The sequence below is a fragment of the Pediculus humanus genome, genomic scaffold, assembly GCF_000006295.1.
Source record: "Pediculus humanus corporis 1103172108296 genomic scaffold, whole genome shotgun sequence".
In the NCBI taxonomy this organism is placed as follows: Eukaryota; Metazoa; Arthropoda; class Insecta; order Psocodea; family Pediculidae; genus Pediculus; species Pediculus humanus.
Window position 1 is genome coordinate 384,664 of NW_002987865.1, and position 72,089 is coordinate 456,752.

Consider the following 72,089-nt stretch of genomic DNA (forward strand, 5'->3'; position numbering starts at 1 on the left):
TCATTCGGTCAACGTTAATGACAAAAAATATTTTATTTAATTTTTTTTAAAAAAAAAAACATCTTCATAAAATAAAGCAATTAACGTTCTAACGTTTTTTTTTCTTTTCCTTCAAAGGTATCAATCATTTTCTCCGCCATTTAAATTATTATTATTATTTTTCGGTAAATTAATGTAACGAGTATCTCATCTTTCATTTTGCAAACAATGTCGAACGATTATGTGGTTATGGTAATAATAATAACGATGATGATGATGATGATGATACACCCACAATAACGACAATTATATTCTCATTTTAACGAAAAAATTCAAAAATTCAAAAATGAATGTTTCATTCTTTTTGAAGGAGAAAAAGAGATAGAAAGACAGACAGATAGAGAGAGAGAGAGAGAGAGAGACAAAGAGAAAGAGAGAGAAAATAGAAAAAAAAAAACCGTTAAATTTCTCAAACCGCACGAAAACACATATCCGGATAACATACCCGTTAAGCATAGTTTTTAATTAGAGCGGAAAGTGGCACGAAATAATTACTTTCTAGCAATTTCTATTGTTTCGTAGACAAAAAGAAAACATACGCACGCGGGCGCACGCACGCACGCACACACGCAAGTGCGTATGCATATTTCCATTCGAGAAAAAAAAAATATATGCTCAAACATTAATTTCTATTACAAAAACAAAAAAGCAAAAAAGAAAAAAGAAAAAAATTCTAAAAACGGGAAACGGGAAAAACGGGAAATGGAAAATCGGGTTAAGATGTTTCGAAATTATAAATTTTACTCTCCAGCTCGATAACAAATTTTTCTTTTTTTTTTTTTAAACCAATATCTGGAGAGAACACTTAAAAAACAAAAGCCGCACCAAAAAAAAATAGGAGTGTCATCGGTAAATATATTTCCGAGAAAAATATGTTTTTGGTTTAGCAGTGACGACAACTTAAAAAAATTAAACTCCCTAAAAAAAAAAAAATTTTTTTAACACGAAAAACCAATAACGACAAATCATGTAAAAACAAAAAGAGAGAGAGAGAGAGAAAGAGTAAAAACCAATTAAACACGTATTTAAATAAAAAAAAAGTTATTATTATTTATTTATTTATTTATTTTTTTAAAGCAGACGAAAATTTTATTTAAAAAATAATAATAATAATAAATAAATAAAAAAATAAATAAATTTTTTTTCACGCACGTTTACACGAAATTTGTAATGCCGATTCATGATAAGAAGAAAAAAATGACGACTTTTTTTTTTTTTTTTTATTAATTATTAAATATTTACTTACTCGTCAAATTTCTTTTTCTCACATTCGTTTAAAACAAATAAAAATAATAATAATAATAATAATAAAAATTACTGATTCGTGCAAATGTGAAAAAGTGAAATAATAATAATAATAATAATAAATAAATAAATAAAATATAAACAATAACACGCAAAGTGAAATTTTCATCAAACAATAGAACAGAATGCAAAAAAAAAAAAAAAAAAAAAAAAATTCATCCATCATCAAGTTTTCTTCTTAACTACGCTGCTTTAAATAAATAAATAAATAAATTAGTAATCAAAACGAAAAAAAATCGAATTATTATTATTATTATTATTATTATTATTATTATTATTATTATTATTATTATTATTATTATTATCATTATTATTGTTAATTCCCTTTAAAATGCGTGACACCAACAATACAATACGTCACATCCGTTTTTGGATGATTTTTTTTTTAAAAAAAAAATTCATTTCCTGAATGAAATTTAAAATAATCATCAATGGAAAAAATAAAAAAAAAATAAAATGACGTCACACAGAAAGAGAAAGAGAGAGAGAGAGAGTGAGAGAGAGAATAATTCCGATTAAAATCCTTATTCAAATCCTTTCGAAGCAAATCAAACGAGGAGAAAAAAAAACTGAAAGAAATCGGATACGAGTGAGAAAGAAAATTTTCTCGCGAATCCTTCTAATACAAAAAAAATCTTTTGACGGTTTCTCTCTCTCTCTTTCTTTTTGCTAATGGATGAGCAAATAAAAAATTAATTAAAAAATAAAAAAAAAACGTAAAACAAGAACGGAAGAGAAAAACAACACCTGAAATTAAAAATTCGATTTCGAAACAACAACAACAAAAATTTTTTTTCTCTTCTTCATCTTTCGTTCGATATTAATTTACTCATCATCGAATAATACTAACTCTAACCTTTTGCGTGCTAAAACATTACGACGTAATAATAATAATAATAATAATAATAATAATAATAATAATAATAATAACGATTATTTTATCAAGAAAAAAAAATGGTAGAAAAATCGAATATTAATATTCAAAACTTAACACCACGATGATTACGATGATGATGATGATGATATTTTCTCCAACGTTGTCGTTTTTCCTGAGCTTTAATTTCGAATAAATTCGTGTTTAATGGAGAAGAACAAAAAAAAAAAAAAATCAAACGATTACAATAAGACTGACAAATAATTTTTAAAAACACACGTGTCGTCAATTAAAAAACACGTGAATTTCGCAATTTTTTAAACAACAACAAAACGAAACAAATCAGACGCTCATCAGAGTGGGAAAGAGAGAGAGAGAGAGAGAGAGAGAGAGAGAAACAATCAAATCATTTAAATTTTTTCATTAAATGCAAAACCCGATTTCGTATTGGAAAAAAAAATTGATTTCCGGTGATAATCGCTTCGTATTTGATTAAAAAAAAATTTTCTCTGATCGAATCACAAACCTCCCCTCCTCTCCACGTTCCGACAGACAACTGGTGCTTTCGATTTTTCCAACAGCAAAGCACCACCGCATCATCTCGACCGAAAACAACAACATTATAGCCGTAACAATTTTTAAATTAAAAAAAAAAAAAAACAAACAAAATCATTTTGAAACAAGATGTTACACGCGCCCGCGTCACGATCGAAACAACACCGAAAAAGTGGAAACCTTTTAAACAACCGGGGAGAGAGAAAGAGGGGGAAAGGGGGAAAGGGGGGCAAAACCGAAAAGAAAAAAAAAAACGGGAACCGACAGTCGAATAAAAGCAAAAAAAATTTCAAATCGATCGAAATCGAAAATTTCCACGATTGCACAAAAAAAAAAGGGGGAGGCTTAATAAGTTCATTTTTAAATGATAATAATAATAATGATGATGATGATGATGATGATGATGATGATGAAACGACACTCATCGCGAGAGTAACAACAAAACTAATTAAATAAAAAAAAAATTTTTTTCTTTTTCTTTTTAATCCTCTTTTATTATTACGGTAATAAAAAAAAATTATAACTTGCATTAATATTTAACACCGTCGTCGTCGTCGTGATGTAACAACAACAAACACGTCGGTCGGTCGTCGGTCGGTTTATCATTTTTTTTTTTTTTTGTAAATTGTTTAAACAGCCGCCATTGTTTTAAACAAAACAAACGTACAACCACGCACGTCAAAACAAAAACAAACAAACAAACAGACAAATAAATAAAAAAATTACGCTTCGTCAAATCGTTTTGTACGACCGAATAAGGTAAAAGCAGAAAAAAATTAATTTAATTTCAACGCGTTGTTGTACTCTCCACTTTTCATCGGCGAACGTTTTAATAATTACATTCGCGAAACGAATCGAACGTTTCACGTTCGTACATAATTTTTCTGCTTTTATTTTTGCTCGCGAAAAGAAACAAACAAACAAACAAAAAACAAATTTCCTTGCCCGTTTTTTAAACCTCATTAAATAAGAAAAATTTTACGTGATAACAACCGTTAACTTTTTCGGAGAAGCAGGAAGGTCGTTTTCTTTTTTCCCTCCTCCGCGCCCCCTTCCCCACGTGCCCCCAATGAAACAAAGTAGGGGAAAATAAAAAGCACAACCTAATAAAAAATTATTTTAATTACTACGCGTTCCACGACGAATAAAAAAAAAAAAAAAAGGAAAATTGTAAACATTTAAATTTTTTAATTAATTAATCGTTTTATTATTATTATTATTTTTTTTTTAATTTGAAAACTTGTCGCGATGATAATGATAATAATAATAATTGAAAATTTCCTTTTACAATAACTGTAGCATTTGTTGTCGTTTTTTTTTTTTTTAATTTTAAACGGATAAATTTTAGAAACGACAATATATATAAACACATTCCATTTCGATTTATCCCTGTCACTTTCATTTCATTGTGTTTTTTCCTTTCTATTTATTAGCCTCTTTTTTTTTTCTTTTTAATGCTTTATTGCTTTTTTAAAAAAAAGTTTTTTTTTTTGTTGCGTGTTGGCACACATGAGAGAATCAGCAAAATAGAATTGGAAAAAAAAAAAAGTTTCCCAAAACGAATCATAAATTTTTTAAAAAATTTTCCGAGGGAAATCAAAAACGTCTACGATGCAGAAATTTAATAATAAAAAAAACAAAACAAAACACGATATTAATTATCATTATCATTAATTACAATTATTATTAATCATCAAAAAAATTGATGGATGTAAGTAATAATAATAATAATAATATTAATAATACACGTAAATGCGACGAAATCGTGGGACGTTTGCAAGGACGACAAAAATCACGGGCAAGAAAATGCAAAAAAAAAAAAAGAGAGAGAGAGAGAGAGAAAGAGAGAAATATAAACATTGACTTACGATTTCCTTCTTTATCAATTTTCTTTTTTTTTTAAACTGATAACGATTATGATAAAATGAAACGTACCTGAAATCAAATAAAAAATAAAAAAAAATTATTTTAATTAATCGAAAAATAATCGAAATTATTAAACACGTCGGATTTCTTATTTAGCAAAGGAGTACACATTAAACGAAAGTAAAAAGAGAGAGAGAGAGAGAGAGAGAGAAAGAGAGAGAGAGAGAGAGAGAGAGGAAACAAGTAAATAATAATAAATAATATTCCCTATGAATAAATAAAAAATCTGTCAGTTTCTTCTTTTGCAAATGCGATAAACCTTCCTTTTAAACTACAGCAAACAGACGACGTTTAATAAATAAATTTCCTCCCCCCCATTCCCACCCCCTCCCTATTCGAAAATAATTAATTAAAAAACCTGAGTAATTAACGTCACTACTGATTTTCGAAACGACGACGACGACGATAGTATTATTATCATTCTTACGCATTTAAAACGATTCACATACAATTATATTACAAAACTATATAACTCTGATTTTTTCATCGCACGCACGCACTCACGCACACGCACAAACTCCTCATCATTTAAAAAAAAAAAAAAAAAAAAATTTCTTGCAAAATACGTACGTCGATCAAAATCACAAATCATTTTCACAATGGAAAATAAAATTATTTTATTGTTTTTCTCTCTCTCTCTCTCTCTTTCTTCCTTCTCCACCTCCACCACCTCCTCCTCCTCCTCTCGTTCGTCATTATTATTGCGGCAATAAGTCATCATTAATTTTAGTCACGCGATATCACTCCGTAGGCACAACTCGTCGATCGTATGTTCACGGACGATTTCATTAATAAATTTTAATTTTTTCTTCTTTTTCAATGACGAGAAATTTTCCATTTTCGAAAAAAAGTAGCCATGGGGAAGCAGGGGTCGGGAGAAAAGGGGAGGGGAGGAAGGGAAAAACAATATAATTACCCGTGATTTGCGAAAAGAGTCAAAAAGATTTAACATCAAAATTCTTGAAAGAAAAGTATCGCATTCATTTCATCGCAACTAAATCATACAATAATAATAATTGCAACGCAAACAAAATTTGTGCCAAATCGGATGTGCGCTTCACGTTCAGCGTTTTAAATAATAATAATAATAAATAAATAATTCAAATAATGAAAATTTTGCATGAATACTACCGAGATTCTAAAAAAAAAATTGTTAAATTAAAATCGAATTTGAAAAATTTAACGAATCGGCAAAGTTAATTTACTCTCTCTCTCTCTCTCTCTATCTCTTTTTCTCTCACCTAATTTTTTTTCTTTTCTCCTCTCGTTCTAAAATTCGTTTCGAAAGAGAGAAGAGAGAAGAGAGAGAGAGACAGAAAAAAAAAACCACATCAATTTCACACACATATAATCAATCGAAATAGTTCGACGGTACGAAAGAAACAATTTCCACTTCCGTTAGAGCAAAAACCTTAAAGAATTTAAATACGTAACAAATTAAAATAAAAAATTAAATAAAAACCTTGACTCGTAACAATTATGACGTTTTCACGGTAAATTATACGATTTGACCGCAAAATCAATTTTTTTTTCTTTTTCTATTTTTCCCCATTCCAATCAATAAAAAGACAATTTTAACACGCTATAATTTTAATTTTTCAAGTTACGACTTTTCTTTTTTTTTTTTTGCAAAAATAAAATTTTCCGGGAAAATTCTATGTACGAATAGAAAATATGCAAAAAATAAATAAAAAAAATTTTCGCGACTGAAATTTATTTGTCTTTATCATCAGCGACCAATTAATTATAATTTATTTCGCGTGTTAATCTCTTTAATTTTTTTTTTATTGCTTTTCACCAAGCATTAATTATAACAAATAATAAAAAAATTATTATTATTATTACTATGTATTAAATATAAATTTTCAATTATCGATTTTATTTTTTTATTGGTCCGCAGAGAGGGGGGGGGGAAACAAAAAAAAAAATAAAACTACTACGTGAGATGGAAAATCTCTTCCCCCCTTTTTTTATTCTTCCCAGAAACATCTGCATGAGATTCGAACCGAACGAAACAAATGCGACAGAAGAATTTCGTAGGAAAAGGAAAACTCGTAGCTCGAATCTTTAAATCCGATGGAAAAAAAAATTTTAAGAAAAATCGTTTGGAAAACAACCCGGGAAAAACCAAAGAAAATTCTAAAAAATTTATTTTCGTAGAAATCAAATTAAAATTAAAATTGAAAAAAAAAATAAAATAAAAGGAAAATATTAATAATAATAATAATAATAATAATAATAATAATAATAATTACTCTCAAAAATTTGGTTCAGGATCGGAAAGTGACACCTTTAAAATCTGAAGACAAATAGAAGCGGCACACCAGAATGCCATTATTGGAATGGGAAAATACATAGAATCCCATCAAGAGGACCCTATTTTAGCCCAAGTTATACATGCAGAAGAAAAAACTACAAAAAAAGGAGTTCTGAAAAGGGCAAAACAAATCGTCCAAGAAAATAAAGAAAATGAGATAATGGAAGAAGGGCAACTTGCAACTTATAATAGCAAAGCCCAATCTCAGAAGAAATTAAAAGGCAAATGGGAACAGAAAAAATTACATGGGCAATACCTAAAAAGAATAAATGCCGAAGATATTAATAAGAAGAGCACGCACAATTGGCTACGGCGTGGAAAACTTAAAATTGAAACAGAAGCGTTTATTACAGCGGCTCAAGATCAGGCATTGCGGACCCATAACTATGAGAAAGTAATTCTCAAAGTCCGCCAAGATGACAAGTGCCGAATTTACCAATCTCAATCGGAAACCATCGATCATTTAATTTCCGGTTGTCCGATACTGGCAAAACATGAATATTTAGAAAGGCACAATAAAATATGTCAATATCTCCATTGGAGTATATGCCGAGAATATGGAATGGATGGATTACCCAAGGAGTGGTACAACCACATTCCAAGCCCGGTTACGACAGTAGGTCCATGCACAGTTCTGTATGATCAACAAATCCACACTGATAGAACTGTGCCAGCTAACAAACCGGATATCATACTCAGGCATAATGGGGAAAAATGGTGTAAGTTAATTGAGGTATCCGTGCCGGCAGAAAAAAACACCACAGCCAAAGAAGCAGACAAAAGGCTGAAATATAGAAATTTGGAAATTGAAATAACCAGGATGTGGGGAACAAAAACTGAAACGATTCCGGTCATCGTGGGAGCATTGGGAGCCATGCCACATTCAATGAAAGGAAACTTAAAGAAGATTATGAAGAACCTAAAAGAAGAAACCATCCAGGAAATCGCACTATGTGGGACGGCCCACATTCTTCGGAAAATATTATAAGTAGCACCACCGAAATTCGAGTATTTGTCCCTAAGGAATCGGGTAGAAACCTGGGATAAATATTTAAAAACCCCGACAAATAAGAGCCTTGTCGTGTTTAATAGTGGACATAATAATAATAATTACAACAACAAAAACAATAATAATAATAATAATAATTACAACAAAAACAATAATGATAATAATAATAATAATAATAATATTTTGATTTCGTTCCATTGTTCAATTATCGTTTCGAAACGAACGAAAAATTATTAATTACTGGATTTCGATACAAAACCCCTTCATGGAATTAAATTTAAACACAAAAAAAAATAAAAAAAATAAGCGAAATAAAGAAAGAAAGAAAGAGAGAGAGAAAGAAAAAGAGAAAGAGAAAGACAGAGGGAGAGAGAGAGAAAAGAGAGAAGGCCCGAGAGAGATAGAGAAACAAAAAATATTATTAATAATTTTATTAAATCAAATTTTTTTTCTCTTTTTTTTTATTTATCATCATGTTAATAATTACGACTGCAAACAACAACGACAAACAACGACGACGACGACGACGAAATAATAATGATAATAATACATAAACAATTTTATTCGTTTTCTTTTTCTTTTTTTTTTTTTGCAAATTTTAAATTTAATTACAAGACAAACAAACAAACGAAACAAAATAATAATATTAACAATAAACCAAAATTCTGCTGTTTGAATTTTCTAACGGTTTGCAGAATATAAAAAAAAATTATTATTATTATTATTATTATTATTATTATCATCATCATCATCATCATCATAGTTCCGTACACGGCCACGTAGACAAATAATAATAATATTTTAATCAAATCCCATTCACTACGTTTTCAAATTCGACAAAACAAAAAAAAAAAAAATCATTAGCGACTTAAAAATATTTTAAAATTAAACCTTCTCCTTCTAAACATTAAAACGATAAAGATACATAGATACATAAATACATAAATACATAGATACATACATAAATTTACAAAAAAAAAAAAAAAATGGCGCGAGTTTTCATTATCCGTAAAACTGCCCTTTTTTTCCCAAAAAAAAAAAATTAATGTTTCCGTTGATAATTTTTTTTTTAAACAACCACGTGACGTTTCAACACATACGGAGGTATAAAGAGAGAGAGTGAGAGAGAGAGAGATGAAAACGCCAAAAAAAAAAAAAAATTGTGGTCCGTTTTTCGTGCCTCCCCGAGCATAAAAAAACATTTTCATTTATTATTATTATTATTATTATTATTATTATTATTATTATTATTATTATTATTATTTTTGGCTACAAACATATGCTTTCAATTTATTTCGCGGCGTAATTTTTTTATTTTTCGCGTTTTAATAATTGAACAACAACAACAACGACAACATTTAACAAACGCGACAAACGCTATCAACCACGCCTTTTCCCGTGTATGAATTAATTCGTTAACAACCATTTAAAAAAAAAATTGATCTTATTGTTATCATTATCATTATTATTATCATCATCATCATTACATTCATTAATAGAAAATTTCCTTTCGTTCTAAAAAAAAAAAAAAAAAAAAAAAAACCATTAGCAACATTAGACCTCCGTAATAATAATTAATTTACACGGAATGAATCAAAATAATGATTTTTATTAAAAAATAAAATTGTAAATCAATTAATAATAATAATAATAATAATAATAATAATAATAATAATAATAATAATAATAATAATAATAATAAAAAAGCCAACGGCCATAGCGTGCTGGTCACACCGGTTCCCGTACGATCACCGAAGTTAAGCAGCATCGGGCGTGGTGCAAACTTGGATGGGTGACCGTTTGAGAACGCCACGTGCTGTTGGCTTAAAAAGAGTAAAAAAATGAGAACAAGACAAAGTAAGAACCAAAAAACAAAATCTTGTTCTACTGTCGACCTGAGGCAGCTCGACGAGAATGTGAATTTCACTGCTTCTGACCCTGGCCACTCCAAAGATGTTAGTCACCGGAGCCCAGTTCAGGAGACAAATCGTTCCCATCGAAAAAGACGGACTCAGGAAGACCTTCAAGAATTGATGTGGTGCTATCTTATAATAAGTGGCACCACCGAAATTCGAGTATTTGTCCCTAAGGAATCGGGTAGAAACCTCGGATAAATACTTAAAAACTCCGACAAGTAGCCTTGTCGTGTTTAATGGTGGATAATAATAATAATAAACACTAAACAATAAGTGTTACGTATAAAATTTTTACCCCAAAAAAAAAACCATATATACATTATAGAAAGAAAGAACAAACGAACAAACTAACAAACAAACAAACAAATAAACGACCGCCATTTGTTTTCCTTCAACCCTCCTTTCCTCCCGTAGTAGTAGTAAAAACCCTTTCATTCAATTAAAATATCAAAACAGGAAAACAACGATTGAAAAAAATTACCGAAACAAATTTAGAGATCACTTTTTGAAATGAACATCATGATTATTTATTAACGTTAGACAATTTTTTAAAATGTCTCCCCTTCCCCCCCCCTCCACGATAAAGACAACTAAGATATCTCTTCCATTTTCTTTTTCTTATCCTTCGAAACTAAACAAAAAATTACTTTACGACACCATCTTTCCAACCGTTTCGAATACACATACTCGCCTTTTTAAAGCGTAAAAATTTAAACGTCGCAGAACCGGAAACACTTCAATTACGTCACTTCTTTTTAAAAGATGATCATTTTTGATTGATAATTTCCCTTAATTCTAATTCGGAATCGCGTACGGCTCGAGAGTATAATATATGGTTCCAAACGAAAACATTTTTTAACTGTAAACAAACGTCCCACTTTTTTCTTTTTTTTTTTTTTTTTAAATGCAAAAATAACATCGACACTCTAATGAATAAAAAAAAAAAAAAAAAACCACACGTTGGAATGAACGAAAAAAAAAAAAAAAAAAAATTAACCGTAACAACACAACTCTATTAAATCGTAGCCATTTTCCTTCTATCATTCAAACCTTTTGTGTCAAGGTTCTCATCATCCATCGTCTTCATTTAAAAATCATCTTTTTTTTGTCTGACTAAATATTTTCCCCATCGTTTATAATCATTTCGAATGCGCTAAAACGATTCCAACCTCAGATTGTAAAAATTTGTGACGAAAAAGAGAGAGACAGAGACACAAGTCAGGTTGACTGGGTCACGATGACAAAAAACGGTTAATGACGGTTAATTGTAATAATAATAATAATAATAATGAGAGTTATGATAACGATAAAGAACTCAAACATAAATTATTTAAAAAAGAAAATTTTTTTCCGACTTAATTTAGTAAGAAGCGAAAAAAAAAATCATTTTCGTCTTGTTTTCATCGACGCCATTTTTCTTTTTTTTCTCAATGCAAAAATTATTAAAATAGCAGACGAAAATAAACAAAAAAAATTTTTTTTTTTTTTCTTCTAGACAAAAATAAATAAAATTATTGCAAAAGAAATAATTTTTTATGCATTAAAAATAAAATGCAACCGTGAAAATAAAGAAAGACAGAAAGAAAATAATAAAAAAAAAAAAAAAAAAGAATCGTTACGAAGTAATTTTCACGCTCCGAGAAATTAAAATAATAATAATAATAATAATAATTTTTTTTATCCGTGGTAATAAAATAACCCTTTTCCGATGATACATTCCATCATTCAAAATTTAAAAATTTTCTATTTACACGTACAATCGCGCGTACAAAAAAAAAAACAAAAAAAAAAAAAACAAAAAATTAAATATTTCAAAACAGTTTAAGTTATTCAATCGGTTCGCCATTTTTTTTTCTTCTTCCTCCGAACGGAAAATAAAAATTTTTTTTTTAAATCCTACGATAAAGAAATAATAATAATAATAATAATAATAATAATAATAAAAAGAAGAAGAAGAAAAACTGTAAAAGTGCTTGAAACTCATAAAAAGAAAAAAAAATCACTCGAATAATAAATTAATTTATTTCGATGGCGTATCGAAATGACAATCGTTATTTAAAAAAAAAAAAACAATTTCTCGCAACAGCAACAACAACAACAACAACAACAACAAAAACAATAACAACAACAACAACCGTAGCGAAAAAAAGGAAAATAATAATAAATAAAAAAAAATAAAATTTTTTTTTCTCATCCAAAAGAGACAACAAATTTTTTTCGCGTACGTAAACAAAAAAAAAAAAAAATTTTCCAAAAATTTTTCGAAAATTTTATTATTTTTAAATGGTAATAACGGAAATACCAAAATCCTTTGAGACAAGAAAAGATGGGGGGGGGGGAAATTAGAAAAAAAAAGGAAAAAGAAAATACTAATCTTATTTATTTTCACGGGTGAAAAATTTTCATGAACCAAACAAAAAAAAAAAACAAAAAAAAAAGCCTCCTTTCCTTTTTTTCTTTTTTCCCTTTTTCCTTTTCTTCGAAACCCAAAAATGAAAAATCGATAAAATTATTAATAATAATAATAATAATAATAATAATAATAATAATAATAATAATAATAGCTTCTTCCCTTGGTACGAAAGAAAATTCATTTTAAAAACTTTTTTTTTCCCCATTGATCGCTTACGATGATGACGACGACGACGGTAATAAAAAAACTTATACGAAATCATTTTCTTTTCTTTTTTTTCGGGGGGGGGGGCAGGAAAGGGGAGGGCGAAGGGAAGAATCGCACAGAAGATTAAACGCATTATTCGTTAAAAAGTTTTTTAGGTTTAGAAAATTTTGACATGGAATAATTTTCTTTAAAACTTTCTTCGAATAATTACGAATCTCTCAATTGTCCTTTACCCCTCATCCCCACCATCCCCCTTCAAGCAAGAAAAAAAAATTTGCTTTTGACACACACATGAATTTCTTCTTCAACCCTTTCCCTACATGACGTCACCATAGTAAAATTTTAATCGTGAACCTGAAATCGATTTAGATCAGGAGGTTGGTAATCTTATTAACCTTTTCGAGTACTTCACCTTTACGCAGTCCCAACGTAATATCTAATAATAATAATGATAATAATAACCCGATAATTTTTTTTTCGAATTTAAAAATACTTTCGGGTCAATAAATTAAATACCCGATTTCAATTTCCCCCTCCCCCCCTTTTTTTTTTTTAAATAAATAAATAAATTTGCAAATGCGTGTTTCTTCTGCTTTCGAAAAAGGAAGTAAAAGGTTAATAACAGTTCGTAAAAGTTAAGTGAGATTGAAATTGAGATTCAGATTTTTTGTAATATTAAAAATTTAATGGAAACTAATATGACTTAATTACATTAATAAAATAATTAATTAATTGTTGTACTCGATTTTCTCTCTCTCTCTCTCTTTTTCTTTTTCTCTCTCCTTTGTCCTAAATTTGTTTCGTGTGTGTGTGTGTGTGTGTGTGTAAAATGTAAATGAAGAGCATTTTACAATTTTCAACTGACGAAACTATGTTGTGACTTAAGATGGCGGTGATGGCATTTTTAACCATCGTGTGAGGTCGAGGTCGTAACAATTAAAAAAAATTAATTTTTTAATTGCGAACAAACAATTTCTATACTACGTAAGTCGAATAAGACATTTTTTTTCGAAACAATAAAAAAATGATAAGAGATTCGAAAATCGTGATAACACCAACCGATGGAATTGTTTAGTCCGTTAACCCTCGAAAATCTCTCGTCACGGGGGGAATTAAAACGATCACGAGTAAAACCTTTTATGTTTTTCTTTTAAAAACATTCCAAACAAAAAAACAAGCAAGCAAAAAGACGAACAAACAAACAAACAAACGAGCGAGAGAATGAAAAAGAAAGAGAGCGAAACAAACGAATGCGTAACGTTAAATACATTAGCAAGTTGAATACATTAACAATGTGATGATAGATGATGATGATGAAGTCGTAAAAGTCAAAAGAAATTTGCTATTAGCACAGAACAAAAAAAAAAAAAAAAAAATTTTTTTTTCTCTTTTAAATGCTTTTAAAGCCACGTACCTATTACTCAAGTCACGTGACTAAATGTAAAGTTTCGAATCGAACAAATACATATAAATATGTACATAAATGAACAAAAAAAAAAAAATAATAAAAATTCATCGAATATAATTAACGATATGATTCTTCAATCAATCAAACAAACGACTGATTAATCAAATTAATTAATTAAAAAACGACGACCTATCGTTTTACACTTGTAACTCACGATATCGATTTCAAAAATGTTTACGAAAAAAAAAAAAAAAAAAAAAGATTCAATCAATCAATCAATCAATCAATCATCAAAAACAACAAAAAAAAATTTCTTTAAATCCTAAAATTTTTCCTCAAAAAAAAAAATTAATACACGTGAAAGTTTAAAAAGGGGGGGGGGGAAGGAAAACCTTGCTCAAATCGTTTTTCCATACATTTCTTAGGTTTATTTACGATAATAATAATAATAATAATAACGATTTTTTCAAATAATTAGATGCCACGCAAAAACGCAACAACAAAAAAACAAGGAAACGACACAATCTCGATTGTTTGAACAAGAATCATTGTTACCAACTTTTTTTTTTTTTTTTTTTTTTTTTTTTACTCTATGACAAATTTCGTGTTTACGTTCGAACGAAAAAATGTCAAAAGTGTCGACGGATTACAAAATTTAATTTATTAAAAAAAAAAAAAAAAAAAAATGCGGTACCGTTAAAAATAAATTTATCTTTTGCGAACCCGTTAGCGACGTTTCTCTCTCTCTCGACGATCAAATCTTTTCACGACTTTGATCGTTCTTTTTCGTTTGTTTGTTTGTCTGTTTGTTTGTCGTGAATGATAAATTATCAACAACAACAAAAATTTAATTACGAATTTTTTCGTTCATTCAAAAAATTGCGTGTTGCAAATTTCGTACGAGTAATGAAAATTTTTTTACTTGTCGAGACTCCATGTAAAAATACGACGATGCTAACGATTGAAATTTTACAACTCAGTCGTTAGACTCAAATCCTCAAAAATCCCTTTTCGAATCCCCTAATGATCCCCCACCCCGCCCCCCCAAAAAAAAATCAAATTCCGAAAATAAAAATAAATAAAAAAAGGAAAAAATCGAACGTAACACAAGAATCGAACGTTTGTAATTTTTAAGGTTTCTTTTTTCGTTAATCCAACAACCAACAACCACGAAAAACAACCACAAAAAAAACAACAACAAACAAATTTTAAATATTTTTTTTTCGGTAGTTCAAAAAGTCAAAAAGTCAAACAGAAAAAAGAAAGAAAATTCAACTTTTCGCGCGTTTCAGAAAACCTTTGTTTAAAAAATGATAATAAAAAGAAAAAACCAGTTTAAACAGCATCTTATCATTTTGCTAAAAACAATAAGTAAACATATAACTCATGATTTTTTCTTTTTTTTCCTTTTTTCCTTTTTTACCTTTGCTAAAAACAAAAAAAAACTTTTTTTTTTTTTGTTGTTGGGTTGACACTTGAAACTTGAAGCTTTTTTTTTTTGTTTTAAAAAAAAAAAAGCTTCGAGTCATTTTTTTCTTTTTTCTTTTTTATTGTTGTTACTTTTTCCTTCTTGTTTTAATGAAGGAAAAAGCTTTTTATCGAGCAATAAAAAAAAAAAAAAACTCTACTTTTTTATTATTAATAAAAAGCTTTGACGTAAAATGTATTCACAGCGTTTTTTCCTTCCCTTTCTCTCTCTCTTTTCCAAACTCCTGCAGCGTTTTCTTTTTGACATCAACAACAACAGCAACAAAAAAAAAGTTTTTTTTACTACTTTTACTTTCGAGTTTGATCAACGGTAATTAATTGAAAATTCAAAAACATTTTACTACGAGGACAATGGAATAATTAATAAGGTATCATCATTATTATTATTACTACCGCTTTCCATCGTAAAATCGACTGTCAATCGAACGTCAATGATAACGTAAATACGTACACGATTACGTGCTGTTGGAGCAGCAGCAGCAGCAGCAACAGCAGCACATATACAAAAGAATCAAAGTGAAAAACGACTAATAATAATAATGATGATGATAATAATAGTGATAATAATAATTGGAAACTCACCGGCTACGATAATTTTCGTCGCTTCGACCCCTTTGGCAGCAGCCACGGCGGGTCCATGCTGTAGAAAATCCGACAGAGACAAACTCGACGCAATTATCTGTCTTTTCTCTTCGAAATTTAAATAATCCAAACTATTACTACGCTGCGGTCCTAATAAAATATTTGTCGTTTTTATCGGAGTGGTGGGAGTTCCTCCTGTCGGTGTTCCCACCGGACTAGTAGGTACGAGGTACACTCCGCCGAGGCGGATAGACATCATTACGGTTACGTCCTAATTATTATAATCGATTTCATTTCTAAATTCTTTTTTTTTTTTTTTTATAAATTTTTTGTTTTTAAAATACTTTTACTATTTAAAAAAAAAAAAATCACTTTTGATTTTTCACACCGGATTTTCCGTTTTGGGGGAAAGGGGGAAGGGAGATTAAGTAAAAAAAAAAAAAAATTTCCCGATAAGAATTTTCACATAACTGAACAATTTAAATAATGATGATGATGATTATATAATTAGCTACGATTCTTTTTGACGTTTTTTCTTTTTTTTTTCAAACAAAAAACGAATTTTCACAACGAAATGTCATGTTTTTATTCGTTTCCCGACCTTGAATTATTATTATTATTATTATTATTATTATTATTATTATTATTATTATTATTATTATTATTATTATTATTATTAAGCTCGAGTTTTAATTAAGATTACTCCGAACAATTAAAAAAAAAAATTTTTTTTTTTTTTTTTTTTTTTTAAATGTCCCCCGGAGGGCTAAATGAAAAATAAAAATTAATTATTATTATTATTATTATTATTATTTCGCTTTCGTTTTAAAACATAAAAGAAAAAACAAACATTTCTGCTTATTATTATTATTATTACTTTCTAGAAAAACATTAAATTTTATTTTTCTAACAATTTCCTTTAAATTTCGCAAACCTTAAAGGTTTTTAAAAAAAAAAAAAAAAAACAAACGCGAATTTCATCAACGTGATGTTGACTTGATGCTTGTATTGCTGAACAATTAATTACAAAACACGACAACGAACTGAACAACGACTGAACAAAACGCAAAAAAAAAAAAAAAAAAAAAAAAAAACATGAAAAATATAACAAAAATTTTTAAGGTACGAAATACCTAACGTACCTAAAATGATAAACGATTATTGGCGTAGAATTCGAAAAAGTTAAAAAATCGTGAGATGAACTGACACCGCGGACTGACTCATTTAATATTCCATATATTATAATTATTATTATTATTATTATCATCACTTTTCCTTATTCGGAAGGAAATATTTATTAAATTAAATTTTTTTTTTAAATTTTAACGGAAAGTTAGAGAGAGAGAAACGCGCGAAGAAGACGACGCAAAAAAATAATAATGATAATGATAAAACAAACATATACAAGCAATTAAATTTAATAAAAAAAAATTTTAATTTTTTTTAAACGCGCCATATTTTCGTCTATGTATCTGTTTGTATGTACCTGTACGTGTGCGTCGACATAAATCAGTCAAACAAAAAAGATAAAAAAAAAATTTTGTCAGGTGTTCACCAGAGAGAGAGAGAGAGAGAGAGAGAGAGAGAGAGAAAGAAACAAAAAATAATAAGGTACACGAGCGGATGTTGAGTTAAAACGCATTCAAAAAAAAAAAAAAAAAAAAACAAATTTATACGTTTTATAACTAACTAATGCCACGACGGAATTTTAACGTTGTTTGATAAATCTCAACAATTACAATTTTTTTTTTAAATTTCCCACGTTGACGCGATGTCCGAATTTCCACAATTTAAAAAAAAAAAAAATGAAAAATGTTCGTAAATTTTTCCCGTAAAAGGAAAATTAAAAAAAATTTCCCCCCTCCCTCCAACTCGTGTCAAAAAAAAAACAAAAAATTTGATAAAATCGAAACGAACAACATAAAGGAAAAAAATAGGTCGAAATTATTTTTAAATCATTTTGTAATTTTCTTTTTTTTTTTCTATTTTAAATTTTAAACTACTTTTCCAATAAAAAAAGAAAAACAACAGACTGAACGTCTCCGATAAGAACACGAATTTTTTTTTTTTTTTTTTAGAATTGTTTTTTCTCATGAATTTCCAACCTGCCCCCCCTCCCCCCATCACCTGATCAATTATTATTTTGCGGGGCGTTGATAAAAACGCAAAAAACGCAAAAAACGCAAAAAACGCAAAAAAAACTTTACCAACCCTAAAACAAATTCATTTTCCCACCGAATATAATTATACAACAAACACGGGAAAACCAACGAAAAGAAAAGAAAACAAACGAAAAGAAAGTTATTTACACGATAATTTTTTTTTAAACAAAGTTTAACGTAAAAATAATAATAATAATAATAATAATAATAATAATAATAATAATACTGATCTCTCTCAATTTATTTTAATGTAAAGACAAACACAAGACAACTTAAAAAAAAAGTCAACGACAACCAAAAAAAAAAAAAAAAACGTGAAAATTTTTTTGGAAAACGCGATTAAAAAGTTTTCTCGCTTTTCCACATATTTTCTCTCATTTGCAATATTTAAAAAAAAAAAAAGTAAAAACATAAAATTTAAATAAAATAAATAAAAATAAATAAATAAAACGTAGTTCGAGACTTACATTTATTAATTTTAAACAAACAAAACAACAAAGTGTTGTTGTTGTTGTCGTTTGAAAACAATTAAAGGTGGGGTTTATATGGTTCGAACGTCCTTGACCATGCATTCGCGTTATTATTAAACTTCACGTTTACGTTACAAAAAAAAATCCTAATAATAATAATAAAATAATAATAATAATTTTTTCTCAATTTACAATTTCTTTTTTTTTTGTCTTAAAGACCGTTAAAATAATTAATTATTATTATTATTATTATTACTTTCTTACAATTTTTCCATTTGTCTTCAAACTTTTGTTTGTTTTTTTTATTCAATTTTTCTCACATTCAACTCACTATTGTAATTTATTATAATAACCGAACAACATGAACGATGAGAAATAAAAACAACAACAAACAAACAAAAATGTAATAAATAAACGTATTACTTTTTATATAATTGGTTTTTTTTTTTCTTTTTGACAATGAAACGAAATTAACGGTAAATTTATACATACCACGCCACGAAAATTCAACCAAAAAGAAAAAAAAATTTAAGAATTTTGAATGCGTTTCGTCTTGTTTCGAAAACAAAAAAAGGAAACAGGACGAAAAACAAACGAAAACAATTTTTTTTTGGTGTAAACGATTTAATACGATAATTTCAAACGAAGTGATTTTTTTTCCTTTTCCTTTAATATATATACGTATATAAAATTTTCACTTTTAAAACGAAACACAATCGCTAACAAACAAACAAACAATAATTATAATTAATGAGTTCCAGGGAAAACAAAAAACAAAACAAAAAAACAAAAACAAAAAACAAACAAACAAACGGACAAAAATATTTATTTTTTTTTAAATTGAAACTTGTTTCGTTTCTTTTTTTTTTTTCTCTCTTATTCGTAAACAATTAATGTTTGTTTGTTTGTATGTTTTTTTTCCTCGAAAAAGAAAAATAACAATGATAAAATAATAAGTAAACCGTAGGGAAAATTGAAAATTTTCCCTCTCTTCCTCCTCCCCTTTTAAACGTTTTTCTACAAACACTAAAAAGATGGAGAAATAAAAAAAAAATAAAAAAAACTTTGAATCAACTCTAATAAAAACTAAGCCGATTAAATTCAAAATAAGTTATTATCGAATCGAATGTAAATCTAAACGAACGAAATAGAAACAAAACATATTTATTCGAAAAAATCGAATCGAAAATCATTTTAAAAACGATATATCGCGACTCTCTCTAGTCGTAATATCGTCGAAACATAATCGAAGTTGAATCTTTTCACATCCGCCTTGTAACGCATTCGACAACTTTTTTATTCTCATTCATTACACTCAAATTTATTTGCGTTTTCCCTTGTTGTTTCCCTCCCCCCCCTCCCCGAATTGAAAAAATAATTCACATTCTCGTGAAAAAATAAAATCAATCAATGAAATATGTATCGAACCGTCATCACGGATGAATGAATATTCATTTACTAAAAAAAAAAAAAAAACGGCAAACCCCATTTCGAAAACTAATTGAAACAGTAGTGACAACAAAACAAAAAAAAAAAAAAAAAATTTTTTTTTAATTCGTTACTCGTGCATGAAAATCAAAAAAAAAAAAAAAAAAAAAATTTAACTTCTCATTTAACCGTTCAGGTTCGTTATGTCGGTTTTAATTTGTGAACCTTAATTATAAACCTGATTTTAATAAATAAAATTTTTTTCTGTTTTTTTTTTTTTTTTTTTCTTTATTGTTTTCATTTCTCATCGACAAACTTTCACGATTCTGATATTTGTCGAAAAATTCGTCGACTTGTTTGTTATTATATTTCAAGCAAAAAAGGCGGAAACTAGAAATTGTACGTACGCACGCACGCACGCACGCACGCACGCACGCACTTTTGATAATAAAAAAATTAAATTCGGCCTTAATTTTTTTTCACCTGATACGTCCATTATAAAAAAAAAAATTGAAATAAATACGTGAAAAAGGAAAAAACGAATTTTTTGAAAATTCTTTGTTCGCGTACGCCATTTCCTACGCTTTTCCTTTTACTCAAAACCGAAAAATAAAAAAAATACCCTAAAGACACGACATTTGATATCCTAGTCCTTTTTTGTGCCTACCGTCTACCCACCCTCTTGTCCTCCCCCCCCCCTCCTCACATCCATCCCACAAAATTTACCTAATGAAATTCGATAAATGAACGATTATTACGTTAATTTTGGCACACGCACACGCACACACACACACACGCACATTTAAAAACGTATAAATTTTATTTTTGAAACTTGGAACTCGATTAAACGAACGATACAACAACACCCACCATCATAATACGAGACCATCAAATCATCATCATCATCATCATCGCACTTAAGTTATTTTTAAACGTTGGTATCGATGGCAAACCCTTTTTTTTTTTTTTACGTAAATAAAACGAGGGTCATTTGATACAATTTGTTAAAATATTTAACAGAACAAAAATTTATAAGTATGCAATGGAAGACTGAAAAAAAAAAAAAAAAAAAAAAAAAAATTATGGCGGCTTCTTTGACCGGGAAAAATGATGCGCCAGAATTTAACCTTCTCGTTAACCTAATGAATCGTAACAAAAATTTTTTTTTTTTTTTTCGTTATAATATCTTTCGGAGCCTACTACTACCCCCTTTGAAAAAAAAAAAAAAAAAAAAAAATTAAAAAAAACTACCGGTGATGAAAAGGGAAACGAAACGTTTGTTCACCTGGTCATCGGGTATATACGCGCACACACACACACACACACACACACATGTAGAGTATGGAGTAGGAAAAGAACCAGACGACCTTCGTTATTCGTCGACTTGGGTCAAATTCCAAAATCGATGTTTGCATTAAAGCGCAGCCTCGACCTGCCGCCGAATATTTTCGACAGAATGTTGTCGTAACGACAACGTTTCTCTCTCTCTCTCTCTCTCTCTCACAAAAACGGTTACCACCAAACATCCATCCATACACCTGTGCACGCCGACAAAGTTTTAAAAAAAAAAAATCTAGCCAAAAAAAAAAAAAAACCGTTATAGTCTCGTTAGTGAACTATATATATATGCGTGTGCGTGTGTTACACGGCGGGCGTTCACTTTATAATGAATTTAAAAAAATAGATGAAAGTGGCAGGAGTGCGCGTAGTACAGCATTATTATTATTATTATTACTTTAAAAGAAACATTTTTGCCGTTTTTTGTCAATTTCCCCTTAGAGGACGCCATGAAAATAAATTTCAATTTTTTTTTACAAAACAATCGTCATGTATTTTCACTTTTATTTTTAATTAAAAATTTGTTTGTAATCGATCTGATCGATAAAACCACGATTTGTATTTTCCCCCCCCTCCCCTCCCCATTTAATATGATTACATTACAATTTTTAAAACGTCAAATGATCAAATGTTGAATTTTTAATAAAAAAAAAAAACAAACACGCCTTATCACAAAATTTAAAAATTTAAAAAAAAACTCACGGTAATTAATATGAAAAGGTAGGCAAATCACAAATAAATCACGCCATATTTGCCAAACACAAAAAAAAAGTAATAATAATAATAATAATTTCGCGTATGATAAGAACAAGTTCGATGCCTGTATTAATAAATTCACATTCATTTCCTATCAATCATAATTCGCAACAAAAACAAAATAATACGCGTCCAAGTTATTAAAAAAAAAAAAAAAGAAGAGTTTTATATCAAATTCTGAGATTACATTCGTTTTTGCCAATAATAATAATAATAATAATTACCGCCAAATAATTTTCAAACCACGGACAATTTCATTTTCATTGCCACCATGTTAAATTTTGAATTTTTTTTTTTTTTTTTTGATTTACATGTATAACCTAACGCAGATAAGGCCGTTTACCTTTTTTCGCGTATCCGTTCGAAATCGATTTAAACCTTTTTATTTAATACGACACCGACAAACTTATTTAATAATTCACTCAATTCATTTGTTTTTTTTTGAACAGAAAATAAAAGAAAAAAATAAATAAATAAATAAATAAAAACTCGACCATATATTTATAACGGTTTCATCCGCTACATATTTCGCGTTCAACTGACTCTTGTTAGTCGATCGCAGCGCTCCACTACAACAATTTCGATCGTGGCGCGCAACTTTTTTTTTTTCTTTCATTTTCACTTTCACAACATTTGAACACGTTTACCACCGTAAAAGAAACGTTAGAGTTCAAACGATGTCAATTTTACAAATTTTTTCCCGCGCAAGGCCAAAAAAAAAAAAAAACACTTGTAGTAGTAATAATAATAATAATACTAAAATAATAACAAAAACATGGACGATGATAAAAAAAAAAAATTTCTTTTTTTTTTTTTTTTTCTTTCAAAAACGACCGCTCATTTCGAAAATAATCCACTCAAATTACGAAATTATAAATACAGTCATTATTATTTAAAAAACACGAATGTATTAATCCAATTTTTCTTTCTTTAAATCTTTTTTTAATAAATGAACAAGAATTACAAAAACTTACGTGACTGGGTGTGATTATTAAAAAAAAAAAACTTTTTTTCTTGGGGGGGGGAAGTAGTGGTCATCAGTCACAATTTTATCACGAATATCCTTATAAATGTAAAAAAAAAAAAAAAAATTGATTTAATTTACCCGCAAGAAACCCACCCACCAATTCAAATATCAAATAAAAACTTAATTGATAATAATACAAATAAATTTCCCTTCCCCCAACCTCCCCCTTGCCCCACTATCAATTATTACGTAATTTAACATTTTCAAAATTAAAAAAAAATCTCCAATGCATAGAAAACAAAATAAACAAAAATTAACAACGTCAAATAATAATAATAATAATAATAATTCTCTAAACGAGAATGCCTTTTTTTTTCGAACAATAAAAAAATAGGTTTTTCAGGAATGAAATTTTTCGTCGACACACAAATAACGATAAATAATATAAAAAAAATCCAAGAACCTGTACGTAAACCATCTTGAATGATATTTCTTAAAATTTTGAAAATACAACAACAACAACAACAACAACATGATGATGATGAAACTGGTTCGTTCGGCTTTACTTTCAAACCAATTTAAATCTTATTAGGTTGGAATTCCGACACCCAAAGACACCCTTTCAGTACTCAAGATAAAAGAATGATAAATGTAGGGTACTACTACTACTACTACTACTCCTCGGATAGTACGTATAATCTTTTTCGGTAAAAAAACAAAAAACCTTAATTATTGACTAAAATTTGGGCTAAATATTCTTTTTTTTTTTTTTTTTTTTGTTAACAAAACGAAAGTGTTTTTTAGAGGTGGAGGTTCACAATATGCTCGTATATGAAAAAAATCTTCTGGTGTTAATAAGTACGTAATCCAAATAGCAGACGAATTACAATCATTTTCAACAATACCCCCGTGCATTTACGGGTACCACATCCTTGAGCCTTGGGTTGATTTTTTCATTCTCTTCGGCTGCCACACGCACGCACGCACACGCACACATAAACTCTTCATTAAATTATTTTATCCTCGCGCATATTTCCCTTTCTTTTTTTTTTTTTTTTTTTTTTTTTACAATTATACCTAAATACACTTTCTCCTCTTAAACCTTAAATACTCTCTGACACTCTCTCGCGGTAGTTTTGAAAATATAAAATTCAAATTATTTAAATATTTCAAGTGGTACCACTCGTTTTAATATAACAATCGACTATTCTCACTCTTCTACGACAAAATAATAAAATTCAAAGTGAAAACAAATCATTATTATTATTATTATTATTATTATTACGAAATTGTTGAAATCTGTAATGCGAACGCGAAAGTCTCGTTTAAAAAAAAAAAAGAAATTATTAAAAATAAATAAATAAATGAGTAAACACCGATTTAAAAATAAAATAAAATTATTTGGTTGTTGCACAGAAGCGAAACAAAAAGCGAATAACCATAAAACCAATCAATCGATCGATCAATCAATCAATCAATCGATCAGCCAATTAATCAAAAAAAAAAAAAAAAAAGCTTCGGATGAATTTTAGTAAGATCGAAACAAATGACGATGACACAGTCGGTTTTAGGCATCACATTTTATAAATAAAAAAAAAGCAAAGTTTTCTGCTATTCTCTATACACACTACCTTTCAATTCAACGCACAAGACTACATTTTTATTATTATTATTATTATTATTATTTAAATTAAACCGCCATTACGACGACTGGAAAAAGCTTACGATAAGAACCACATACCCATGAAAACTTGTTATGATTTTCGATTGAATTTCAACATTATCACTAATAAATAAGATTTTTTTTTTTTTTTTTTTTTTGCTCTAATCATATTACAAAATATTTACATTTCATTATGAAAATAAAAAGAAAATTTACGTTATTTACTTCGCCAGGTACGTTTTTACTCACTTCACCACCTCTGCTTGCTCCCCACAAAAACAAAACAAAAAAAAAAAAAATTTAAAAACGTGATTTTATCGCCTAAAAACAATAAAAAATTTAAAAAAAAAAAAAAAAAAAAACCGAAGGCGCCTTAACTTGTATTTCAATAAAAAAAAAAAATTCTTTTACTTGTACTACTACCGTATCATTGTTTATTTGAACCTGGCTGGCCCACGAAAATTCTCCCGCATACAACACATACACACGCACGCACTCACGCACATACGCACTTACACGCACAGGTGCAGTCAGGAGAATTTTTTTTTTTTTTAAACATTCCATCGGTTAATTTAAGGGCAGACAAAAAAAAAGAGCCTTTGATTTAAATGTAGCGCCATTTTATTCTTTACCATTATTATTATTATTATTATTATTACGAAAGAATTTTTTTTTTTTTTTTTTAATTTTTATTACCTTTTCCTTTAAAAAATAATTTTAAATTAACCGATTAATCACTATTTAATGACTCGAAATCCCCTCCCCCCTCTTTTCAATAAAAAGAAAAAGAAGAAGAAGAAGGAAGAGAAAAAAAAAAAGGTACAACTTCTTACCTTCATTTATGCAGGTTTTAGGTGTGGATGTTGAAAACGTACCTGAAAAGAAATAATTAAAAATAAAAATCAATATTTCATATATATATTATATATTTTTAAGGTAATGAAAACAGTTTTTTTTTTTGTTTTTTTTTCATACTACATATTTTAAATTGCTTCTTCATTCTTCTTCCACGTTTTTTTTTTTTTTTTTTTTTTATATGCAATCAACTTCAATAAATAATTTAATTTTTAATAAATTAATAAAGATAAAGATTAAATTTACTAAAGAGAATTTTTAATATTAAGAAATTAGTTAGTAGGGGGAAGAAGAAGAACTTTTATTTAAAACCCCAGGTTTTTTACCTTAAAAAAAAAATAATAATAATAATAAAATTAATTTATACACACTGTTTAAAAGTAGATGGAAGAAATAAAATAAAAGAAAGGCTAAGTTAAATTTATCTTAACTGTATAAAAAACATCTCCGCAGTAAAAATTTGGATTTCATCCCAGTTTTTTAGTTTTTTTTTTTTATTTCACTCTTGGCTCCTGTTAAATTAATAAACGCTCCTTTGTTAGAGCCTTGAAATACAAAAAAAAAAAAAAAAGAAAAACAAGAGAGAGAGAGAGAGAAAAACAAAAAAAGGAACATATTTAGTGTTAAAAAAAGAAAAAAAAAAAATTAATGCCAAAGGTCAGTTAATCGAGAATAATTTTTTTTTTTTTTTTGTAAAAACAACCATCTGAACATATCATTTAAACTGGATGAAAGCCAACCATGAAGTTAAAAAAAAAGTCAAGCAAACATTTGTAAATACATAAATTTTGAAAAAAAAAAAAAATTTCTCCATTTTCCAAAAAAAAAAAACTAAATTTTAATCCAAAGTTAAATAATATTATTATTATTTCTGTTCGAAACTCTTTATAAGTTCCTGTTAATAATAATAATAATAATGAAGATGACAAATATTTTATGAAATTTTTAATAATTTTTTATACAGCAACTATTCATGTCATAAAAATCGAATAATAATAAATAATTTGATTTATCATAAATATTATTTGCAATAAGAAATCACTAAAGGAATTTAGTTAAAAATGTGTAATGTGTATTATAACAATTATTAAAATGGTTTCGATAAATTTGATAACCATAAAAATTAAAAATTTGATTAAAAATGAAATTATGTAACTTTTTACAAATATGGTTAGTAATTGAAAAATTATTTAAATAAAACCCAAAAGGCAATATCGGAAATAATTAACTTATTGAATTATTACGAGTGATGTAAAACAAAATATTATTTAAACGATGGCTCTGGCTAATCCAAATTAATAATTATTAATTTAATAAATACAAATAAGGTCTTAAATTAATTTCAATAAGTTTATATAAGAATTAAAGTTTTGAAAAATTTAATAATTAACCGACATTAAAAATTTCATATTTTGTAGAAATTTTAAAATATTAAATTTTTGTGAGATTATCAAAGAATATAAAATACTTACATAAATCTCCATTTGGACTTTGTTGATTCTCTGGAAATTTTTCTCTTAAAATAGGTGACACTGCAGCACTATCATCTTAAAAAAAAGAAATTTGATTTAAATATTTAATGATTATAAAAAAAAATTTCAAGTTTTAACCTCAACACTAATCAAATTATTTAATTACAATGAACACAAACAAAATAAATATTTACATTTTTGTAATATTTTATATTTCATTGGCTCCTTAAAAAAAAAACAGTTTAAAAAATTTAAAAAAAAAAAAAGAAATCTCTTTGTTTTACTTAATAAAAATACAAATGAGTCAAATACTTGTTATTAATTAATAAAACTGACATTCAGATCCTGTATTATGTCATTGATAAAGAAAAACATTTATAAAAAAAAAAAAAAAAAAAAAGTGAATGGAAACAATATTTAATAAAATCACATATGCGTCTTAATATTACGGTAAATTTATGTAAATGACATGTTTAAAAAATCACAAAATGATTAAATTAAAATGTTTTTAACGAATTTTTGAGTTAAATTTTATTTTTTGGGGAAACTACTACTTAACTACTACTGTGACTCACACGAATGATTGTTTGTGCAATCAGAAATTGCTCATCTCACATATGTTAATCCACTTGTCATTAAAGCAATAGTTAAAAACAATAATGATTTAATTACCTAAATTTGTTTTAATTTCATTAAAACTATTTTGCGAAACATCGCGAGTTTCTCCTGCGCAAGAATTTGACTGATCAACACCACGTAACGGTTCAACAAAACAGTCAGCCATTTTCCAACCAAAACAACCGTTGGCAGTTGATTTCACTGCCTTAAAGCCCCCTGGATAACGCGTAAATACCAACAAGTGGTTTTGACAGATATTACGATTTTATTTTATTATCATTTATTTACTATATAAATCATTTCTACATTGTTTCTTTATTTTTTACCTTTTTTAAAATTACATTTCAATCGAAAGAAAAACTTCTTCAACACAAATATATAAAATAAATTTAATGTGCATTTTTATGTAAAATATTTTTATAAAAAAATTTTTTTAAAACTAAACAATAACTTAAAATAACTTTTTAATTTTGAAACTTAACGTTTAAAATATTTTAAATTTAAAATTATTTAATTGAATTTGCCACGAAAAAGAAATTAAAATAGTATTAAAATATATTATTAAGTTTAAAATCACGAGCCATTACAAAAAGCAGCCGCCATATTGTTTTTTAAGGGCCCAAAAAAAAAAGTAATTTAAGATTGTTTTCTTCTTGATGGGTATTATTTTCTAAAAAATGGGTGACTTGGAACTCAGTTTAGACGATATTATAAAAAAGAAACTTATCAAAACCGGGGTAAAACGAAATAGAAATAAGTAAGTTTTTGTTCAGTTGCCCAAAAAAAAAAAAATGTTGCCTTTAAGCATCGTGTCAAGTTTTAAACCGCTTTCGCATGCTTTCAATTTAAAACACAAACTTTGAGATAAAACCTATTAGAATAATATTTATATTTGTTGTTACAGTGGTGGAGCTGTTAAAAAAACACTTCAAAATAATCGAAGTCCCAAAAATGCCACAGGTACCGCTCTAAATAAAAATTCAAGACTTGCAGCAAACAAGCTTACGTGGGGGCAAACTACACAGTCAAACATTGGAGATGCCAGAAACAAAATAATACAAAAACAAAGACTTAAAATGACCGATGCTAGAGAAAAACTTGGTCAAATAGCCAAGCAAACTGATGCTAGAGTTCGATTATTAAAATTAAGAGAGCGTCAAAGAGGTACATTAACAGCGAGCGTTCGAAATCCACAATCTCGCGTTTTATCCGAACCCGGAATTTTACAAAGAACTGTACAACCCAGACTAAATAGTTTGTTGCATGAAGAAGAATTAATGGATTATAGCGATGGCATCTCTTATCTGAACAGAAATTACACAGAAAGAATTACAATGGATGAAGATATGTATGATTATGCCTTCAGAGGAAGGCAAGAAGCTTCAGTTTTATATCGAACAGTCGAAAATGACTTACCTCATAACAAGCTATTCGAATCAGATAAAAGCTATTCTTGGTCTAAGCCGACAATATCAAATATAAATGAATACTCAGACATTCCAACATCTAGAATCACAATGGGAATGAATAGAAATTTAGAACCTAGAGGATATTCATCATCTTGGGAAATGGATGACACTCCGATTGTTATAACGAAAAAAGTTAAACCTCAAGAAACAGTCGGCATATTAAAGAGGTTTATATATATATACATATATAACTAATTATCCTGAATAAAAATTACCAGTCTTACATTTAAAATCAAATTTTAAAAATTAATTTTTAGAAGTGGAAACATTTACGATGAACAACCGATTAAAATAATAAAAGAATCTCCACCAATGGCAAGAAGTAAACCTCCTCCTAGAACGCTAAGTGAAAGATTTTGTCAAGAAGGCAACATGACAACACAAAAAGCAAACATGTTAAAATCAAAACTAGATATAAATGCTAAAAATATGAAGAATAGTTCTCCAGATGTTCAAGTTCCTATCGGTCACAGAATAGTCGTATCGAATCTTGTGCCATCTGTCACACATGAAGATGTTAAGGTTTGTACCTGTACGATTAATTAAAAATTTTTTTTTTTTTGCATAATTTGACAAAATTAATTTTTTAAATGATATTAGGAGCTTTTTGAAGACATTGGAGAATTGATATCGAGTAAAGTTGTGCGCCCTGGAACCGCTGAAGTCGTTTATAAATTACACAAAGATGCGGTTAAAGCAGTAGACGTGTATCACAATAGACAATTGGACGGTCAACCGATGAAATGTTTATTAGTTAATAATAGATCGACGTTAGCCATCGCATCGAAAACGTAAAAATGATAATAATAATACTATTTATATAACTTTTTTTATCGATCATTGTTTGTTAATAATTTTTTTTTCTTTTTATTACAGATTGAAAGGAGGAGTTGATAGAAAATTAGGTAAAGCCGTCGTTGAAGTTGACATGACAGCCTTTCGTAAAGCTCTACATAAAAAATCAAATTCCTGAGATGAGGATTAAATTGGAGATGGAAATGATAAAATTGGAAAAGAAAAAATGATGATAATAATAATATTAATTAATTTTTGTAACGTTTAAACCTTTTTTTTCCCCATTTTAGTCTCTTGACTCTTTTTTTTTTTTTTTTTCGTTTCTAATGTTTCTCTTATCGAAAAAAAAAAAAAAAAATTTTTTCTTAATGTTAAATAAGAACTATTACGTTATTATCATTATGTTAAAATGGAGTTTTAAACTAAGTATAAAAAATTTACTTAAAAAGAAGAAAAAATGAAAATTTAGCCGACTAGCATATAATTTAAGTTATTTTTTTATTATTATTATTATTTGAGTTGAATTTTATTTAATTTTTTTTTTTTTTTTATATTTTTGTGTGCACCTAATAAAAAACAAATTCAAAAAAAAAAAATTTATAATTAATTTTAATTAATAATAAATTGTAATGCATGCCTTGATATGTAAGGAATTTAATTTTATGAAATTTATTATTAGTAATAATAATAATAATAATAATAATAAATAAATAATAAAAAAATTTTTTTTTCATTAGCGTTAATGATTAAATTAATGATTTGAAAACGATATAAAAAATTAATTAATTTCTTTTTCGGATTGAAATAAAAGTTAAAAAGAAAAAAAGAAAATTTTCCACTTTCGAAAAATTATTAAAAAAAAAGAAAATAATAATTCGATGAATCGAACGAACGATTAATCGATTGTAAATCAATTTAAATTATTCAAATCGTGAAATTTTTTTAATTTTAATTTTAATTTCTCCGATCGTAATTATTATCATCATTATTATCATTAATATTATCGCGAGTTTTATTATTATTATTATTAATTAGAAAGAAAAAAAAAACGCGCGCGGATTTAATTAATTTTATAAAATAATAATAAAAAATTTAATTTCTATTAAAGCCCCCCTAAAAAATAAAATAAATAAATTGCCCTATTATTATTATTATTATCATTAATTCTTATTAAAAACAAAAAGAGTTGAAGGGAGGGGAAGGAGGGAGGGAGGGAGGAAGGGAAGGAGAGATCACGAAATTTACTAAACGCTATTCTCCTCCTCCATATTCTCATTCTTCCACAACTTTTCCTCCTTTTCACTCTTCCCTGCTTCTCCCTTCCCCCCTAAAAAATATTTATTATTATTATTATTATTATTTGTATTAAATGAAATTTAAAGAAATTAAAATTAAATAAAATAATAATGATTTTCAATTAAGAATTTTTTTAATTTTATTTCAAATTTTTTTTTTTTTGCTTTTTTGTTTTTGTTTTGTTTTCTTCTTCATTTAAGTCTATACACGTGGTTTTATTATACATAAGTATATAATTATACAATTGGCACAAAAAAGTTATTAATTAATTTATTATTATTATTATTATAAATTTCGCTTACGAAAATAAAATGAAAAAAATCATTATTATCATCATTACAATTAGTAATTTAAAATTTAAAAAAATAGTGAAAAATCAACGCGACCGATCATCGCATCGGGTCATCATCATCATCATCATCACGATAACGATAATAATAATAATAATTATTTATTTATTTATTAATTTTCAACATCGTTTGACTTATGGCTAATTAATCTCTGTCTTAAAACGATGATGATGATGATGATGATGACGACGACGACTATGGGTAATTAATCAAAAAATTATTAATAACTGACAAAATTGAAAAAAGTTAAAATTATTATTTTTTTTTTTTTTTTGGGGGGGGGGGTTAAAATAAAAAAAAACGGATAAAAGATAAAAGAAAACAGAGAGAGAGAGAGAGAGAAATAAAATATAAAAAAACAAAATGGCCGTCATTAAATTCTACCATATACGAAAAGGTAAATTAATAGCGATCGTAACGCCCTCGCTTCCTTGTGCTTAATACCTAAATTTGAGTATCAAATTAAAAAAAAAAAAAAGGTTGGCAGCATTGTTTAGTGGATACCTTTCCATGTACAAAAAAAAAAATTTTTTTTATAAAAAAGGTAAAAATAATAATAATAATGAAAATTAAAAGATAAAATAAAAAAATTTAAAAAAAAAAAAAATTTTTTTTTCCTTTTTCTCTCTTGCCGCCATGTTTTTTTTTTGTTTTCGATTCATTTCCGGTTAAAATTATTTCCTCCCTCTCTCTCTCTCTTTCTCTCTCTGACTCACTGATTTTCCTTATTAAAATTTAATGTTTACCTTTGAAAATTTCCCGTTCGGACTTTTGAAGCGTAATCAAAGGTTTTTGAGCGAGCAAAACTTTTTGTTTGCACGGCCGTTTGTTTCAAAACTTCCGCGTATGATTTTTCTAATTTTTTCAATTTTGCAACTTCTTGAGCGGCCGTGCTCACGAAGGGTTGAAACGACCACGTGCTTGTCGTTTTGTTCTTATGTGAAGAATTCGGAGGTGTTTCCTTCCGTTGTATGGTCGTGAGAACGTGTGGTTGCATGGCGGGTGATTCCGTTCTCGAACTCACTTGTAGAGAATCGTAATTTCTCCATTCTTTTCTCCTTCTTCCCGATTTTTTCGGACTGTTCAATGATGCGGCTTCGATTTTTTCAACGAGTTCCGATACTTTTATCCTTCTCGCCGGCGAATTGTTATTCTTACGTTTTGTTTTCTTCTTGACTCCGACACCGATGGATATATACTCTAGTATATCATTCGTCATGCGTATATCTCTTTTCGATGATTCCGCTCCGATTTGAGATGACGGTAAATCTTCCAACGTTGCATCTTTAAGAGTTTCGTCCAATCTCGAATCGACCGTCGAAGATGTTTCCGATGTAATTTCCGATTTGTTAAGAGATTCTGGAAGACTTTGCAAGTCTTCGAAATCGACCGGCGGTTCTTCGGCGGCCGGAGTTACAGGCGGTACTTTCGGCATACTTCCGGAAATTGGCGTCGAATCGTCCAACAACGGAAGTTGTTCTCCGTTGTCTTTAGCTTCGGCCGCACGTTTCAAAACGGCAAATATTTCCCGAAATAAATTCCTGTATTCCGGTATCTTTCTGAAACGGCTTTCTATCGGACGAGCATCGTCGTAAATGCTAAACATGCAGTCTTCTCCATCGGCAATGGAACAAAGGAATGAACCCGTCACGAGATTTCTTTCAGTTTGAGTTGATTTGTTGCTCGTTTCATCTGAAAAACCCGACGAAGACGTTTCCGCTTCGGAAAAATCAGCTCCGGTTGTTGAAAATGATTTGCTCTTGCCAATCATTCTCTGCTCTTCATCTTTTCTATCCTCTTTGCATTGCGCTTCTTCATCCCCTCTCGATTCTTTATTGAATCCGTTGAATTGAAACGGTTTGAGTTCTTCCTGTAGCGAGAGACAATTCAAAGGACTCGATTTTGAAAATTCCATGCTCAATTTTCGATTTTCCGTCTGCTCTCTGACTAGTGACTCGTACATTTCGGCCAATGTTCTATACGGATTTTCCTCCTAAAATTAATTAAATATTAATAACGGAAAACACAAAAACATTCTTTCTTTCTTCCCCTCTTTCCCTATTTTACCACTGTTTTCTTTCATAAGAAAAAAAAGGGGAGGCGGGAAAAGTAGGAGGAAACTGAACACAAAGGAAGGAAAATTTTATTTTTCACTTCGATTTTCAAAAATATTTCCAAATTAAAAAAAAAAAATCTATTCGAAATTTTTAACTTTGTACATTCCATACATTCATCATTATCATCATCATCGTCATCGTCATCGATTAATAATAATAATAATAATAATAATAATTTGGTTGAGTTAATTTAGTTAACGCCCAATCGTATACACGTTTGATTTATTTTTTATTTTATTTTCCCTTTCCTACTTTCATTTAAATTCATACAAAACAACAAAAAAAAATTTGAATATTTAATCAATCAGTCAGTCAGTCAGTCACCGAATGAAAAAAAAATTAAAAATGTCAAATATAAAGTTCAAACATAAAAAAAAAGAAAAACTCGTGACATTTCACTTGGATAAAATTAATATTTGCATTTTACAAAACATTTAAAATTAAACTTTTATTTGACATTTAAAACTTATCCCCCCCCCATCGTAATAGATATTATGTTATAATAAAAACGATGACGATTATGACAATAACAAACAAACAAACAATTTTTCGTTTGTTTTAAAGAAAACAAACACACTCACACACCCGAAACCAAAAAAAAAAATCAACTTTTTTTTTTTTTTATTATTAAAAAGTAAAATTAAAACTATTAATTACAAAAAAAAAAAAGAAAACATGCAACAAACAAACAAACAAACAAACAAACAAACAAACATACATAAAATACATATTCATACAACTAGCAATAATAATAATAATAATTATAATACAAAAACAAAAGGAAACAAACGAAAAAAAGGAACAATTACCAAGAGGTAAGGAACCTGTGGGATGGGAGGGGCATGCAATTTTAAAAATAAAAATTTTTTTTTTTTTGTTAGGTTGTCAACCCCAACCGACCGTGAATGAATGAATGAATGAATCAACCCCATTTTTATAATAATAATAATAATAATAAATGTTAAAAATTAATAAAAAAAAAAATGTATTTACAAAACTTACATTTTATATGCATATATATACATATATATATATATATGTAATCAATGGCGATGTTTTTTTTTATTGACGAACATTCTAGATAAAATATTCAAGGGTATAAATGCCAAATAAAACATTTGGAAGAAATTCATCTTACAAAAGAGCCAAACACCGAACAAAACTTGCAACAATCTCGACAGTAGCCAAGTGATTAATTTTGACGCGAAACCTTCTTCCTAGAAATCAGTTTAAAAAAATTGTAGTATACGCGCACGAACGCACGCACACACGCACGTGTATTTTTTTTTTTTTTACGTGTACGACGAACGTACGTACGCACACGTGCGCACGACAAACAAAAATAATAATACAAATAATAATACAAAAAATAAACAAATAAAATAGTTAGTTTTTTTAAATATGTTTTTTTTGCGGTGTGACAAAGTGCGACGTTGAGAAAAAAGTAAACCGAACAAAAGTGTGTGTGTGTGTGAGAGAGAGAGAGAGAGAGAGAGAGAGAGAGAGAATATGCGTGTGACAATATTATTTGTTTAGCCATTTTTTTTTCTTTTTTTTTCCTTACCCCAAAAAAAAAAAAAAAAGGAAAATTAGAGGTTTCACCCAAAAGAGTTTAACCTCTTTTAACAGTGGCAGTAGTAGTAGAAGTGGTAGTAGTAGTAGTAGTGGTAGTAGTAGTTATTGTTTTACTTTTTTTTTTTTTTTTTTTTCATTCTTGGAGAAATTTTAACGATTAATAAAATCCGCCTTTTGATCGTTCGGAAATTACTCCTTATCGTACAAAAAAAAAAATCATTATCAATAATGGTAGTAATAATAACATTTATAATAATAATAATAATAATAATAATAATAATAATAATAATAATAATAATAATAATAATAATAATAATAATAAAACTTTATTGTGGGCGTATACGAAAGAGAAAGGGAGGAAGGAAGAGAGAGAGAGAGAGAAAAAGTTAGTGATTCAAAAATTTTCACCGGTTCGTGACCAAAAAAAAAAAACGTTCATTGCGAGATGAATTAAATCACGACGACGTGGCAGAAAGTAAAAAAAAAAAAAAAAAAAAGTCGTGGCAGACACGAACATTCGAAAGTGATTTTCTTCCTTAAATTTTTTTTTTTTTTTTTTTTATTGAAAATAAAAATTGAATTTATCGCTTTCAATTAAAAGGAGATCGTTTTTTTTTTTGTTTGGTTGGGAGCCGGAGAGTTGCTACAAACGGGGGGGGGTTAACCTTTTCACTCATCTGACACCTTTTCTATTCCTAACCTCATTGATTTTTATCCTTTAACCTTTTAACCTTTCCTCTAACACCCCGAGTGAGAATATAAGATGAATGAACTTGTGCGAAAAGAAAAAAAGAAAAACTTACTAACGTGTTATTGTTATTACTACTTTTTAACGTAACCGGTGATGCGATTAAAAATCAAAATGGCTTCCTACTAAATGTAATAAATAATAATGATAATAATAATAATAATAATAATAATAATAATACGTGTCCCTAACCGATGTAATTACATTATTGTTCATTCTTCTTTTTCAACTTTGATAATATTATTATTGTTGAGTAACAAATTGAACAAAAAGAAAATTATTATTATTATTATTATTATTATTATTATTATTATTATTATTATTATTATTATTATTATTATTATTATTATTATTATTACGTGGGAAAACGAAAACGAAAAGAAAAAAAATCGATTTCCCTGCAGGCAGAAAATCCACGTACGAATAAGGAATTCATTTCGAAATTTTAACCTTTACCGGGAGAAAAAATTCAAAAAATTTTTAGCGCGAAAAAAAATTTTATTTTCGTGCGACGTTTTTCCCCTTAAATTTTTTCCTAAACGTGACGTCAACGATTACGTCATAGATTCGATTCTGTCAAAAATTAAATTCGTTTGTTTCGCTTACGAATCCTAAAAATCCTCATCATCCTCATTTTCGTTTAATTATCATAATTATTATTATTATTACTTAACGGTGAGAAAATAATTTTTTAATAATTTCATTCCTATCCGTAGACAAAACAAACAAACAAATGACAAACGACAAACGGTTGTTATTTTTATATTTAAAAAAAAAAAAAAATGTAAATTATCGTGATTTTCATCATCGTTTATCGTGATAAAAAGGTTAAAAAAAAAGGTGGTTAAAAAAATGGAGGTTATCACGTGGAACCGTTACCGTTGGAAAAAAAAAGAATTATTTGACCTATTAGAAAAAAAAACCGTGACTACCGCACTACAACTGTTACAAACGCTAAAACAACAACAACAACAACCCAAAGGAATTTGATTTTTTTTTCAAGGTTTTTCCATCATCGGATATCTAAAATTCGCGAATAGAGAATAATGGCGGCGAATAGAGAAAAGATGGAGTTTTTGGGTAACATACCATCCTTTGTTAAAAAGGATTTCGATGTGTAAACGACGGATGGGAAAAAGCAAATGGCGACAAGTTATTAGGTTAGTACAACGTGCACTTTAACACATTACCACTAACGATATTATTTATCATTATTATTTTTTAGCTAACGGACTGACTTGTGACGTCAGAGCAACAGGAAAAACGTTTACGGTTAATTTAAATTTTTTCATGCTCGATATTATTTAAAAAAATTACTTTTCACCTACGTCTTACCTATTCATGCATGCATGCATGCATGCAGAACAACATGCAACAATAATAATCGAATTTGTTATGTACATTGGCAAATGCTACTGAAAAAAGCAACAACCATAATCAATTTTTTTTTTTTTTTTCCTTATAAAATATACCTGATAATAATTCTGTCGAGGGTGGGGGTGGGGGGGGTTGGGATAAAAATGTATAATTTCGTACGTACCTTAACCTCTTGATGGCTGTGAACTTCGCTCGAGTATTTTGAACCATCGCTTAAAAATTCTTCTTCTTCATCTCCTTCTTCTTCTTCCGGATCGAATAACATTTGATGTTTTTGTGGCACACCTAATTCTTTCAAACACCTCGTGCAAAGATTTTCCGACCTGATTTGACGACGAGAGAGAGAGAGAGAGAGAAAAAAAAGGTTTTTTAATTACGAATCATATACGATTATTTGATTTTGTCGCTCACGTCACACGAACCTTAATTCTTCGAGGTTGGCAATTTCTTCGCGAAGGAATTTGACTTGTTCTTCTCTCTGGCAAAGTTCTTCCTCTAGCAAAGCCATATCTTGTATTCTCCTGCATATTTCCTCTTCCAAATCCGCTATTTTTCTCTGATCTTTAGACATTTGACTTTTGAGCTCTTGATTTTTGATCGAAAGCCGGTTAATAACATCTTCCTCGTCTTCCGAATTATTTTCTATAGATGTTTGACTTATGACCGTGGCACAATTTGTTTTATTTGCATCTCCCTTACCTCCTACTCCACCTTCTCCTCCTCCTACTCCTCCTTCTATTTCCTCTTTCGAACTTGACAGCCTCCTTAATTTTTCTTTTTGTATCGTTTGTTGAACTCTCGCATCGTCCAATGATTTTTGGAGTTCTTCGCACCTCGCTTCCAATATATCTCGATAAGCGCATAACGTTTTTATTTGTTTTTTATCAGCTGAATTATCTAACGCCAATCTTTGATTCGCTCTTTCCAATTCTTGTATGCCAACTTCTAACTGTTCGTAAATTCTTATTCTGTTCTCATTCGTTTTACGAAGGGCTGTTGATTGTTTCGTTAGATACTGAAATCAAACGTTAAGAAAAAAAAAATTATGATTGCTTGCTTGTTTGCTCGCTCGGTTGTTTTTCTCGCAAAAAAAAAAAAAAAAAAAAAAAAAACTACGACGAATTAACCCAGTTTATGGTAACAAACAAACGTATAATTTTATATAATAATGAACGCTGACAAAATTACAAGATTTTTTTTTTTTTTTTATTCGATTCGATTTCAAATAAATTTTCAAACATCGAAAGTTTAACCTTGATACCTTAAAAATAATAATAATAATAATAATTTTTACACGGATTTCCACGTTAAAACAACGTTTAAATACTACTACAATGGCGCCGGTAAAACGTTTGACTTATCGGTGATGACAAATTTTAACAAATCAATTATTATTATTATTTTTTATCGTTTAAATAGAAAAAAAAAAAAAAGGTCGCGTTTTGTATACCGTAAGTACCTTAATAAAGGTATATAAATTAATAATAGGCATGTGTTAAAAGAGAGAGAGAGAGAGAGAAGGGGGGGAACATTAAAAACCGCTAATCTCATTTTTTCTCATTCTTTTCTCACATTCTCTGATATAAACCCATCGTGCCTTTAATGCCCTTTTTTTTTTTTTTTTTTATTGGTCTCGATAAGTTTTGCTATCCGTTAGACATTTTGCAAATTGCCACTCTTATCTACTACAATTCTTATCAACCCACTTTTTTTTTTTTTTTTTAACGTTTCGATTCATTTAATTTTAATATCGACTTCCTTTCATTTTCCTTTTACTTCTATTGTCTCACGCTACGAATGCCCATACACACACACACACACACACACGCATCGTTATCTAAATGTATTTTCTTCCCATGATATGCGAATAATAATAATATTAATAATAATAAACGTACGTTTTTTTTTTTTTTCGTCATTAATATCAAATCGGATGTATATCAAATCGAAAACATCCGTCAATAGTCAATCAATCAATTATTTACGGATACGAAATCCTTTCAAATGTCCTCCTCTCTCTCTCTTTCTCTCTCACTTTTTGAAAACGTGAGTCTAGTGTGCTATTAAATATTGATTGATACGAAAGGAACTAAACGTCATCATAGTACGCATAATCGATTAATCGATCGATTTAAAACATAACAATAAGAAAAAATAGGTTTAATATTTTGTTTTTTTTTTTTTTTTTTCGTAACTTTCTAAACGTGAAAAAAAAAAAAAAAAAACATTTTGCATTTTCTTTCCACGGATCGAATGTGGTTGTTTCCATGGGAAATTTCTCACGTTTCCCCTTCTCCCTCCCTGTTCCCCTTCTCCCTCCCCCGGCTCAAACGTTTCGTACGTAGTATAATTTAAAAAATAATTAAGAAAAAAATTAAAATATGAAAAAAAACGTCGTTTCAATCGATCTGTTTGTTACATCAATTGTTTTTTACCAAATTTTCCACGTGCAAATTTTCACATACGTCATCAGTAAATCAATCAAAACAACAACAACAACAAGTGGGTCAACGATAAAAAAATTTATTAATTAAATTCAACATGTCGTACGTTAATTGTTGCACAGTAAGTTTTATGTACAAAACTTACATTCAATAAAAAAAAATTGAAAACTTTTCATTATTATCATTATTATTTTTCCATATCGCGACTACCTGTTTGCACACGTACACGCACAAACACACACATGGACGAGAGTCAGGATAATATATTGAAAATTTTACCGTTTTGATTTAATCAATCGAGTTTTTTTTTTTTTTTTTAACTTTGTCTTACGTATTAATGATGATGATAATAAATTTTCCGTTTTTTACGCCATTGAAAAATTTTACCGGATAAAATTAACACTTATTTAACGACAAACGAAATTTAAAATTAATTTGTTTTTAAACAAAAAAACCTTTTTTTTGACGTTTCTAATCATTAACTAACGTTTCGATCTCGTTCTCGTTTTTCTGAAAGGATTTTTTAAATTAAAAATTTTTAAAGACTTCATTTATTAACCTTTTATAATAATAATAATAATAATAAACGATGGATTTTTTTTTTCTTCTTCTTCGTCTTCTTCCGTTCTTACTCGTTAATTTATTATAATTATTATTATCTCGCGAATCATTTAAAACGTTTCAAATCCTTTTTTTTTTTGTTGCAAAAAGTAAAATTACGTCATAAAATGAACGATGGAAAACGATTTCGTGCACTAATTATAAAATAAAAAATCCTTTTCGTTTCGAATATTTTTACCATTATTATTATTATTATTATTATTTGTAAAAAAATAATAATGGCGTCGTTTGCGAAACGTTATTTTTTTTTTTACCTTTTGGGTTAGACGCATTTCCTCCTTTTTCCTTTTCATTAAAATTTTTTTTACTTGAGGTTTTCCAATAAGTCGTAAATTTACGAATAAAAAAATTCGCTCCGGGAAAATTCAATTAAAAAAAAAAAGCCATCGGCTCACGACAATTGGGGGGAAAAGTAATAATAATAATAATAATAATAATAATAAATACGCAGTTTTTTTTTTCTTTTTTTTTTCGAAAATTTCGCGTGATTTTTTATTTTTTTTAACGATGTTTTTTTTTATTTTTTCACGATCGAATCAATAAAAAAAAGAAAAAAACCGAAAACGAAAGACACTCGTAAAAAATAAAATAAAATAAAATAAAAAAATTACGTAATTTTTTTTTATATAAATATTTCAAACGTACGATTTTTTTTTTTTTTTTTTTTTGAAAAAAAAATTCCATTTCGCTTAAAGTGTATAATATTCCTTTTAAATTTTAATTCGATCTCTATTCCTCTTTCTCCTCCCTCCTCCCCATCCCCCTCACACAATTTTACCTTTTTCCTCTTATCCTCTCTCTCTCTCTTTCTCACTCTCTGTCTCATTTCCCTCTCGTAGGTTTATGATATTAAAAAAAAATGAAAAAACTTACTTCTATTTCCTGGGATTGTTCATCAATTATGTTTTGACATTGTCTTAAATTCGTTTCTAATTCTTTGTTACGTTCTAGTAGAGTTTTCCCAAGTTCGGCTGCCAATTGTAAATCTGCAACAACAACAAACAAAATTATTTTCGTTTCGTTTCCAATCGATTTTTTTTTTTTTTTTTTAAATACAAAAATTATCATTATTAATTTTACAATATTTAATCGATGTGAGAAAGGTCAAATTCATCGAGAAGGAAAAAAAAAAAATTTTTTTTTAATTTAAAACTTAAGTAAAATCTCACGAACAAACACGTGATTGAAAAACAACAACCAAACCAACAAACAAACGCGGAAAAATTGTGAAAACAAATTTTTTCAATACGTAAAAAAAAAAAAACGTTTAAGTCAATAACGAAACACTTAAATAAAAAAAATTTTTTTTTCTGATGAGAAAAAAAAAATAAAAATTTAATTCTCTTATTATTATTATTATTATTACGAAGAAGTTAAGGTCGAAATCGTATCATTTCATCGTGGCATCAGAACAATTTTTGCTTCGTCATTATCGTCGTCGTTGTCTTTTGTCGTTTTTTTTTTTTTTTTTTTTTTTTTATATGAACTCGCAACCCCTTTGCAAAAATGCGAGAATTTTTTTTAAAATTTAATGGTTCGACACATGGGGTCGGGGTCAATAAACTTTTAAAATACGACGCAAATATTTTATTAATTACTCGAAGACATTTTTCTTCTTTTTTGTTCAGAAGGAAGAGGGGAAAGCGGGGAAGAAGAAGAAGAAGAAGAAGCAGAAGAAGAAACATAAAACTAGACATAGTAAAAAAAAAAAAAAATAATAATTTTGTCTCCTTTATTTATTTATTTTTTATTTTCTTTAATACGTCATCATCATCATCATCGTCACGTGATTCCGACGCTTTCAGGTACGGGAAAATCTTTCATAAAATTTTGTGACGATAATGTCACAAGCAAGATATTATTAATAAAAATTACACAAAAAGTTTTCGTTTAAATTACACACACATGTGTGTGCGCGTACAAGGTCAAAATAAACATTGACCCTTGACCCTTGGAATTTACGACGAAAATAATAATTAGAATAATCTACATAATATATGTAAAAATAAAGAACAAAAGTTTTATAAAGGCATTTAAAAAAAAAAAATTTTTTTGTTTCATTTTCCTTTTCTTTCCCTTCCCTTCCATTCTTCCCCCTTATCCTGCTTCTACTCCTGCTCCTGATGACGATGAAATGATCCCGTGTTAATTACACTTCCGGTAATAATTTTACTTAAAAATATTATTATTACGGTAACTTTTTTTTTTTTTTTTAATTCCACAAAAGTTGCGGTGGAACTTACGCGAGAACACAAAAATAATTATTATTAATAAAATTCACGGTTTAAAAGGATTTTGTCGTGGAACTAATTTACTTTTTTAAAAAAAAGAGGGTAAATAAAACGAACGTACTTATTTGATTCAATCGAATTTTTAATGTAGTTTTGACGTTTTACATTTACAAAAAAAAAAAAAAATTCCATTCATTTATTTTAAACCCGAAGAAAAAAAGAAAAAAAGAAAGAAAAAAACCCATAATGTATTTTTTTTTTTTTTTTAAATCTAAAACCCCTGGGGTAAAATAAAATAGAATGAAAAAAAAAAAAAAAATTGGGATTAGACGATTTAAAATGCCTAAAAAATAATTTTTTTATAAAAAAAAAAAAAAAAAAAAAAACTTTTTTTTAGTTTCTGTCACGAGTTTTGTTGGTTCGCTCACGAAATTAAAAAAAAAAAAAAAAAAAAAAATTGAAAAACCGTTAAATCTTTTATTATAAATATTTTTCTCTCTCGTATGCATTCGAGGATGCGTTCAAAGACGTAAAATAAAATTTTTATCTGCTTCCACTTTAAAATAAACAAATAATCGAAACGTATATCGATAATTGCAGACATTTAAACAAAACTAATTAAATTAATTATTTGTTGTTAATTAACTAATTATAAAAATTCATGCACAAGGGATTTTCTCACGAAACGTTTTTTTTTTAAAAATACCGTGCGTGTGCGTGTGCGAGAGAGAGAGATACTATCGTTTACATCACAAAGAATTTTCTTTTATTTCTTAAACCTTACAACGACGAAAATTTAAATTCCTACGAAGATTAATTAATTTTATTTTCATTATTACCCACAATTATTGTTACCCACGTGATTGAATTACAATAATAAAATAATAATTATTATTATTATTAAATAATAATAATAATAATTATTATTATTATTATTTTTATTATTATTAAATTCGAATGATTTCGTCACGTTCGATGTAAACATGGGAATTTTATTTTTTTTTGAAATCAATTAAAGTCATACACACATCATTATTATTATTATTATTATTATCCACCATTAAACACGACAAGGCTACTTGTCGGAGTTTTTTTTTTTTTTTTAAGTATTTATCCGAGGTTTCTACCCGATTCCTTAGGGACAAATACTCGAATTTCGGTGGTGCCACTTATTATAAGATAGCACCACATCAATTCTTGAAGGTCTTCCTGAGTCCGTCTTTTTCGATGGGAACGATTTGTCTCCTGAACTGGGCTCCAGTGACTAACATCTTTGGAGTGGCCAGGGTCAGAAGCAGTGAAATTCACGTTCTCGTCGAGCTGCCTCAGGTCGACAGTAGAACAAGATTTTTGTTTTTTGGTTCTTACTTTGTCTTGTTCTCATTTTTTTGCTCTTTTTTTTTAAGCCAACAGCACGTGGCGTTCTCAAACGGTCACCCATCCAAGTTTGCACCACGCCCGATGCTGCTTAACTTCGGTGATCGTACGGGAACCGGTGTGACCAGCACGCTATGGCCGTTGGCTTTTATTATTATTATTATTATTATTATTATTATTATTATTATTATTATTATTATTATTATTATTATTATTATTATCATTATTATTTAAACCTTCGAATCGTTTGAAAAAGGAAAAAAAAAAATTCCAAAACGTTGTTTGTTTTTTCAACATATAAAAAAAAAAATAATTAATTTAATTATTTTCTACATCGTAATTAATATCAATGACATAAAATCATTCATTCATTCATTCATTCATTCATTCGATAAAATTTTAAATATTTTAAGAATTTTATTAAAATGATTTTCAACCCGAAGAAGAGAAAAAAAAATTTTTAAAAAAATCTACTTTTTTCCTTTTTTCCCCAAGGTCAATAATTATTATTTCAATTTTTTTTTTTTTAACCGGAAGTTGAAAGCGACGCCTTGTGTTGCGGTTTAAAGGAAGAGTAAACGGAAATGTCGGGATGTCGGTTTGAGATTGAAACCGATCGACGTTAAACGAGTTGTGACAATTTTTCAACTGTTAAAAAAAAAAAAAAAAAGAAAAAATTTAATGACGGTGGAATTTAATTATCCATCTTGACCGGGATTACAGATCTCACATGAAGATTTTTTTTTTAATGGCGGATCGATCCGCCATTAAAAAAAAAAAAAAAAATTTCGTATCCTTTTTCGAAAAAGATATATATATGTGACCGATGTTTTTGGATAGACGTGTCCGTCCGTCCGTCCGGTGATTGACCGCCCAACCAACCAATCAACCTAATTCATTATTTTCACCATGAGTAACTTTATTTTCCCTTTCTCTCCCCCCCCCTCTCTCTCTCTCTCTCTCTCTCTCTATCTGTCTCATAAGAAAATTACATGTTTTCATTTATATGATGACAAACCAATAAAACCGCAAAATTCTTAATAACCAATTCCAAAAGTTCTTAAAACCTATAAAAACACAAAATCGATGACTTTAACTTGACCGATAAAATTTTGAATTGATAACAAACAACAATAAAAGCGCGGGAAAACTTTAATTTTTCAAAAAATTAATTAATTAAACAATTTTCGTCAAACAATATGGCGTAATCCTTTGTTTGTTTGTTTGCGGTACTAAAAAAAAAATTACGTAATTTTTTTCATGTACTTTGTTTCGTGACGTATAAAAATTCATTTTGCGATTGTCCGACGGGGAAAGGGTGGGGAGGGGGTAGTAATAATAATAATAATAATCGAAAAATTACCTTCTGATACTTTCAAACAATCGAATTCAATTGAATAATCCAAAGGATTTAATAACGATACCCCGGATGCGTTTGATGATTTAACATCATCATCATTATCATTATCATCATATTCTTCCTCCTCCTCCACCTCCTCCTCCCATTCGACTTCTTCTTCTTCTTCTACCACTTTCATCATTTTTATTATTTTCCGCGATTTAAAGAAAAAACAATAGTGATAATAATTGTTTTTTTTTTATGTTTGTTTGTTTATCACAATCACATTTTAACAGTGTAACGAATCATTATTAACTACTCAGTCAATCAATCAATCAATCGATCGATTATTTAGCTTTATACGAGATTCCTTTTCGATGTTTTTTTTTTAGTTCACGATTGTTATCGAAACGAAAAGAAATAAAAAAAAAAAAAAAATAATTACATACGACCGTTAAAGTTTTTTTTTTTTTTTTTTTGTGATACCGCTAATAAAAACAAATTTTTTCCGTTTGTTTGTTTGTTTGTTTTAAAGATTTGTTTGTTTCTGTAATTTTGAATTTATAAAAATAAAATAAAATAAAATTAGAATTAAATTTTTATTGAATGACGTTTTTCGTTTATCGTATAACCCACATAAAAAAACCAAATTCGTTACTTTTTTTTTTCAATGACTCTCTCTCTCTCTCTCTCTCTCTGTGTCTCTCTTTCTCTCTCTCTCTGTGTCTCTCTTTCTCTCTCTCTCTCCATTTTTTTTCCATTATTGATCTATCATTTCGAGAATAAGGCCCCAATTTACCTCGGAGGGATTTTTATAAAAAAAAAATTATTAATTCAAAATCCAACCAAACCAAATCTTACTTAAATATTATGTAAAGAAAAATCAACGACGACGAAAAAATCAAATTTGTTTTTTTTTTCTTGAAAAAAGTTGCCCTTGCTACGCTCCTGACTAACAAACCGATATTTTAAATGCAAACGAAAATGGCTCCGAGTTAAAAATGACGCCACGAAAAAAAAAAATCGACAATTCTTTCCTCCATCAAATTTAAATGTAATTAATACCTTCATTCATTATTATTATTATTATCATTTGTTTTTCCGGTACCGCCATTTTCCCGACGACGACGACGACGACAACTACATGAATAAATTTTATTTATTACCGTAAAATAATAATAATAATAATAATAATAATTTTGCCGTTATAAAATAATAATCAAACTCGAAATTAAAACGTCAAAATTAAAAAAAAAAAAAATTATTTTCCCACCATTTTTTTTTTCAATAAGAATTTTAATGGCGTGAAAAAAATGATAATGATAATAATAATAATAATAATAATATTTATAACCGTTTATTTAAACTTCATTAAAAAAAAAAAAAAAAGAAAAAAAAAATGTTTTCGTGGTGGTGGTTGTTCGTCGTCAAAGTGAAATTTTTTTTTTTTTTTATTCTTCTTCTTCCACGTCGGACACGATTAAACATGTGGAATATAATAATAATACGATACCGTGAGTACATTAATAATAATAATAATAATAATAATAATAATAATAATAATGATAAAAAAGATGAGAAGAAGAAGAAGAAGGTCACGTTATGTAATTGTCGGCGACATTTGTATCTTTTGCGTACCTGTACGTTCTTAAGGATTTTTTTTAAAAAAAGAAATTTTCTTAATCTGATTTACTTTAGCAAAAAAAAAAAAAAAATTACGACATTTTTTTCCCCCTCCTCCTTCCCCCAACTACTACATATTAAAACGATTGTAATGGAATTTAAATAAAAATGGCGAAGGAAAATTGATGAAAATGAAGAAAATCCATTTTTATTTTTCCAAATATATATATCGATTTATTTACAATCAACATGAACCTTATTTTACCTTAAAAATTCCCCCGCTCTTCCCCCCGGTTTTTTTTTCATGGCAACAAAGTTCATCGAACTCGAATAATAAAAATCCAAAAAAATTCGTTATTATTATTATTATTATTATCGTCGAGCGAGTTTTTTTTAATTTTTTACGTCGTAAAAATTCTGTCGGTTTTTGTATTAAAAAAAAAATCGAAATTTTTCGGCGATTCGTCGAGTTTTGTTATTATTATTATTATTATCATCATTTTTTTTTCTGTAAAGTGAACGTAAACTAATAGAAAAAAAATAAATAATAATAATAATAATAAAATGTGTGTGTTCGGCATTCTTAGAATTTCGCTCTCGATAGAATTACTGTTTTATTCAGCAATTAATCAAAAAATTCTATCTATATCCGGTTGAATGAAAAAAAAACTGCTTACGGTTCGAGGTACGCGAAAAGCGGTTGCTTCTGCTTCTGCTACCACGACGATTTTACAATAGAAAATTATTATTATTATTATTATTATTACTATAATATCGAATGTTATTATCATGATAACGATGATAAATATACGAACCTGAGGTTATTTTCAACTTTTTTTTTTTTTTTACGGCACGAAAATTATTTAAAATTTATACAAATCGTAAACCAATTATTTACAATAATAATAATAATAATGATAATAATAATAATAATAAAACATTTAGGTCAGTTATAATATTTTTCAAGGTTTTAAAATTTTTTATTTTTTATTTTTTTCCCCCCAAAGTGGATCGCGTTACAATTCGCAAAAAAAAAAAAACCTATCGATTGTATTTTCGATTGTTTTGATACGAACTCAAACAAATCAACAGGTCGAACAAACAAACAAACAAACAAACGAAAAAAAAAAAGATTTAAAATCGTTTTTTTTTTTTAGTTGCAAAATTAAAAAGGTTTCCAATTTAATTGCTGATTATAGAATTTAAAAAAAAAAAAAAAAAAAACTTTCTCGCGGGGATTTTTTTTTTTTTTTTAGGTTCCGACAAAAAAAAAAACGCAAAATCGAAAGAAAAAAAAAAAAAAAACATAAAACGGAAAATATTAACAATAATAAGAATAATAATAATAATGATGATAATTTTTCGTTACGGTCATACGTTTAACGATTGAATAATTTAATCGGTTAAATTAACTTATTACGGTCCTGATAATAATTAAAAAAAATTACACATTAAATTTCATCTGTTTCGTATCGTTGTTAATCGGAAAAGAATTTTTTTTTTGTTTTTCGAAACGAATTCTTCGCGATATGTTTCAAAAAAATCGAAAGAAAAAAAAAATCAATCAATCGATAATAATAATAATAAACGATCGATTCGTTTCGTAACGAGTTTTTTTGTTTAAACTCGGAATTTTTCCAAAAGGCAAAAAAAAAGAAAAAATTTAAATAAAATTGTTTATTTATTATTTAATTAACCCGATTAACAGTCGTTCAACTCGCGAAATTATTATTATTATTATTATTATTATTTAAACGAAACAATAATATTCTTTATTGACTTATACGAAAACTTATTTATTTTAATAAATCTATTAATTAATAAAATTATGGAAGTAATAAATGTAAAATTATTATTTAAATTTTTTTTCCTCCATTTTTTTTTTCGATCAAAAATTTTTTCGACGGCTACGAGATTCGAATTTTTCGTACGAAAACAAAACAAACAAACAAACAAAACAAACAAACACTTTAAAAAAAAAAAAAAAAAAAGAAAAAATTTACAAAAAAAATTCCCAAACGACAACCACGACAACGACGAATGCAGACAAACGTGAAATACAATTGAACAAACGAACACGAAATGATCACGTCGATGACTGATGAAATGTGGGTTTGTTAGAGTCTATGGTGGTCAAGACTTCCCCCGCCTCTCACCTCACTCCCCCCACCTTCTCCTCCTTCCTCCTAACCAAAGGAAGAACAACAACAACAACAACAACAACAACAACAACAACATGATCGTCGATGCAATTTTTTTTTTTTTTTTTAACTCCTTCATTATTATAATTAAAAATTTTTTCCCCCCTTTCCTTTTCTCCTCTCCCTTCCCCTCCCCTCCTTCCCCCTTTTCTTTCTCGTCCCCAACAACTGACGATTTCGTTACTGCCACGTCCGCGTGATGGAAACAAACGTGCGTGATGACTAAATTATTCTTATTTTCTTTTTTTTTTTTTTTTTTTTTTTGTCAAAACGTTTTCGTCAACCAACGTTTTCAAGTTTGAATTTTTTTTCCTTTCCATTTCCCGCCTTCCCCTCCCCTCCCCTCCTCACCCACTCCCCCGCTTTGATTTTTCATATGCCGTGCAAAAAAAAGAGAAAAAAAAAGTAAAAGGAAAATTTTTTTTTTTTACACGCTTTTATTCTTTTATTATGTGAATTTTTTTCCTTTCATGTAAATTATACGACGTTTAAATTTTCGCTTTCGTTTCGACATGAATATTTATTTCCCCTGAAAACTTTCGTAAATAAATTACCAGAAGAATTTTTCCCCTTTTTTTTTTTTTTTGAAAGAGAGAGAGAGCAAGAGAGAGAGAGACAGAGAGAGAGAGAAAATTAATAAATAAATAAAACCTTCAGCTTTAAAAAAAAAACCGTAATAAATTTCAATTTAAAATCTTGTAGAATTCAAAAAAAAAAAACTTGAAAACTTGAATTTTACACAAAAATCGCCATTTTTTTTTTTTAAATATAAATTTCACACTCGAAAATAATAATAATAATAATAAAAATTAAATTATAGTCTATTATAAAAATGACCCAGCATTTTCCTCCTCCCCCTCCCCCTTTCTTTCGACTCTGACTCATTTTTTTTAGCACTTTATGGAATTTTCTTCTACTACTACTACTAATCGTAAAAATCACCGTTCGAATGTTGTTGTTGTTGTTTGTTTGTTTTTACGTCACGCCTTTCGAACAATTAAGAATTTTTAAATATTTAAAAATTTATGAAAATTGTTTGTGGCAAGAAAGAGAGAGAAGACAGACAGGAATTTTCTTAATTGAAAAAAAAAATTTTCTTGTTCTTTTATTAACACGTGGAAAATCGCGAAAAACAACAGCAAAAACCTTCAACACGTTGTCAAATTCATTTAATACGCATTTAGTTTGTGCGTGCGTGTGTGTGTGTGGGTGCGCGTACTACGTCTACAATCACCACGTGAAATCAAAAGAACGAAACAACGGCCGCAAGCTTTCACGACGATATAAAAAGTGAAAATAAGAAAAGTTGAAGGTTTGCTTTTTTCTGTCTGTCTGTTTGTTTGTTTGTTTGTTTGTATGTTCGTGTGCGTATGCGTGCATGTGCGTATGCGAGTGTATCAGATTCACGCTTTCGGCATGGGCGAAGAGAAATTTTCAACGTGAAAGGAAAATAAAATAGAATAAAAAATACGATATCGAATAATCGATTAACTGTAAAAATAATAATAATAATAATAATAATAATAATAATAATAATAATAATAATAATAATAATAATAATAATAATAATAATAACAATAAATATATAAAATTCAATGATTTTAACTAAACGATTGACATACACGGCATTACATACAAATTAGTCCGTTTGTCACAAGTCAAAGAATTTAAATATTTTGTTTGTTTGTTTGTTTGTTTGCTTGCTTCCTTACCGACAACGACGACGACGACGATGACTTTTTATTTTTCTCGGTACTACTTTATGCGTAAATAAATGTGAAACCGCGGCGGCGTAAAAAAAAATGACGCATGTCTCTCTCTCTCTCTCTCTCTCTCACTCATTGGTAATTTAAAATAGAAATAAAATATCTTTTTTTTTTTTTTTTATAACAAAAACCATAATTCCGATCGAAATTAAATACGAACCTTGTTTTTTGTAAAACGTAAAACCTGAAAAATTTCGCGCGTAGACGGAAGAAATTTTACACTTAATAAAGATTTCAATAATAATAAAAAAAATAATTTTTTTTTTTTTTACGGTTCCAACAACAACAACAACAACCATTTTTCTCTTCCTCTTTCATCTTGATTTTTATTTTTTATGTTTTTAATAAAAAAAAAAAAAAAGTAAGTTTAACAACAACAAACTTTAAGGTCATAGTTCTGGTCACGAATAAGTCAATTATTTAAATGTGCGTGTGTGCGTGTGTACTACCATGTAATAATAATAATAATAATAGTAAAAATTACCGACTGCAGTAAAATTTGAAATTTTTTTTTTACCCTTTAAACTTTGACATGTTGATAGCCCGCGTGTGTTTGTTGTTTAAGTTAAAAGTTTTTTTTTAATGTTTGCCTTAAGGTATAAAGAAAAGAAAATTTTTCTTTTCCTTTTTTTCGCGTTTTGTAATAATAAAATTGCCGCGAATTCATGAATCAATATAATTCGTCGCGGTTCGAATGTTTTTTTTTTTTTTTTTTTTTTTTTTTTTACGCGTCGACGTAATGGTGTTATTATGCATGAGAGAAAAAAAAAATAATAATAATAAAAACCAGAAAAATGCCCGCAATAATTTAATCTTTTCGTAATCCCCCCATTTCTCCCCCCATCTTTCCCACACCCCCCACACAAAAAAAAAACACTTTTTCAACGAGAAACAATCGAAAATTTTTTTATTTTTTTTATCGCGTGGCTAACCGGAAAATAGGATTTTTTTTTTTTAACGAGTAAAATTGATTTTTATAACGATCGATCGATCGATCAATCGATCTTTATCGATTCATCTCGATCCCATTCGATTATTTTTTTTATTTTTACGTAATATTTTCATTTGGGCTTCGAGAAATCAATAAATAATAAACCCGACGGTTTTTAACAAAAAAAAAAAAAAAAAAAAGAAAATTTTATTTATTTTATTATTTTTTTCGCCTGCTTATGTTTGCTCATTAAAAAAATTAAATTAATTAAAAAATAATAATAATATAATAATAATAATAATAATAATAATAATAATAATAATAATAATAAAATTACGATTGAGGTCAAAATAGTCATGTTTTTTTTGACTTTCATCAATCGCATCGTCGCCCCCAAAAAAAATAAAATAAAATGATCCGCACGCTTATTATAATTTGAAACGAGAGAAAAAAAAATCGATAAATCTATTTCCCCCGCCTTCCCCCCACCCACTCACCCCTCGATTTCCCACATTTTTATTTTAATAAAAAAAATTCTTATTGAAAATAGGAAGGTACGTAAAAAAACAAAATCAGATTTTTTTTATCAATTCCACATTATCGATTCTCAAATCAATCGATAAAATATTATTGAAATGATAGAAAAAATTTAATAAATTTTATTGATTCTGAAGAAAATGGGGGGTAGGGGTTTGGGGGGATTAGAATAACAATTTAACTAGTATAGCACACGCACACACACACGCGCATTTCCCTGTGCGTGAAAAAAACCTTAAAAAAAAAAGGAAAAAGAAAAGAAATTTTTCTATAAATAAAAATAAAAATACCAGGAAGAAAATAATAATAATAATAATAATAATAATAATAATAATAATCTCTCGACCTTTGTGTAACGAACCACCTGACTTATAAAAGAACAAAATATAATAATAATAATAATAATAATTTTTCGCACCAATACTAAATTTGTAAGAAATTCAGCGTTAAAAAATTTGTACCCTTGATTATTATCATTATTATTTTTAGAAAAGAAAACCGATTTTACGACGGGTATAAAAATTCAGGTACTCCAACTAAAAAAAAAAAAATTCGAAGACGATTCGAGGTAGTAGATTTTTGGAAAATTCACGCATACATTACGCAATTCGTTTTTTTTTTGCTATTATCATTATTATTCTTTTGAATAAAAATTCCCGCGTAAAAAAAAATTTAAAATAACTAGCGGGCGGAGGGGGAGGGAAATTATAACAACTTTCGACTTTATTTTTTTTTAAAAAGTCGTATTCGTTTTATTTATGACCCATAGTCGGAAAAAGAAAGAAAGAAAGAATTTAAAAAACCAAAAAAAATTCGAGGGGGTTCATCATCATCGTAAACAAAAACGAGTGAAAACGAAAACTACTTACTAATCCTCCCAAAAAAACCTGAAATTTCACCAGGTCGAATAGTTTAAACCGTACATCACGTACTTAATTAAATCTTAAATGATATTATTATTATTAATAATATAATGGGGGGCCTCGAAATATTTAAAAAATGAAAAAAAAATTTTTTTCTTAAAAACACATCTCACACATATTTTTACCATTTTATTATTATTAATTAATTAATAAATAACGCGAGTAAATAAATAAATAATTAAACGGGAAAGTAAAAGTCGGTACTAGTTAAATGACGTAATTACTACCCGTACTCGTTCAAATACTCATTTACAAAAAAAAAAAAAAAAGTTTTAGTACCACACACACAATCTATATTATATATTTATTTACTCTACTTTCTAAGTAAAAATCAAAATGTTGCGTAACTTTTCTTTTTTCTTTTTATTTTCCACGTTTACGACGACGACGACATTTGACGACGATAATGATGATGATGATAATGATGATAATGATAATGATAATAAAAAATCATAAAAAATCAATACGATCGATCGATCGGAAACGAACAATTTTAAAAATTTTTTTTATTTAATTTACGATTTGTACAACTTCCCTTATCCCCCCTTACTCTATCCCTCCCTCCCCCCTTTTGCCCCCCTCTTCCAAAACAAGTTTCCGTTCAATCCACGCCCATTACACGTATCATTTTACCGGTTTTTTTAAATTCTCGTAATTCTTAATTATAAAAAGAGAAAAAGAAAATTTTACTACGCTTACGATGATAATTACTCTAACCGGTTTTTTTTTTTTTTTGCTCTTATTGCTGCTGACCGAACAACTACTTCCTCTACTTATTTTTTTTTTAACTTAATAAATCTAACATCGTGATATATTAATCTTTACGATGATGATAATAATAATAATTAATAATAATCGATGATAATAATAATCGATGTTTTACGAATCGAGCAAACATTTCCTTTTCTTTCGATCAATTACCAATTAATAAATAATTTTTAAAAGCGTTCTGTGTCTCCCTCTTTAAAAATTCGAACGAAATTCGAACTACGTAATAATAATAATAATAATAAATCAATGAGAAATAAAATCAATTTTTTTTTTTTTTTGCATTTTGTCAAATCGAATATTTTTCGAGAATGCAATCAAAAACAACAATCGATTTTCATGGCGGCATATTCTCGTTACGAAACAATCGATAGATTCCTGCAATAGGATCGATTTGTATTTTGTTTGTTCGAAACAAACAACAAACCGACGACTAAGGGATTTTAAATTAATTTAGTTAATTAATCAATTTAAATTTTGCGTTTTTTTTTCGTATTCTAACAAACACATTTGATTTGATTAGACCCGTGTATATATAGTGTACCTTTTAGTATTATTCATTTTCTTTCCGTTTCCAATAGTAATAGTAATAATAATAATAATAATAATAATAATAATAATAATAAGGAATCGAATGTGTGTTTGTTTGCAATTTGCTATTTTAAATATAAATTATTACGTAATTGTGGAAATTTTTTTTTTTTTCTTCGCTGTTTAATTTCACACAACTTTACGTTCTTATTTTAATAAGAAAAAAAAAAAAGTGGTTTTTAATTTTGCAATAAATAAATAAATAAATAATTGTTTATTTTATTATTATTATTACTTTTTTTTAAATATTTGTTACACCCAAATACATGATAAGTTTTGCCTTGTTATGGCGCGCGAGTTTTTTTTTTTTTTTTTTAAATTGAAAACAAAAAAATTCGAAGGAAAACTGTAAGTAACTGGAGGGGGAAAGGGGTAATTTTCCGTCAATTAGGGTGGGGAAAAAAAAATCGAATGATATAATGTAAAGATTTTGGGATTTCTGTGTCGTGTCACTAGTTTTATAAATTCCACGTTTTAAATTAATTAGTAAGTCCGTCGTTAATGCTATACAATTAATTAAAAAATAATAATAATAATTTGATTTACGCGTCGGTATTAATCACCGCCATATTGTTTTTTTTTTTGAAGAACACAAATTCCTCACAAAGTTCGAAATTGCGGTATCGAAGGGCGCCGACCCATTCGTCGTTAACAAAAAAAAATTTTTTTATTTTTAAATCGAATAACAAAAAAGAATAACACAATTTGTTTAATTTTGTAAACAATACAATAACAATTAGTTTTTCTTTAGTTATTAACAAATTGTCGTAGTTTGTTTGTTTGTTTGTTAGGGGAATAAAGTCTCCTAACAAACATCGTTTGTCTTTTTCCAATAGAAAAAACAATTATATTTAAAAATACTTTAAAAATAAAAATATCTGCACTCCGAAAAATTTTAAAATGTCCGAACGTGAATATGTCAATAAATAATAATAATAATAAAAACTCCTTCAAAAGACGGAAATTTGCGTTTTTTGTTTTTTCAGCCTACCGATTTAAAATCAAAGGTCAAAGGTTTTGTACCTCGTACCCAAACTCCGAGATTTCTATTATTATTATTATTATTATTATTATTATTATTATTATTATTATTATTATTATTATTATTATTATTATTATTATAATCGAATCGACAAACCGTAAAAATTTTTTCTAACGCTTATTTTCCTTTCGATTTGTTTAAAAAGAAAAAGTTAAGAAAAAAAGTGAAAAATTAGTTGCCAATCCCATTTTGACGCATCGAACACAACGTAGGTGTGTGTGCGTGTGTGCGTGCGTGTGCGTAAGAATGCGCGGTGAATGTTCAAACGCGTGCGTGTTTCAGGTAATTAAAAAAGAAATTTATTATTATTTTTTTTTTTTTTTTTGCAAATCGAGTCAAACGAGAATTCGTTTAAAAGATTGTTGCTAAAAAAATTAAACAAATTTCAATTTGATTAATCGATTTAAAAAGTTACTTCGATTCGATATTCGATAAATAATATCGAATTTAAAAAAAAAAATCGCAAACCTTTACAAATAAATTTAAATTAGGTAAATTTACTTTTACAAATTCTCATTGTTTTATAAAAATTCAGACATTTTGTTTTTTTTTACGTAATCAATCCTATCGAAAATATTTAAATAAGGCGGTGGAAAAATAAGAAAAAAAAATGGCGTCGTAATAAACTTTTACGATTAATTTTTAATTTATTTTCTCAAACGATAATTAAAAAAAAAAAAAAATTTATCAATTTGTTTCACACCCATCGTTTCGTAATTTAAAATTTAAATTTCAATTATTTTCCGTTACAAAAAAAAATTTAAAAAAAAAATAAACGACTGCGAAATGCATTTTATTTATACTCGTGTCGCGCAAGTTTTTATTTATTATTTACTTTTTTTTTTTTTTTATTAACCGTCAGTCATAAAAATTCAAATAAACATCCGGTTGTTTGTATTATTATTATTATTATTATTATTATTAACTCACCGGATATTGAAAAGCAATTAATATATGTGAGAAATTCTCATTTCAACTCGAAACTGATTTCATTCGATTTTTTTTTAATAACATTTAACTCGATTAATAATAATAATAATAATAATTAAAATTTTTGTTTTTTTTGTTTAAACTCTTCAGCATTTGCTGTTGTTGTTGTTGTTGTTTTTTTTTTCATACAAAATTTTAAAAACGAAACGAACTAATTTTTTTTTCTAAACATGGCGTCCGAATATTCAAAAAAAAAACCGGGAAAATTAATGGAAAAAATCTCAATCAAAAAAAAAAAAAAAAATTGTTTTTATTAAAAATTTCAATTTATCCTTACGCCATATTACATTTAAATTATTTTATTAATTTTTTTGTAAAGAATCCAACAAGTTTTTTTTTCAACTTCGTAATAGTTTTTCCCTTGACATAAAGTTATATTATCATTATTATTATTCACGAAGATTCGAATATTATTATTATTATTTGTTGACGACATTGACAACATTTCAAATTGGTCATAACAATTTTTTATTAATAAAAAATTTTCTTATGTATTCGATACCTCCTTCTTCTTCTTCTTCGTTTTTTACGTAAAACAACTTTTTATTTATTTATTTATTTTTTTGCAATAATTTGATAATAAAAAAATTATGAATTTGCGAAAAAAAAATTTTCTCAAGTTAAAAACCGCGAATTTTCTCAAATGGAAAATCAATTTTTGAAAAGGGAAAACAAGGAAAAGTTTGCCTTATCAGTACGCGAAACGTGCGATAAATAAATAAATAAATTGCTGAGCTAATTAATAACTATTTGCAAAAAAAATTATCACGCGCTAATTAAATAAATAAATAAAAAAAAAAAAAAAAAACGTTTTTGACATCATGTTAATTAAGACCTAAAAACCATGAACTCTACACGTAATAATAATAATAATAATAATAAACCACGAGATAAATAAAATTCGTATTTTACTCTCAGGAGAATCGTACTTGGTACCCGAAAGACCCCCCCCAAAAAAAACAAAAGGCTTAAAAAAACAACAAAAACAAAACGAAAATTTAAAATTGTTAAACACAAAACACGAGAACAACAACAACAACAACTTGTTTCGTTTGTTTATTCAGCTGTTTGTTTTTTTTGTTTTTAACACGTTAAACAATTTTTTTTTTTTTTTTTTTTTATAAAAACGAAATATTATGATGAAATGTAAATTTTAAATTTATTAAAATTAAAATTAAAAAAAAAAAACCTAATTAATGCAAAATTAAAAGTTTTTTTTTTACTTTTTTTTTTAAAACGAAAACTTTTTAAATATATTATATTTATTAATTTTACCTCGAAGCAAAAAAAAAAAAAAAAAAAAACTTTCTAACCGGTCAACTCGTTATCAATTATCAGTCAGTGTTGTTTCTTAAAAAAAAAAAGTAAAAGAGAAGAAAATTGATTAACATTTTTTTATTAATTATCGATAAGACACAGAATAAAAAAATGCTTTTTAAAACATTTAATATTTAACTCAATGACGTAGTGAATGGTACCTGAATGATTGGTACCTGAAAGTCTAATGTGTCAAAATCCAACAGGAAATTTTTTATCGGCTGATTATGGGGGCGAGGGCGGAAAAGGAAACAAAAACAAATTTCGTGACCTCAACAACAACAACATTACAACATATTCGTAAACATTTATTTCTAAACGTTTCCTTTCGCCTTAATGTTTTTTTTTCCCTAATCTGATATTATTATTATTATTGGTAAACATTGCGAAAATTAATCGATTATATTTTTCCCCCTATAACAAAACCTTTTCTTTATTTTTCTATGCGTTTGTGTTTGTGCGTGTGCGTGTGCGTGTAAGGGTATTGTTCAGACAATTTTTTTTTTTTTTCTTTACGATTATTAAAAATGAACTTTGATACGAGAGTTTTATCAGAAATTGACCAGTTGTCTAAAGAAAGAACTTTGGAGTCTTACCAAAGTTCCTCCTTGTTACATACGAATGCGCAAAAAAAAATTTTAATTAGAATACTTATTTTATTTATTTTTAAAATTTCGTTTCGAAAATTTTTTTTCTTTTTTTTTCGACTATAAATAAATTATCCGGACGTGACGAAATTCGAATTAATTTTTTTTTTAAATTTTAAAGGGAAAACGCCGCGAAACAGGGAGTTTTTTTTTTGTTGTTTTTGATCTCACACTCTCACACCCTTTGGCATAGGTTTGACAACTATTAATAAAAAAAATTTCATTGTTATAATAATAATAATAATAGTCTGAATGAAATGCCGTGAGGTGTGAGAGTTTAAAAGATTTACAACAGGAAACGGATTGTATGAAAGGACAGACACATCTTACCGCGTTTTATAATTGTCTCGAAGCGAATATTAAAAATCGAAACCGTGACCTTAAACCCCCTCCCCGCCCCCCCACACACACACTTCCCAATGCCAAACGATTTGGTTTTTTTACTTTTTGTTATTCCCTACAAGAAAATTTTGTTAAGGTTCCGGCAGTCACGGTTAAAAATAAAATATAAAAAAAAAAAAAAAACAATTGAAAATCAATCGGCAATCAATCGATCGAATTCAATAAATTTGACGATTTGCGTTTTTTTTTTTTTTTAAATAATAAAACGTGCTTCAAATATCACTTCATTGAATATTTATTTATCGATTTATCGATGAGGTCAATTTAATAAAAAAAATTTTTTTTAATATTGTGTCATATTAATTCTTTTTTAAATTGAAAAAAAAAAAAAAACTGATGATTTGAACTTCATTGATACGATATTGACCCTATTGGAAGAATAATGCATAAAAATTGATACCGTTGCAATATTTAATCACACATACGAATAATTTTCATCAACGACATTTTTTCCGAGAGAGAAAAAAAAAAAAGAAAAACATAAAATTAATTCTAAACATGTTGCAAATAAGTATACAATCCTCATTATATTCCTTACACGGTTTTATTTTGCGAAAAATAATAAATTTAAATTACGCGATGAGAATTTTTAACAAATTATAAAGACTCGTTTTTTCTAAGAATGTTGTAAGTGTTTTCTTCATGTCTTCCCCTAATTACGAACCCTCTAAAAACCTTAAACTCTCTGTCAACTAAGAGAACCATTCAACGGTACGATCAAATTTTATTAAAATTCAAGATTCCCCTTCCCCCCGGAATTATCGTGATAATAACAAAAACATTCTTCCGGTGTCTGAACAAAGTTTTTCAATTTCAAATTTTTTGAAAACTTTCAACAAAACAATTTTATCGTTATCACTACTTAAAGCGCCAGCAAATTCGAAACGATAAAAATTTTTATCAATTTTACTCCCCCCCCCCAAAAACGTTTACGTCATAATGGCTAAACATATTCTAGACAAAAAACATTGACACGAAATATGAATTTATGGGGGGCTAAGTACGATTTTAGCAGCAATTAAAATCTTTTAAGATATTTGACGAAAGAAAACGAAACTAATAACAATAATAATAATAATAATTTTTCCTCGTAATAAATAATATTTAAAAAAAAAAATCTAAAAAGCATTTATATATATATTTATGTAATGACTTCCTTGGCAACCGATAATTCGAATTTTAAAAAACATCACGATTGCAAAATGTTTTAAAAAACTTGCAAATGTTTTTTTTTTTTTTTTTTATTACGACTGGTAACAGAAACAACCGGTCGAATAAAAAATTCGAGACGTGAATTCGTTGACCGTGTTGTTTGTTGTTGTTGTTGTAGTTTTAATTTTTTTTTAAATTCACTCATTTTCGTACGTCCCGGAGGGCTAAGTCAAAACTCCGCCATTTTTTTTTAAATGTCGTCGCAATTTAAAAAATTGACTATTCTATTTTGACTATTATCAAATTTTATCGGGATTTTTGAGTTGAAAAAAAAGTAACTTTGCATTAATAGTAATGATAATGATGATAATGATAGTGATGGTAGTAAAAGGTTTTAAATTGCAATTAATGTGCATAAATAATGAATTAATGCTATTAACATTTTTAACCTTCCGGCCGACAACAACAACAAAATTTTTTTTTTACTCATCTCGAAAATTAAACGAATTCATGAAGACGAGTCGATCGAGTTATCGAGTTTGATTCGATAAAATAACCTGCCACGAGATTTTTAAAAATGAGTTAGGATGATGTTAATGTTCATTTCATCATCATCATCATCATCATCATGTCAATTCAAAATGGAGATACTTTTGTAAAGAGATTCAAAAATAATAATAAAACAGCAAAAAAAAAAACTCGTTTCGATTTTAAAAATTAAACGACAAAAGTGTATTGACACCACCGTCAGTCAGATACGAGAAAATATATGAAAAAATTTTTAAGAGAAAAAAAAAAAAAAGGAAAAATGAAAAGCAAGGTTTTCCTTTTTTTTTTTTTTTTGTTTTGATAACGATATTTAACTACACACCTACCTTGCAACATGTTTCTTTCGTCGCAATCAATGTCGTAGTAATCGTATTCCGTCGTCATGTTTTTATTTTGTCACCTTTTGTATAAATTTTTCTTTCCAAATTTAAAAAACTTTTATCACATTATTCATTTTTTTTTTTTCCTCCAAATCTAAATAGATATATATGTGTGCAAATATATTGTTATGTGTCAGTGACACCACTCACTCACTTAACGTATAAATTTCATTCGATATCTCGAAAATTTAAAAAAAAAAAAAACGACGATGTCGCGAATTTTTTTTGCCCGCGAAAATTATATTACCGGATTTTTTACCGCGAACTTTACGAACCACTTCATTGCAAGTAATTTTTTTTTTGGAGAAAAATTCTACTGGAATAAATAAAAAGAAAAGAAAAAAAAATTGCAGTGAAATTTTTTTGAAAGTTTGAAATTTTCGATTTTATTTATATTAATATCGATTAATCGATTATTTTTTTTCCCCATTCATTTTCGATATTTTTTTGGTATTTCCGTTTCGATTCTCGTCATCACGAATTTAATGCGTAATAAAATTCATAATAAAAACGTTTCGTGCTCCCCCGTTAAAAAAAAAAAAATTCTTTTAACGTTTCTTCCACAAAAAAACTAAATTTCCCCCCATCTATTTCCCTTTTCCTCCTTTCATTAAAAAATTTTTCCCTTTTTTTCCATCGTCGGAAAATTTATTATTAGTAATAATCAACGTATAGTAAAGATACTCGACGCGATACTAACTGACCAAGTGATGCCAGAGAAAATGACAAGAGAGGCCTGGTTTTTTTTTTTTTTTTTTGAAGGGCAACAAGGTACAAAGTTAACCAGAAGGTAGAACTAAGGTGATGGCCTCGAACGATGTGAAATCTTTTTTAAAAATAATTTTTTTTCTGCACTTTTATCAGCGGTATCTAATTATTTTTCCAATCAAGGGGGAGGGGAGGGAAGGGGGAGTAAAGCATTCCATAAGTTAATAATTAAATTGTAAAACGAGACTCGTTATGGTTGTAATTACTTATAATAAAAGGTGTTATAAACGTTTTGCAAATTTCGTACAATTTATCATTATTATTTTATTCACGCGGGGGAAAATTTGTCTTTTTTTACTCATTTTAGGAGCATATAAAAAAAATTAATGTTTTTCGATTTAAAAAAAAACAAAAACTTATGTAATAGAATAAACAATTTTAACATAAATATGCAAAATTTTCAAATCGAGAGATGCTCGAAAGTCGAACAGACGATTATCGATCGCAATAAGTAAAAAAAAAAAAAAAAAAACATATGTGAAACGATTTTAATTAAATAAATTATTAATAATTAAATTATTTACGTTAATTAATTATTTTTGACTCTTTTTAATAAAAAAAAAAAAAAATTTTGAGTTTGTTTTCTTTAAATTTCTCTTATCTCAAACCTAAGCAAACAATTATTTGAAACAAAAAAAATGCAATCCAACGATTATTATTATTATTTTCGATTTCTAATTGTTTAAATGATTAATTATTATTAATTAAATATCAACTATAACAAATATACACCTAATTACCGCGTATCGACATTTCCTATTAATTTTTGTCAAATTTAAACTAATTACTTGGGATTAATTAACCCTTCGACACCCAAAAATGGTTTTTTTTTTACATTTTTCTAATTATTATAATACGTTATTATTATTATTATTATAATACGTTATTATTATTATTATTATAATACGTTAAATTTTCAGTTACGACTCATCATCATATAGTTTTTGCCCAGGTAATTCGTACAGCTGTTAAAATTTAAGATTTAATCACACAAATATAATTCGTAAATAAATTACGACACGATTCGTTAAACAATTTTTTCTAATATAAATACAAGTAAAAATTTTCTCAAACGGTGAAAATTTCAAACGATAATTCATCCATTTTAAATTCAAACAGAAAAAAAACGGGGGGGTGATCGAATGCACCCACTAAATGCAATTGAAAATCTTAAAAATAACGATAATAATGATATAAATACTTTGTTTACGTTAATTAACATGAAAAAAACTTATTCCCATCGACACATCACTGCAATTTTAACAAAAAAATAACACTTCATCACGTAAAAAAATTAAAAAAAATAAAATAATAAGGAAAACTACTTGTTAACACTTTCTGCAAAATTCTACGACATTCCAAACAATGTTTCAATATCGATCGAAAATGTCCACCAACTTATCTGTAGGGAAAAAATTTCCCTGCGCTTCAACTCCGACTGATTATTTCGTCACCGCCGGTTTGTTTTGTTTTTGTACTTTATGCGGCAGCGAATCGTCGTTAATTAACCGTGATTGATTTTAATTTGTTGGTTTTTTATTTTTTAAGTTTTAATTCCGTCACAAATCAAACGAAATAATAAATAGTTTAATAAAAATAAACAAAATCCTTTAAGGAAATCGTCATCCGTTAAATAAAAATGTCTTTTTTATGCACGAATTTCTATTATTCCATTTAAAAAAAAATAACGTCCATTTCACTACCCATTATTATAATTACATTAAATTTTTTATATTCAAGTTCCGAATTTATTTATTATACTATTACTACTCCTTCCGGCAAAACATCAAACTCGTAAAATATTTTATTATTATTATTATTACCATAATAGCATGCTATCGAAATAAAAGTAATTTTTTTTTTTTTTTTTTTAAATCGATAATTATTGATTTAAAAAGAAAAAAACCGGAAACGTAATTGACATCAAATCTCATCCGGAAATTTTTTTTTTGTTTTTTTCCATTTTTTTTTTTAAATGTAATAATAATAACATTATTATTATTATTATTTCTTAGAAATTAAATCGTTCGAAATTTGTTACACCAAATCGATACATTCATTAAACGTGATATATGTACGATCGAATATATTTTTGCATATTCATATTATTATCAATTAAATTATTAAAATTTTCGAAAGTTGTTTTTTATTCTTTTTGTCAATGAGTTTGTTTGTCAACATCTTCGTTTGGTATGCTTACATTTAAATTATTTAAACAATAAAAAATATAAACCTTTACAAAATTAAAACTAATAAAAATGGCTGGCGTTTGTAAAAGTCAAAGAAATCAGTCATTCATAAAATAAAAAAAATTATTCTGCCTTATTTTAAAACGATAAAAACGAAAAAAAAAGGTAGTTTTAGATAATTATCATTAACGTCAACCATTCATTCAGAAAAAATTGATATATATAGATGTACCACGTGGTAAAAAAAAAAAAAATTAATGCAACAACCAAAAAGATTTGATAATCTAATTGTAATCATCATTAAAAATGCCAAAAACAACAACAACAACGTGATAAGTATAATTTTACAAAAAAAAGGCGCAAATTAAATGGCGGATTTTGACATTGTTCACTTTTGGTCAATTTTCTTATTATTATCTTTTATCAAAAACGAGAAATTTAATTTTTTTTTTTACTTTTTGAGTCGAAAATGACACCGACACGAATGGGTAACGATTCGATATTCACCGTATCCACCATTTTAATTTTTTTTGGGGAGTAGGGGAGTAAATTTTTTTTTTTTTGCCAACAGGGATCTAAAACAACAATCATCCTAACCAGATCGTAAGAGAAAAACAAACAAACAAACAACGGGTAAATAAATAAATAATAAATTTTTTTTTTTTTTTTTGTACTTTCGATTTTTCAAAATCAAGTTTCCTTCTTCCCTTACGGTAATTATAAATAACAATAATAATTATTATTATTTTTAATAAAACTTTTAAAATTTTTTACAAATTCAAGTTTCTTTGTTACCTCAAAAAACAAAAAGTTGGTATTCCCCTTTTTTATAACAACCAAAAATTTTTTTTTTTCATTACAAACAAACACTAACGGGAAACTCGTGTTCGACTGGCCGGCCCTTTTAATCATTTATTTTTTTCATTTTCACTTTTAATAAATAAATTATTTATTTATTTATAATAAAATAACGAGTTCTAACGGTCGTACATTATATATAACAACACTTTTTCTTCATCTCTCTCTCTCTCTCTCCTCTTTTTTTGTCTTATCAGTACTAAAATCTTATTAAAAAAAAAAAAAAAACGAACTGATACGGATTTAATAACCTGTCACCATTTAAAAATATCAAGTTTAATTAATTTTTTTTTATTTATTTATTTAATCATATTATTATTATTATTATTTAAAAACATTTTAAAAATAAATTTTCCACACCGGAAATGATAAAGAAAAATTACGTTTTTTTTAACGTGTTTTTCATCAAATCTTGCGCAAAAAATCGACGAAAAAAAAAAATTCGAAAACGAATTCACGACTTCCGATTTATAATTAATATTTTATTATTATTATTATTATTATTAAATCAGGGTAATATTATATTATTAATGCTTACGTAATAAATAATTCATTGTGAACACGGTTATCGATAACAAATATTTCTATATATTTTTTTTTTTTTTCGACTTTAATGGACGTCAATTAAGAATGAAATAAAAAAAAAAAAATGGCGAATTCGTGTTAATAAATAAAAATTTCTTTTTTCTTTTTTCTTTTTTTTTTTTTTGCAACTTGTTTCATTATCGTACTTTGAACTCGTTAAATAAAAATTATTATTATTATTATTATTATTATTTCGAATTTCGTTCGTTTTATTTAATTAAAATAAAGAGGAAATGATGATGATAACGTGAAAAAAAAATGAAGGGAAGAGAAAAAAAACGTGGTGATAACAACAAAAATTCAATTCGAATTCTCTATTTGGGGGAGGGAAGTGAGGGAAAACAAAAATATTCGTTTTGTTAAAATTTTCACCCCGTTTAACGTGCCCCGTGTAGTTTGATTTATTTTTAAAATCGGAAAATTATTTCCGGGGAAAATTCCAACAAGTCGTAAAGTACGAAACGAAACGAAAAAAATTCGAAAGGGATTAATAAGGATTAAAAGGGGGATTAAGAAGAGATTTTTAAATTAATAGATTAAGATCCTTTTTTTTTTTTTACATTTCATTTCACTTACTTTTCCAATTATTATTATTATCATTAATTAAATAAATAAATAAAAATCGAGTAAGTAATTTTTTTTAAATTGCGTAAAAACTCTACGGCCTTAAAACGCGCGCGTTTTTTTTTTTTTTTTTTTTTTTTATTATTTATTTATTTTTAATTAAATTTTATTCGTCAAATTGTATCAAAGTTTTTCCCACGTTACCACGCATAAATAAAATCTCATTTACTTAAATCGGCAAAAAAAATTTTTTACGCGTGCGTAAAACGCAAAAAAATAATAAAACGGTTTTTTAAAAAAAAAAAAAAAAATGAAAACTGTGAGAAATTTCTTTTTTGTAATTTTCGAAAGGCTTTCTTTCAACAACTTAAACAATATGAATTTCCTTTTTTTTTTTTTTTTTTTTGAATAAAAACGACGACGTTCGTTCGTTTGTTTGTTCGTTTGTTCTTACGCATTTTTTTTTTCAAAAAAAAAAAAAAAAAACGTGTGAAAAATTTTGCGATGATAAAAAAAAAAAAAAACAATGGCATATCCGTGTCCGTGTCTTTATAATTTTTAATTTCCGGTTTTTATTTTTTTTTTTTTTTGCATAAAATCGGTATTGTATATATATATATATATATATATATATATATATATATACTGATTATCCTAACGACTCTCTTTCTCTCTCGATAAGTTTTTCCGTTTTTTTATTATCCGAACGTATTTATTACTATCATTATCATTATTTCATTCATTCATAACTCTCTCGACGTGAGAATTTGAATGAATAAACATAATTTTTCATAATGTTTTTGTTTGTTTGTGTTGAACGTTTGAAAAATATTTAAACATTCGATCGACCTTTAGTTTATTAAATTTTCCGATTTTTATAATTTTTTTTTTAAAATTCTTGTTCGTTTGTTTGTTTGTTTGTTTGTTTGCGATTGATTGTAGCGAAAAAAAAAAAAACGTACATTCACTAAATGCAAAGTTAGAAAGTATTTTTTGGCACATGGAAATCATATCCAGTTCTACTCCCCGCTCTTATTTGTTTACACACATCCTATTAGCCTATAAAATGATTTATTATTAAAAATTTTTTCTTCTAGTTATCCTTGACGTTTAAACAATAATAATAATAATAATAATATAGACAATAACAACTTGCATGGGCGGGAAAAAAAATGTTATACGTTATGGAACTTTCTCGAATCTCTTTCTATACAGCAAAGAATTTTGTAAAAATAGACAAGACACGTGTGAGATTTTTCATTTAAATCCTCCCCCCCCCAAAAAAAAAAAAGCTTCGCTCTCGTTCGTCTCGTAAAATTTAATAATAATAATAATAATTTTTTCGATTGAGTAGAAAATGAATTCAGAATCGACGGAGATCGTGCTTTTTTTGTTCATTCACTTTCGCGAAAAAATTTTCCGCGAAAATGTATATTATCGCGGTAATTCAATTTGATAAGACCGACCGAATAAAAGTTTTTTTTTTTTTTTTTTTTTTTAAAAGTAATTTAGTTACATTAGCCAGCCATCAATATTTTGTAATAAAAGTCGGTTAAAATAAAAGAGAGAGAAATTTTTCTTTTTTTTTTTTTTTTAAGAGCAATTTTTATCCGATTTTAAACGTCTAAAATATAATTTTTCGTTAAAAAAAAAAAAATTAGTCAACATTTAATTCACTTTCTTTCATCTTTATCAATAATAACCGTTGTACATCATCATCATCATTATCATCATTATTGCAATACCTGTATCAGACTTAATTATTGATATGAAAAAAAAAAAAAAAAAAAACGGATGTTGTTGGAAAAAAGGCTTTAAGGTATTAAAATACGAGTTTCATCCGTCACAAATTTTTTTTTGTTTTTTTTATTTTGCTTTCCCTCATAAATTGAATTATTATGGCGGGAATTTTATTATTATTATTAATCATAATCATAAATAATAAATGTTTTAATTTTTTTTTTAAACGAATTAAAAAATCGTAATAATAAAAATAATAATAATAATACGTCAAATTTTTCCGATGGTTTTCCTAGGGGAGGAAAAAACCTGCAAATTCGCTCTTCTCTTATTATTTATTTATTATTATTATTATCAAATAAAACATGCATGCCTTCACATGTGCACATTGTACACATTGTTTTTTTTTTTAATAAATCTTGTGTTTAATTTATTTGAAGGTTTTTTAAATGTTGTAAAAAGAAAAAAAATAATACGGACAATGCCAATTTGGGTCGTTGCTCTAATAGCCAGCATGCAATTTGTTGTTGTTCTTGTTGTTTTTCTCTCGATGTATAAAATCCGTTGTTTTTAACAAACGAATAATTAAAAAAAAAAAAAAAGTTTAAATTTGTTTAATTGTTTTTACACGTAATTGAGTTTGTAATGTGAGAGAGAGAAAGAGAGAGAGAGAGAGAAAAAAAAAATGATGTAATTATCGAACGTGATGATTTTATTCCCGCATTCGAGAATCGATTTACAAAAAAAAAATTTTTTTTTCGGTTTCATTTTCTGTTTTGTTATTGTTGTTGTTGTTGTCTGTCATGTTCTTGTTGTCGTAGTCGAGAATATTGTTAAAAAACAACCACGTAAAACAATCGAATCCTCTCTCTTCTCTTTTTTTCTCTCTCTCTCTTTCTCTCGCAAAAATCAGGTTTTTTTACATTCACCATTCGACCATCTTTTTTTTTTAAACAACAACATCAAACATGTCAAATTTTTTAATACCTGAATAAAATACCTGAAAGATGATGATGATGATGAAGAGTAAAGAGTTTGAAAGTCGAAACAATAATTCTTATTTTCTTCCAACAAATTTTTTACGATCGGTCGTAAATTTACGACCGAATTTTTACATTATTCAATTTTTTTTTTTTTTTTGCTAATTAATTTAAAAAAAAAAAAACAAACGTTCAATCATTATTTCAAGTTAATTTTTATTACCGTTTAATAAACGCGCCTTTCTCTCTCTCTCTCTCTCTCTCTCTCTCTCTCTCTCTCCTCTCCTCTCTCTCCACGACGACGTAATCCACGTCAAAAAAAAAATAATAATAATAAAAATTTTTTTTGCCACCATTTTTCTCTTTCGCTATTACGCATTTTTTTAAAATATTTTAGTAGCAAAAAAAAAAAAACGCGTGCGTGAACGCGCACTCTCTTCTCGAATTTAATAATTCTATTAAAAATCAATTACATAAGCTTATTAATAAATAAATAAATAAATAAAGTAGGCGTAATCAAGACTAAATCATTTCGGCCCATCCTTTTTTTTTACGTTTTTTTTTTTTTTTTACAATAAAATTCAAAATTATATAAAAATATTAATAATCATTATTATTATTATTAGAATGATATCGTTCAAGGATTTATTACATTTTCTAAAAGTTATTTTACTAAACAAAATGGCGCGGGTTGTACGGCGGATTTAAAGGTGTGGTTAATGCGAACAGTCTGGGGTAAATAAGTTACCAGAAATTTTTTTTTTAAGGTTTCGTTTGTAGTACAAACGCGAATGATATGATAAGAAGGGGAAAAATGTCTTAGAATGAATGACCTATGACCTTAACAAATTATAATTATTACACGATTTTATCGATTGCGAATAAAACACTCGTTGCCATTTCACAAATCGATGAGATATCTTAAGTAATCGACGACGCCTAATTCACGCAAAATCATCATCATCATTATCACGGCGTCCATATTTTTTTTTTTTAAATAATAATTCTTGTTTTTCATTTGTACGCCGCCTCACGTTTATCGTTTTTAACCGTTAAAAAAAAAATAAATAATAAAAATATTCGTTAAACCGGAACAAAAAAAAAAACAGATTCTATTGCCACGTCCGTTTTTATTGTATGCTTTAATATTAATTACGATCGCGTCTGTTACATTAAATCTCTTATTAAATAATTACCATCGTCATGATAATGCTTTAAAGTACAACTCATTAAAAACGAATTCGAACGGGGGGCACGGGGGGAAAAGGGGATGTAAAACATCAATTTATTGTAACTCGCCGTGCAAAATGAATTACGGTAAAAAACTTTTTTTTTTTTCTTTTTCGACGAGAAACGACCAAGAGTGAAAATAAATAAATAAATAAATTCTTCGAAAGATTTTTAATTTATTATTACGAGAGAAACAAAAAGAAATTCCGTGTCGAATTGAAAATAATGGCGCAACCGTCTGACCGACTACTTGAGTGTCATGTTAAAAATTTCAACTTCCCCCCTTCCCCTCAAGTTTCCTTATTCCTTCCCTGATTTTATTCACTTGCGAGGCCCTAATGGCAGGTAGGTCACATTACGATTTTTCCCAAAATTTTTTTTTCGGGCTCTAATACGTAATCGAAACGTTACGCGTGCGTTTTTCTCTCACTATCATCCTACTACTCTTAAGAGACAGAAGGAACATCCTATAAGTCAAGGATTTTATGATTTCCGGGACGACAATCAAAGTCACACGTGGGAGGAACGAACAAAACAATAGGAATAAATTTTTTTCCTTTTTTTTTTTTTTGCAAATCGAATAATATCAAAATGGAAAATTCCCTTTTGGTTCTTATTTAATTAGGACGTTCTAGAACATTTTTATTAAATAAACTTTCGTTCTTCTCTAATCCTATTCGATTTACTCTACTTTTCTTACGAAAAAAAAAAAAAAATCCCAACGAGTTTTTTTTTGTATAAAATCCGGTAAAAATTTCCCCTCCCCCCCACCAGCGACTCTGCACGTGCACGGCGGATTCAATCAATTAAAATAAAAAAAAAAAAATCCAAATTACAGGAAACCCGAAAACTAAAAAAAATTTTTTTCTTTTAAATAATGGTGGCAAATTCACTTTCACTACTATTATTAATTCTTTATAAAAATGGACGAACGATAATTTTTTTAATTTTTCTTTTCCATAAATTAATTTTATTATTATTTTACGCTTTGCCAAGTGTCGTACGCCATTATTAATAATAATAATAATAATACTAAAACGTTTTTGTAAATTTTTCACACGAACGTTTTTTTTTTTTTTTTAAGAGGAAATAAAAATTCAAATTCAAATTTTTTTTTTCCCCCCCCACACACACACACACACGTGGATTATGTTAATTATTTATAATTGTTACGAGTGTGTGAGTGCGCGTGATTTATCCCATTATTATTATTATTATTATTACAATTTAAAAGAAAAAATAAATTTCGCATTTCATTTGTTGATCAATTGATCGTTCATTACGTGAACATTTCACACAATTGAAATTTTTTTTTTTGCATAACGAGTTTTAAAAAATTATTATTATTATTATTATTTATTACCGTCAGCACTAAACGAATGATTTTATTTATATTTAGGGAGAGTGAGTGGAGGGAGCGAGGGAGGGGCTTTTAAACTTTATATGAAATAAAAAGAAATAAAATAAAAAACATTACCAAAGAGTAATTTCGTATTTTTTTTTTTTTTTAGGGCGTTAATGAAAATTATCTTAATGACATAATTATTATATATATATATATAAACGCGAGTTTAGGTGTGCGGTGATAAATTAATAAAAAATAATAATGATAATACTCACCTTCTTTCGTCCAACATTCGTAACAATCTTGACAAAGAGCTGAAAAATCTCTTTCGAAATCTTTATGAGTCGCCATTTAAATTTTTTTTTTCTTTTTTTTTTTTTCGTTTGATTTAAGAGAAAAAGAAGGAAGAGAGAAAGAGAAAAACGAAACGAAAAAAAAAGGAAAAAACAATTTTTTTTTTTTTTTTTCCAGAACAACAAACAACAAGAACAACAACAAACTACA

The 72,089-nt window shown here is 27.5% G+C and overlaps 3 protein-coding genes across 3 annotated transcripts; 1 reads left to right on the plus strand and 2 right to left on the minus strand.

Annotated features, from left to right (window-relative positions):
* Positions 1-15,797: 15,797 nt before the first annotated feature.
* Positions 15,798-16,295, minus strand: Phum_PHUM556450 (uncharacterized protein; the record flags this gene model as incomplete). Its single annotated transcript, XM_002431840.1, has 2 exons — positions 15,798-15,919; positions 16,040-16,295. 2 exons carry the CDS (start codon positions 16,293-16,295, stop codon positions 15,798-15,800), a joined length of 378 nt encoding a protein of 125 aa, XP_002431885.1.
* Positions 16,296-28,445: 12,150 nt separating this feature from the next.
* Positions 28,446-30,210, plus strand: Phum_PHUM556460 (uncharacterized protein; the record flags this gene model as incomplete). The annotated part of the gene is made up of 5 exons (XM_002431841.1): positions 28,446-28,525; positions 28,673-29,404; positions 29,498-29,759; positions 29,838-30,007; positions 30,114-30,210. The coding sequence occupies 5 exons, from the start codon at positions 28,446-28,448 to the stop codon at positions 30,208-30,210; spliced, it is 1,341 nt and encodes a 446-aa protein (XP_002431886.1).
* Positions 30,211-31,898: 1,688 nt separating this feature from the next.
* Phum_PHUM556470 (DNA double-strand break repair Rad50 ATPase, putative) lies at positions 31,899-42,245 on the minus strand (the record flags this gene model as incomplete). The annotated part of the gene is made up of 6 exons (XM_002431842.1): positions 31,899-31,905; positions 32,425-33,671; positions 37,659-37,818; positions 37,918-38,510; positions 41,434-41,546; positions 42,104-42,245. 6 exons carry the CDS (start codon positions 42,243-42,245, stop codon positions 31,899-31,901), a joined length of 2,262 nt encoding a protein of 753 aa, XP_002431887.1.
* Positions 42,246-72,089: the final 29,844 nt, after the last annotated feature.